General features: G+C 41.2%; 1 protein-coding gene across 1 annotated transcript; it reads right to left on the reverse strand.

Moving 5' to 3' along the window:
• Nucleotides 1–9,584: 9,584 nt before the first annotated feature.
• Nucleotides 9,585–32,327, reverse strand: LOC118808785 (G-protein coupled receptor 26-like). The gene is made up of 3 exons (XM_036571662.1): nt 31,597–32,327; nt 22,576–22,689; nt 9,585–9,846 (listed from the first exon to the last, which is right to left on the reverse strand). Exons 1-3 carry the CDS (start codon nt 32,325–32,327, stop codon nt 9,585–9,587), a joined length of 1,107 nt encoding a protein of 368 aa, XP_036427555.1.
• Between the last annotated feature and the right edge of the window lie 39,762 nt (nt 32,328–72,089).

Here is a 72,089-nt window from a genome sequence, read left to right on the forward strand (position 1 = left end):
GCCAGTCTTGCTGTGTATCAGAGTTTTAAGACTTCGCCTGAATCCAAGAGGTCAGAAAATCAATAAAAAAACATGGCTGCCTGTGGCACACCCTGTGCTACGCCAGGGTCAAGGAAGACGCTCAGGCAGGGTTCAGGGTTTCATCAGACATTTGACTTTTATTTACACCCCAAATAAACAAAAACAAAACCAAACAACCAAAGCTACGCTGGCCAATCGGCCTCAAACTGGACTTTTCAGTCCTTTTCTTACTCAGGTTTTTCAGTTCTTCAGTTCTCAGTCTCGTGTTGCTGCTGCTCTCTCTCTGTTCCCTCTCCGCTTTATTTAAAAGCCAGTTCAGCCTCAGCTGCCTCTCACTGAGGGAGGCATGAGCACCTGATCCGAGAGCCCCCTCGTCGCCACCCCCGCTCCGCAGCTCGTCCGCCCGGGACGTTAGGCAAATTGAAGTGGCCTGACTGCAGGACTGGAGGCGGCGCACGAGTCCTGAGCCCCACCTCCTGGGCATGGTATCCTGGGCAAGGTATCTGAGGTGAGATTCGTTTTCAAGATCTATATAAGCAAAAAATGACGACATTTGCAGGTGCTTGCATTTTGATTAAAAAAATGGCCAAATTCATAAAAATATCAAATTCTGTTAGCATTTACATGTCAAATAATGGCATATCTGAGTAGCCCAGGGTCTCCTGAAAATAGCAACATATGTTTGACTGTCTCATGTAAATAATTTATACTTGCAATTGCAGTTGTAATTGTTCCAAAATACCCCAAAAATCTTGGGGTTCTAAGGGTTCATTCGTAAAGACATACAGTGTGATCCAAAAGCCAACGCACTCTGATTTGTAAATGGTTATAAGGCTTTACAAGGCTTTACAAGGCCCCCTACAGCAGCACACACACCAACAAAACATCTCATGTAGTTTTAAGCTTTATAGTCCCAGCGAATATAGTGTAAGTTCACCACTCCCAGCCTGTTATGCCACTGAAGAATAAACATGAACGTTTGTCTTTCAATCTGATCTTATTGTTATCAAGGAGAAGCTGAAGAGATATTAATAAGATCTCTTGATTTTCTCTCCAATGGGTCAAAGCTCCGCCCACATTTGTAGAGCAAATGTGGTTCATCATCGCTGCTGTGTTTTGTTTTATGTGTATCTAGTCCTTGCCTAGCTTTGTTAATCTCCCTGTTTGTCGGACCTCCTGCTTGTTTATGCTGTTGTTAGGTCCTTCTGTTTAATCTGTCAACAACTAAACATGGTGTAATTAAACACAATATTGGAATTTGTAACTAAATATTAATGGCTAAAATGTAATTGAGTAAAAGCCAATTCCTATTTTTGCATTTAGGCTTTAGTGAAGTCAGGTGGATGGGCGGTTCTAGATAACTCCAGCTCATCACGAACGTATTGGATGGAGCTCCATCACTCCAGAGAACACAGTTCCACTGCTCCACAGCCCAATGCTGGGGGGCTTTATACACCTCTAGCCCACGCTTGGCATTGAGCATGGTGACTTTAGGCTCATGTGCAGCAGCTCCAGGGCTTCTCATTCCACTGGCAGTGCTTTCCTATAAAGATTATACAAGCTATCGAATGCCTGTGCCAGCAATGAGTGACCTTACCTTCTTTCTGCAGGCCTCCTTGTGGTCATTCTGTTGGCAGAATAGAAATTGACTCAAATATATTTAATGTGTAATCAAAAAAATCCTCTGCAACTCAGATGAACTAATGAGTCTGTGTTGTGCTGCTAGAGAGCAATGAGGGGTGAGAAGCCCCCCACTGTAAAGATAATTCATTCCTCTCCACTAAGAGGTCAAAACAGATAAAACTGCAGCTTTCGTCACATCAAACACTCCTGTGTCTGATACAATAAATAAATAGCATTTAAACACAAAATAAAAACATTTTTATAAATGTTGACGTGCTCACTTATGGAGATGACAAAATATTTTCAACGTTATTGAAGGAGAAACAATGCGTAGTTCAGAAAGTGAGGAACATCCAAAACAGGTTTAAATTGCCTTTCATGGCTTCCCTGAAAAGGGTTTAAGTAGCTGAACTCAGTAATTCCAAGGTCTGCCAGTCACACAGTGTATTTGTATTTGAGCCATGCTGTCGTGGTTCTAATGCCCCCTTAAATACATGAATAGCTCATCCCAAAGCAGTGCCAAAGACGAATAACAGCAACTCCAATATTACCAGTTTTATTTCATATAGTTTATTTTCCAATGTCCACATATAGAGGTATATCATCATCGAGTTATTTACATTACTATAAAAAATGATCCACTTCATCGCACAATCTAAAACACTGAGATTGTATGAATTTTATAATAGAATACACAAAAATATTGTTCACTTTTAAATCTGTCTAAATCTATTTCATACATCACCAAATACGTCAGAGCTGTTTTGTTAAATATTCACATAGTCGAGTTCATTTCACTGTGTAATATCACAGTTACCTCCCATTCAAGTGTTTCCCTAATCTAGATCAGTGCAAAATGTTCAGCAGACGACAATTAAAAATAACAATATCATCTGTTAGTATTTTCTGGGAGTTATTTCTGCATAAAAATGTGTGAAATGGTTGATTGTAGAGACTCAGATGTGTTTACAGTGGTGGTGATAGGAACCAGGGGTCGCCATGACTACAACACAAATATAGACATTTTAAAACTGCTCATTTGCTTGAACCAGACACCTGGCATGAGAAGGGGTGGGATCATACATTACATTGCAGTGCATGCTGGGAGTTGTAGTGCAGTTCATGGTGAAATGGGCTAATATTAGTAGAAATTTAAACTAATTTTGTGGGCTGAATACGCTTGTGCCCTGGGCCTGACTGTGTTTGACACATGGGTTTCAGAGCAAAATCGGAGAACAATGTATCAAATACTGAGCAGTGTATTCATAACTTCCTGTGAGGGAGCTTTTAGAGGTGGACGTCTGGTTCCTATCACCACCACTGTAAACGACTCTGACTGTAAGTTCCTCTAGAACTGAGCTTTTCACACCAAACCACTCTGAACGACTCTGTTTACATCTAAATGATTGAATTATGCCAAAGTTCAGAAAATTCCTCACAGCTGCCCTTTACGTGCGTTCTTACATCATCAGATCCATGTTACTCCAAAAAGAAATCAGGCAATGATGGAAGTCAGAGCTGAATCTATTCTGGTTCCCAGTACTAACAGACCTGGCCCAGCTCAGCTCACAGAGGACTGATGAACTGAATCAGGTGTGTTAAACAGTACAAACTTTATCTTAGTGTGTCCTGTAAATTTCAGTTAAACCAGAGAGATCAACTACAAATGTCAGTCAGATCGTGTGACAGATTGTAGTGTTTAAGGCTTGGTGTTCATGACGGCCGTATACATCTATCTGATGAGTATATCATGTGATTACAGTACAATACAGTGCAGCTATTAACCCTTAAAAGTCACAGTTGTTGGGGGCGACAACAAAAACATGCTGTAATTTTATATTATCTCTCACTTGTAGCTCATAAAGCAGAGAAATTTAAAAATCTGGATTTAAAACTTTCAATCAACGATTTGTGTTTGTAAGTAAAGAGGTGATATTTTATTATGGTTTGAAATGGATAAAGTTGTTTTTGGTCTCATTTTTGCTGAAATAAAAGCCATCCTTTACATTTTTTGACAGTAGCCACGTTTACATGCAGCATGATAATCCATTTATAATCCAACTAATAGTTCAATGAGAATAGAACACGTCCAGATGTACACTTCAATCAGAATAGTCTAGTCTGATTGAGGCCATTCAGAATACAGTGTCTGTCCGACTGATCGAGGTGGGTAATCCTGTAAATAATCTGTTAAATAGAAGAATAATATCCATGTAAACGCCTGTATCTGATTACATTCCCTATCGGAAAGTTTAGGTCTGTTCTGATCATGTTCGTCGCGTCATAGTGAGAGTTTATACCGTTCAACATGGCGGAGCAGAAACTGGTCTGCAGAGGAGACGAAGTTTCTGCTCTGGTCTTTAAAAGACGGCGGTGGGACGGACGTCCAGCTTATGTGTCTCAGAACACGACGTCCTCCTCTCGGCCTTCTTTAATAAGGACATGCGAAGGACGTTTTCCTGAGTCTGACATCATTTTAAAGCAGTTAAAAACACAAGTGCTGCTCACTGCTGCTCATCTCACTCTGACTGGACTCCGTGGTGCTGGTTGTCATGGTAATGTCTACGCTAAGCGGTAATTTTGGATCAGATTACTTGTAGTGTGGATGTAAATGGAGATTTTCATCAGATTGCTGAGTAGAGTGAGATAAACACCTCAGTCTGAATCTGTAATCGAAATGTTTTCAATCGGATCAGTAAAATTCTTTGCATGTAAACACAGCCTCTGTAGCAATGGGGGGGAATGTTGTTCACGCATTTGGAGCAAAAATCTGCCGATTCTGAACTTGACTGTTTCTGATTATGCCTGGTGATTATCTTTAATGTAGCAGAATGGCAGTAATAACTCTGAACTCTTAAGGGTTCAATCCTCCGTGACTCTTGTTGGTATTTAACTAAACGCACTGATGCTGCTGTTGTTTTAGCAGAATCTTCTCAGCCACATAATACAGGGCTGCTGGAACCTTCGCTGACCCCACATGACCAGCCTGCATCATTCTCACAGATATTTATCAGTCACTCTTTCTGTTCAGGAGCTATTAGCACCATGTTTCAGCGCCGGCTTCTCAGTGCGTTTACAGCAGGCGGTGTGTCGGATGGATCTTGGACGGATTGAGCTTGACGTGTGTTGCTGTGGATCAGTGACACACTCTCGATGAAGGAAAAATCCTCTCAGCGCTTTTTAATGTGATGGACTGCTAATTTGGAAAGCTGTGCTAGCTGCCTCATCAGATTTCAACAAGAAACTGTAAATATATCAGAAAGTTCTGAATGCTAATAAATGCACTGTAACTTTCTACAGTGAAAACATCTTTTATGAGCAGAATCGAAATGTCAGTTGTTAAGAAAGGAAGACTTCTACCTTAAGAACAGTCAACATTAGTCTACAAGCACAGGTGCCGACTTTCCACAGTGGATGGGGCGAGGAAAGTGGATGTAAGAGCAGGAGTCATGGGTGAACATATTTAAATTATTAATAGCTTTTTCGTTTAAAATACAGTGTTTATTAAAAGTCATACAGTGGCTGTGCTTCTCCACAGGCCCCACAGTGAACCTGGCACATTAGTTCAGGATCAGCCTAATATCTACATTCTGTGCGCTGATCATTTTTACTCTAATATAATAAACAACATCATTTTAGTTTAGTTTGTCTCCCTTATTATTAGCTACAGAGGGGACTTTAGGGGTCAGCTACAGTGACCAGAAAAACACTATTAGAGCAAACTGAATCAAAACAACTTCATTTATGTAATTTACTAATGAGGTGATTTTAAACTACCAGAAAAATTAAGAGATAAAGTAAATAATGTGATCATTTTGCTCTTCTGTCGTCTCATGATGTTTTTTCCAGCCGTAGAAGACCAGCATGCCAAGCTATGGCTGAAAGGGCAGCTCAAAGCTGACTGAAAACCCAGCAAAAAATCCAAAACTAGCCCAAAATGTGTGTCCAAATGTTTGAAACAGCATTAAAAACTCACTGAATATTTTTTTAATAATCTCTGTACATCTAACAAATCTTCTAGCAATGTGTTTTAATCATAAATACTCTTATGGTCCTTAAAACAGTCTTTTAGTTAGTAGTGTGTGAGTGTTGACTTACAGAAGTCTCATTTTGTGATAATGATGATGATGCTTATTATTATTATTATTATTATTATTATTATTATTATGTGCTTGTATGCAAGTTTAGAGTGATCAGGCTGGCTGCCAGACTGGCCATCAGCAACGTGCCACCAAACGTGCTACACTGTTTAGTCCCTTCTCTTACTGTACCTGCCTGTTTGTCCTTAGGTTGCAGCTTTTCAACACCAGGACAAAATGCTTTCTTATGATGATTCACTTTAATATTCTACTGTCTGCAGTCAAAGCATCAAACCTTTTCCAGTGGCTGTGGTACATTTTAGAAAGTAGCACAAAAAAACTAGCCTGGTTTGGTGGGAAAACCATCAATCTGGCAACGCTGCATGGGGAAAAGAACCAGTAGTTTTTTCTGGTTGCCATAGTGACCCTGATTGCTAAAAATCCCTGCTGTTTACCAACGATTACATGCATTTTCACTAAAGCAGCTGTTTTCAGACAGTTTCAGACAGCAGCTTCACTCTGATGGCTTTTCACAGGCTTTGCGCTACTACTGGAGGGCCATTACACCCCCCACCCCACCTCAGTGATGCCAATGACCCAGTGCCCCCCTAAATCCCATGTCGCGTATGGCTACTACAATAGCGACTGATGTGATTCTGTGCCACCATATGAAATTTTCACAAAAAGAAAGATGTTTTCAGACGTTTAGAGGAACATCCAAAAGTGGCAAATTGGATCCCAACAACTTTCACTTGTTGTGTTCATGTTTTGGTGTGAAGTTTGATCACAAACATGGTCAGTTACTAACATTCACAGGAAAAACAACAAAAAATGAAAGTCGATAGGAAAAACAGACGGAGCACTGAAATGAGTTTCAGACTGTATCCACTAAAATGTGCACTGCTAATAAAGTCGGCGCAGAACAGTGAGGTTACGTTAACGCTCTGCTACAAAGACGTCACTCCTCTGATACAGAAATCCATGGAGTTACAAACACAGACACCCAAAACACTCGATTCCCATAACCAGTAGATTCAGCTCACAATCAGCATTGCATTTACTGAGTGCTCAGGTTCCGTTCTAGATAATCAGTTGGCTCTACTGTTAGTTTCCATAAGCAGAGGCTCAATAAATACGGTGTTGTTTTTACCAATGGAGAAGATGGATTTACACTATCACTACGTCCTTCTTTATTTACTCACTGAGGGTCAGAGTGGGCCATGATCAGAGGTAGTTGGGTTGCTGGGTCAACAATTTTCCATTTTAGACACGACTGCTAAACTTAGCGTCTCATTCCAAATAATATAATAAAACAAATGTTTAGCATGACTGCAAGAAATGCTGCATTTGACTGAACTTGGAATTACATCCTTTTTGAACCCCCTGTGTTTGAGCTACAAAGTGGGGAAAAAAATATGGACACCTACATCAAAGCAAGTATTGCTAGCAACAACCTAGCCAGCTAATGTTAGCGATATAGTATAACTTTGAAGTTTACCTTCACAAAACAGCAAACTTCATGGTCAGTGTTACAGATTTAACTGACTACTTCTCTGAATGTTGATGAATCTAAAGCAAATAACAATATAATCTCTTATAAAAGTAGAGAACTGGCAATTTATTACACTTGTGGTGTGAGCAGCCATGTTTTATATCACCTCATATGCTGAACTCATGTTCCTGACTTTCTGAGAGGGAATTCCCAGTTGAGGGGAGCTTTTTCTTTGTTTTTTTTCTAGTCAAAGATCGTAAATTATGAGTTACAAGTTCTAGCCGTTTGCAGCATCATAGTTCTAGTTTGCATTTGATGAACTTGATCAATGCCTTGCTCACAAATTTGTTCCATCGCTACCGTTATGGGATTGGATGAGCTTTAAAGAACATTGACGAAATAATGAGCTGAAATGAATGATAATCTAAATGTAGAAATTTTGAAATTTGACTGAGTGAGTTAGAATTTCTTATTTGGCTGAATTGAGTTCATAACGAAAATACGTGTCTGGGTAGAATTTGTCAAACTTTTGGTGTTGGATTGTGGTGAAATCTGCCACTGACGAGGGTACGCCCTAAACCCCCCTAATTCTTCTAGTCCATGCTCATTTACCATCTGAAGTGCAGCTGACAAGTAAAACAAGCTAGCTAGCATAGCAGTGAGTGTGTTTACATGCACTTAATAATAGAATAACTGCAGAAAATCAGATTTTGTCAGTAATCCAATCAATGCGTTAATTCGAAAGAAATCAGAGTAAGGGTACACGTGAAATCTGATTACTGAGCTGAAATCCAGCCTCTTTATCAAAATTTTTCATTGGAATTCTAAGAAATCGGAGTATTCTGTTTTACATGACCCTTTAAGTAATCAGATTACTGCAGAAATCCGATTATGATCAGATTATATACTTTGGACTATAGTCCAAACCTAACTTTACGTTCTTACCAATTTTTAGCCCATAATTTCTCATGGTTGTCACCAGACATTCAGGTATGAGATTGAATTTGGCCAAGTCAAACTTTTCGCAAAACCTGTTCATATTTGTATGGCCATTAGCATTTCAGCTGTAACTGCATCAGTACCTGCAAAGGAACACATTTATGGGTGAAGCAGCTGCAAATTACCAGCAAAGCTCATGGCAGCAGTGGGAGCTACAATATGAGCACTAGCAGTTTAGCCAATAAACCAGTTGCCCTTAATCTAAATGCAATTATGCAGGAGTAGGAAGGCACTAAACACACTCAGGGTGGTGATTCGTCCATTAGGCGGTTCTGGGTCAGACTAACCCTGTCAATTATGCTACACTCGATCTGGCAGTCTGAGAGGCCAGGCATGAGCGTGGTCCGGCCGGGCCTCCCTCCGTCCTCTCTCAGCTGCCAGCCATAGACTTTAATTGGTTTCAGAGAGCGCTAACTAAAGTGTTGGGGTGAAACACAATGGAAGTTTTCAATGAGAAAATGCAGAGGCCGCGCCGTTGGTTCACGGATGAGAGGGTTCTGCTGAAGACCTGCCTGCTTCTGTATTTATTTCCCCCTTCGTTCGCTCTGGGGGGCCCAGTGTGTCGGCGGCAGAGGGAGAAGTATAGCGCAGGAGGCTGTGCAGTAGATTAGCACAACAGAACAGGAGGCTATGCAGTAGATTTAGACTGTAGCATTTTGAACTGGATAAGATTCTCAGGTTTGTTGAATTAGAAACTAAAAATTCTAGAAAATGTTTCCATTCACACCACAGCATTACTAAAAATGACTAGTTTTGTCCTTATAATACAGTGGATAGCAGCTAAACTCCAACCTAAGGAGCACAAGTTGAGCTAGTTACAGGTGCTACATTTCATTATACTCATCTATCCAAATGCATGCATTTCCTTTGGAAACAGTGTAGCCTCACAATCCGACCACGACTCCTAACAACAAGCCAGTGTAGATTTCACAAACAGACATGGAGACACGTAAACTCATCAGTACCTTTGACTCAAAAAAGAAAAATCCCATGTCAGTCAAAAATCCATATCAGGCTCCTGCATCTTCTCGCAATCGCAAACATCCACAAGAGGTCTTGACCCTTCGTTAGCATCTGAATACGTGGACAGAACTTACAGCCACAGCGAGCGCAGCGGTAAGGTTATCAACCGAGTAGAAAAATGGTAGAAAAATCTCTCCAGAAGCCAGAACTCCTGAACCGTAGGGGCTGTGGAATGTTCACGTATGGCGGAACATTCTAGAATCTTCCATTCTAGAGTGGAATCCTGTGGAACCTTCTGGAATCCATGACCAGCTTTGGCACATCCCACAGTAGAGAGTAACACCCGCTGAATCACAGCTTTTGAGAACATAGCCTTCTCAGCATCATCCAGTCGGTGCCTTCGCGTCTCAGGGCGCTCGTTCCTTCCCTGCCCTGTCCGAGTCTATCGCCTGAAGGACGGTGCTGGGTCCGTTAGTGCGCTGCCATTCGGACGAGTTCATAGAGGTGCGTTTGAGGATCCGGTTGACGATGTCGGAGCAGGTCTTCCTGTACTGGTGCCGGAGCAGGGAGTAAATGAAGGGGTCACACGCTGCTTTACTGTAGGTCAGGCATTTGCACAGCACTCCCCACTGCTGGCTTATATGAACAGCAGGCCAGAGCTCCAGAATCCTGTCACAGAGAGAGACAAGCAGAGATGCTTTTAGTTCAGTTCTTCATAATTAAGTTAACTTCTTTACTTAAACAGTGTAATATGTCATCTGGAACAGTGCATAAATGACTATTTCACCTTTCTTAAAACTCATTAATGACTTCCTCGAGTTATGTCACATATGAATAAAAGCACTTTAAAGCACACATCTGGAAAAGCATGAATAAAGCACACATCTGGAAATCCACAGGTCTTTATATATCTCTTGTAAGCTTGTAAATTCTGTGACATTCATAAATCCTCCTATACGTATAAGATTTGCGCAGTGTTGTTGTCTTTCGGCTCTGACTTTGCAGTTTTCTTTGAGATTAATATTCTACCCACCCACCGGTCACTCCAAAGACCCACCCGTCTGTCCTCCCACCCAACCATAAATCTGCCCACCCACCTGTTCATCTGTCCACCTACGTCCATTCGTCCACTGCTCTATCCATCCATTATTTGTTTGTAAATTAATTATTTATTAATGTGATTAACACAGTGCTTTTTTATTGCTGCTGTAACCTTGAAATTTCTTTCTGCATTAATAATCCATCCACCCACTCGACAGTCCACCAACCCACCTGTCCAGCCACCAACTCATCTGTCCATCCACCAACCCACCTGTCCATCCACCAACTCACCCGTATACCCATCCATCTATCTGTCCGCCTGTCCATCCATCCGTCCGTCCATTAATTCATCTGTTTATTTGTTTGCTAGTTATTCATTAAAGTGATTAACCTCATGCTTTTTGTTGATGCTGTAACTTTGTAGTTTCCTTCTGCATTAATAATCCATCCACCTACCAATCGGTCAACCAGTCCACCTGTCCGTCCACCAACCCACCTGTCTGCATACCCACCCATCCATCTGCCCGCCTGCCTGTCCGTTCATCCATCCCGCCGTCCCTCCATCTATTGGTTTGTTTGTTTGTTAAGTATTTATTAATGTGATTAGCGATTAGTGCTTTTTGCTGCTATGGTTTTATTAGGAAAAGTCTGGCAACAAATTCCTCAAATCTTTTGAAGTGATCTCAACATGAATGAGGTGGACAAAGCACAAAAGCCATAAATCAACAAAACGTGTAATTTGAATTGGGGTGGCCAAACTTTGGCACATGGTTCATATTCCAGAAGCAGAACTGGGTTGTGGTTACTTGTCTTACGAAACAGGGAGGCACCTCAACCTGCTTGTGTTTTAGCAGCGCCCCCTCAAAACGTCCAGCGGTGGGCGAGGGAAGTGATTTGTCTCACTGTGTTGAAAATACACTGTGGACAGTTAGCAAGTTGTGTAAATATATGAATAAGAAATCAAAATGAAAACTCTGAAACAAACACTTCACTACGACCAGTTTTGAAGTTTGAAGTGTTTTATTTCTACAATATTTCTAGTATTTACATACTGACATGACTGACTGGCTGCTGACTGAAATGTCATCTTCGTTCCAGGGTTTCTGTTTCTATGGCTACGGTCCTTCACTGGAAAGCAGCTCGATCAAATGTGAGCAGGGATCCCAAAAGCTCAGAGGAAGACAAAGATGTTGTGGTGAGTGACAGACCATGGAGCGCACTGACCATCTCAATCGTCTCATCTCCGTAAGCAGTGGGTGTTTCGAAAACAGGTTGTGATTTAGCACGACGCCTTAGCCTTTACATACATTCAGTTCATTTCAAATTTAGCATCCAAGCCCCAAGAGAGCGAATCGAGGATGACAGAGGAAGAGAAAACTCTCTGAGAGCAAGAGGACGAAACTTTCAGAGGAAGGAGACTCAAAAGGGGAACTCATCCTCCTCGTCCTCCTCTGGTCGAAACCGAATAGCAAAACATCACAACAAGATCAGTCTAAATAAGAATCAGCCACGACTAATATGAAATAAAGAAAAGAAGCGAGGCTGTCATTGGGCAGAAATATATAAATAGACCAATGATAATAAATGATAACCATTATTAATGGTGGGGTTACTCTACACGACTTTTACCCTGATTTTAGCTCCGATTCTCAGTCTGAGTCTGAGCTGGTCGGCTCTGGTCTGCAGATTTTTGTGTCAGTCAGAGTCGACAGTTGGAGGGAGAGTCGAGTCGTGTTTGAGGGGCGCAGACTCAGATTTTTGACCTCCCGATCGCGTTTCAGACCAATCAGAGTTTATCAAACAGGTTTGATTTTTTGACCCGACTCTGAAAGTAACCTACTGTAAACTGATCAACAACTCAATCTGAACAGATTCCTGCAACAGCCAATGAAAACAGAGAGAGAAAGAAGAAAATACAGCAAGTAAACAAAGAGAAATGGTGAAAAGTCTCGTGTGGAGCGAAGCTTTTTAATGAGCTGAGTTTAAGGCAAAATCAAGTTTATGTACATTTAAAACTCTAAAAATACCAACTGATCACATTTTTACATCCATGATCCACTTAAACATGTTTAACTGCTGCTTCTTTACTGTTTCAGTGCAAACGTAAGTTCAGTGAGTCAGTTTGGTTCAGCAGCAGATTAAAAGTCGAGTAGTGTGTGATCCCTAATCATTTAGTGTGGATCCCCAATATTTCAGTCGCCCAAAAAACTGACAAAAACCAGTGTGACAGTGTGAGACGCCCAGTCTTTTATAATCTGATAAGACTTTCAAAGTTGTGTAGTGAAGCCAAGGCTTCACAAACAGCAAACAGAAGTCACTCACTGCTGCCCTCTTCAGGTGTTTTTAACAAACTTCATGTAAACAAATGTCACTCGCCGCTGCCCTCTAAAAGCATCATTAACAAATATCAAATAAACAAATGCCCTTGAAAGGTGTTATTAACATAGAATGCAGAAAAACAGTACATTGTGATGGTTCTGTGTGTGTGAGTTAGTTTAACCATTTACAGATCTCTCCTCAAGGAGGTCCAGTACCATCCAATACTTGGTTTACCTAATCAATCTTTCATTAAACTAAATCAGGTGCTGATGACGTTTAGGCAAGCACGACTGAAATGTGCCAAAATCGGAATCGACAGTTTCTTTGCTCCAAATACACAACTGGAAATTGGTCAATCAACTGGCCAATTCGTTTCCCATTTTGTTGGTCTATAAGCTTCCATTACCATTTAGCTAAAATAGCCTTGTAGCTCCAGAGCAAAACTGAGGAAGCAAACTTGAGACAGCAAACATGCCTTGGCTGATTGGCTGCTGAGCTGTGCCTCCTTTAGTTTCCTCAGTAAGAATCCCCCGACGTTCATATTCACACCAGGCACTCTATCTTATTATCTGGTGAACCGACTCCTGCAGCTAAGCTACATGGATACGCTGAATCTAGATGCTCAAAACAAAAGTGCTGCTAAGGAATTTAATGTCAGCTGCAGATCCACAGTGAAGCCTGGATTCCTGTTTCCTTTTTTTCCCTCCCTGCTTTCCTATTCCGCTCCCCTCTTCTCTGAAGCCGACTTATTAGGACGTTCCCCTCACGCAGAGGGATTTCCACCCTCTCTCGACCAATTTCAACTTGTCGGAATTTCTTTCACTTGGCAAAGCAAAAAGTCAGAACCCGAAGGAGGGAACAATGCAGCTCTGAGGATCTGTAACAATCCAATTAATTTTTCATCACTCATATCACGCGACCGTGGCTTGTCTTGGTGAGAGGAATTCGACTGGAGGCGAGCAACCAATTAAAAGCCCCATTATGTTTCCCTGGTCCTCATGACCCGACACACCGAGCTTTCCATTCCTATCGGGGGGACTTCTTAAAACGTCCCTTTCTGTTTGTCTTTGGGGACAATGAGTGTTGACAGCCAGAGTGTGGCTGTATTCTAATTGACCGTACAGTATAATGAAGAAAGTTCCACTGTGGAGGGAATAGAGACACAGCATCCATTACTAATGGCACTCATATAGTGCTAATGAGGCATTTCTGTATACCATTTGCTGGCTCTGTATAAACTGTGCTAATGCCGATCTGAGAAAGGAATCAATAGAGGTGGATTCAGGTCCTGAAATGTCTTCATTATGGCCTCTATTATTAGTGTACAAACCCCTAGACAATGATGTGGAACTGAACACAGACCTTGAAACCACTGTGCCTGATGACGCAATACAGATTTTCGCTCAGGTCTAATCTTTCTGTCTTGACGGTTCACATTGTTTGTGTAAGCAGTGCTGGTAGATATTTAAAAAACTAATCTATTACAAGTGACTAATCATCAGGGACAGCTTTATCTAATAAGCTACATAAGCAGCTGCATAGGTCCCTCTGCAGAGGCCTCCTAACAACTTCTGGCACCATTATGTTGTCTAAGAGGCTTGAATGGGGGGGACTGGTTAATCAGGTCTCAAAACAGGCTGAAAAATGGAAAGGAATAAGAAATGGAGACGAGGAAAAAGTTTTTAAATAAAACTTTTTTGTGGCGTTAATGTTAATGTTAATGGGTTAATGTTACGCTTATAGTTAGGCAACAAGCAGTAGTGGATCTGAGGTCTGTCTAACAGTGCAGGTTCAGCTTAGACAGGAGTTTCAGCTACCAGGTTAACTTTTTAAAAAAACTTTCTTTATTACAACTTTCTCTGTAATCCAGGTTTAGATACTCAGGCTGTGTGATGTTTACAAAGAGGCAGTAGCAAAAGGGAGGAAAAGGAAATCATACTACCTAATTATGTATAAATATTCAACCCCGTTTCCAAAAAAGTTTGGACGCTGTGAAAAATGTAAATGAAATGCAATGATGTGCAGATCATTTAAACCCTATATTTCATTGAAAATGCTTCACAGATGACATATCAAATGTTGAAACTGAGAAATTTTATTGTTTTTTGAAAAATATTTGCCCATTTGGAATTTGATGCCAACAACATGTTCCAAAAAAGTCGGAACGGGGGAACGAAAGGCTGGTAAGGTTGTGTAACGCTAAAAAAACACCGGATGGTTGATTGGCAACAGGTCAGTAACATGATTGGGTATAAAAGAGCATCTCAGAGAGGCGGAGTCTTTCAGAAGTAAAGATAAAGAAGGGTTCACCACTCTGAAAGACTGCACCATCAAATAGAACTTTTGCTTTTCATCATCTACGGTACATAATATCATTAAAAGACTCTGCTGGCTGTGATCTTTGGGCCCTCAGTCAGCACTGCATTAAAAACAGACATGATTCTGTAGAGGAAATCACTGCATGAGCTCAGAAACACTTCTGAAAACCACTGTCTGTGAACACAGTTCATCACTGCATCCACAAATGCAAGGTAAAACTCTAAAACGCAAAGAAGAAACCAAATAAACAGGATCCAGAAATGCTGCCACCTTCTCTGGGCCTGAGCTCATTTAAAATGGACTGAGGGGAAGTGGAAAAGTGTCCTGTGGTCCGACGAATCAACATTTGAAATTCTTTTTGGAAATCATGGACACTGTGTCCTCCGGGATAAAGACCACTCAGCTTGTTATCAGTGCACAGTTTTCATGATGGTATAGGGGGCATTAGTGCACATGGCATGGGTGACCTGCACATCTGTGAAGACACCATTAATGCTGAATGATATATACATGTTTTGGCAACATATGCTGCCATCCAGATGACGTCTTTTTCACGGGAAGGCCTTGATTATTTCAGTAAGACGATGTCAAACCACATTCTGCATGTATTACAGCAGCATTGCTCCATATTAAAAGAGTCTGGGTGCTAAACTGACCTGCCTGCAGTCCAGACCTGTCACCACTGAGAACATCTGGCGCATTATGAAATAAAAATATGACAAATGAGCCCCCGAACTGATGAGCAGCTGAAATCCTGTATCAAACAAGAACAGGAAAACATTTCACTTTCTAAACTCCAGCAGAGTCTCCTCAGTTCCCAAACGCTTACAGAGTGTTGTTAAAGAAGAGGTGATGAAACACAGTGGTAAACAGGCCCCCATCCCAACTTTTTGGGAACGTGTTGTTGACATCAAATTCAAAATGGACATATATTTTTCAAAAAACAATAAAATTTCTTAGTTTCAACATTTGATATGTTGTCTTTGTAGTATTTTCAATGAAATATAGGCTTTAAATGATTTGCACATCATTGAATTTTGTTTTTATTTACATTTTGCACAGCGTCCCAACTTTTTTGAAATGTTTGTAAATACCACTTAAATATGCATAAAGCCACCACTTGGCTTAGAGCGAATTAAGCTTGAATTTAGCTGGGTAAACAAGAAATACTGCATGGTGCGACAGAACCCCAGACTGAGGATGTTGAGAAAGTCATCTGTAATTTGAAAGACCAACTCAGCTGAATGTTTGTATAGATTCTATAGGAACTGTGCTGGGAGGATGGAACACCATTGCTCCAAAAGATCTTCCCTCAGTTGGTGTTTTGATGATAGTGGCTGCAAAGCAATAGCAGAAGATTTACATCATCTTACATACTCAGTAAACCATTCAGTGACCCCTTGTGCCCTGTAGATGAGGGGAATGGTCACCTAGGAAGAGACCACGCCTATCGGAATAGGACGAAGGTGATCAGTCAGGTGATCAGTCAGTCTCTTTGTATTGATTTGCCCCCCACAGCATAACAGAGCCCTTTTTATGTAAGCCATAGTGAAGGTCTGTTCTGTTGACCAGCTGTGTTATTAATTCATTTTTACTGAACATTTTGCCATGATCCCATTGGGCCGTCGTTTATTTAAAATATGCAAAAACTGCAAATAGACATTAAATACTTATTCAAAAATAAGTCTAAATTAAAATAAGTTGTTTTCGTTCTTTGTTTTTTTTTTAAACTGCCTATTTGCTTGAAATAGACACCAGACTCCAGATTTTTCATGTAACCGCTGACCCAGAGATTGTTGTTGGGGAAAGGGGGGTCAGAACACACACTATGTTGCAGTGCATGCTGGGGGCTGTAGTGCATCTCAGGGTGAAACGGAATAGAAAATTAAAATAATTTCGCCGGCCGAATAGGACTGTGCCTTGTGTGACACATGGACCACAGAGCATGATACAATGTTAATGGTTACCTGGAATGTGCAGTACACCTGTCTGGAAGCATCTGCACTCTTTTGAGCGCACCATATCAAATTTCTAACTTGGTGGTCAGCAACAAAACACTGAGTTGAACTGAGTTGTCCTTGTGGCCTTTTTTAATTCATTAAGTAATGTGGTCACCTCTGCGTTTAGCCTGCGTTCGTCCAGAACTCTTAAGTCTTCTGGATGTACAGATAAGTAACGAGGAAAATACAACAAAGTGTCTTAGTAAGGTGTAAGTGTGTCACGCGCCGCCAGAACAGCCTCAATGCGCCCATCCACAGGTCATACAAGTCTGCGGAACTGAACTGGAGGTATGGAACACCGTTCTTCCGAAGGATATTCCTGATGGTGGTGGAAAGCGTTAACGAGTCAGTCCCAAATCTCCAACAGGTGTACAAGTGAGTTCAGATCTGGTGACTACAAAGGTCAGAGCATTTAATTTACATCATTTTAAAGTCACTTTGATCTTTTCGTCTTGATCTTGATCCAAAATTGAGGTCAGTTGGGTCACTCAATATGTTTCTCCAATCATTTATTCAAGTTTTAATTTGTCTCCCGTCTTTATATAATAATTGTCTTTGGCACCTTCTGAGAGCACCAAAACAACCTGGTGGTCAGCAACAAAAAAAATGTAAAGAAAAATGATCTTAAACCTAGTCGATATATCCAAGATTCTCCTGTTGAGATTGTTGTAAGACTATTTTAAGATTATTTAACTAAACATTTATACTTGTTTTAATTGATTTTATTAAGTAAAATTATCTCACTATATTGACAACTTTGCTTGTTTTAAGAAATGTGCTTGAAACCAGCAAAATGATCTGCCAGTAATTTACTTAAATTACTTAAAACAGGTAAAACATGTCTAGAAAAAAGTTAAATGATCTTATAATAAGTGCAGAACCATCTGAAATAAGAAATATTAGATATATTGACTAGAATTAAGATCATTTTGTTTCACTACTTTTTGCAGTGCAGAATACTGAACTGTGTTGAATTTAACTGATTTATATTGGTGGTAGTCTTACTTACGACATACAGATGTGGCCACCCCTGTGGTCACCTCTGGATTCTTTCTGTACTTATCCTGAATGCCAATGAACAGCACCAGAGCTAAATCCCGCCTCACCTTACCACTTAAAATCCTGGGTGACATTGGTTTAGAATAAATAAATGAATAAGTGATAAATGGGGGTATATACACACAGGCGGGGTGTGGAGTATTACCCTCCTTACTGTAGGATGACAGCTGGCATCTATAAAAGCTTTGCTGTGTTATTTCATTATAATCCCAGCATCAAACCACAGCTCTTCAGATATAATTAATGACAACACACTCACTGAACCATCTGAGGCTGCCAGGCAGGCTCTAAACACACACACACTCACACACACACACTCACACACACACACACACACACACACACAGCCCCGAGTCCAATTACAATAAAGGCATCCATCATATCCACTGAGAAAGATAAGGTGTTGGGTAAAGAAAGCTGGGTCATTAGAACATTACCCACCACTCCTTTATACAACAGACACAAAGGGGACGCGAGACGATGAGCTTTTCAGCCGGGAGTAACTCTACAGATCTATACCTGTTAGGGTCCAATCTGAGCTGCATTCATTCGTCAGCCATTTCAGCAACATCAACAACCTCACAGCTTCAGAGTTCAGTTCCCACCTGGCAGAGGAGTTTCTCCCCCTCTCTGCTTCTGGCAGTATTATGTACAAAATAGTCACTTACTGTGTCTAAATAATGATGTAATGTCCTGAAATAATGATTTGCAATGTCTAAATAAAATATTTATTTTCTAAACATCGTGACTTAGTATGTCAAAAAATGACCAAAAAGACGCGAAGACAGAATTTAAATTTTAAGAAAATATGTAATTGTTCCTAGTTTCATGAATTTAACGATACTAAGTCAAAATTACAAGAATATAAGTCATTATTTTTACATTCTAAGTCAAAATTACAATAAATAAGTCATTATTTTTGAGATACCAAACCTACTATCAAGAAAATTCTTTAGAATTTTGTAATCATTCTTCATTTCAAGAAAAGACACCATTATTGCTAATTTTAAGAAATTCTTATCCAAACAGAACCACAGTAACTAATGACAGAACTGCACTGAGAGCTGTAACAAAAAAAAAACCTACAATAATAGTTGAAGAATAATTACGATTCACCTCTAACAGAAGACTCTGAGAGGAGAAATGCTAAAGGTTATGCTGAAAGGCGTGAACCTTTCATCAGCAAAACACTGGAATTTGCAAAAAAAGTACAAAGAAGAGCCAAAATAGTACTGGAACAAAGTTTTGTGGACAAATGAGGTGAAGATAAAGAGAAGGAATGCAAAGGATCCAAGGCAGATAAGGCAGAGTGAGCGTTTGGGCCTTCATTAATAACTGAAGTGATGATGGAAGCAGCGTCATGAATTCTGTGTACGGAAACATCTTGACTTCTGAAATGCCTCCAGACTAAATGGGTGGATGTTCAAAATGCAGCAAAACGATCCAAAGCAAACTGCACACTTAATCAAAGAGGGTATCAGAGGTGAAACGTTTAAACTGGCCAAATCGGCTCTTGATTTAAAGGGGAATTTTCAATTTACTCCAAAATTCGACATAATAGTTGAGACGTGAAAGTCATTCAGAGTGGATTGATGTGAAATGGTTTATTTAGGTTTCAGAGAAACTTACTGACCGACAGATTTCTTTACAGTGGTGGTGACAGGAACCGAGGGAACAAGGGTCTTTAATGCAAATATAGTCATTTTGTTCATTATCCAAAACCACTAGTGAACCTAAGTTTTGATACGTAATGTTAACACTAAAATAATGATAAGTCCAAAAAAGATACATTTTTTGGGGGGGCTATTTTGCATCTTACCTAGTATCATAGTACCTCTGCACTATGAATTAATTTTTAAAATGATATATTTTAGGTTTATTTTAGGTTTTATCATACGTTTTCTAGAACAGAGCGTTTCACACCAAACCACTCTGAGTGACTTTATTTATGTCTACATGATTGAATTATGTTGGACTTTATGAAGTATGAAATCAAATCAAAATCTTTGAAGATCGATTAGGCATTGCAAAGTCTACAGTACATAAATTTTGCAAATATTTTTGCCAATATTTCAACCATTGCAGTAACCTCTGTTAGCATTTCTCTCCTCACTTCAGCAACCTCAGTGGTTGACACTCATCTGGTTGGTTAAAAGTTTACAGCTGTATCTTGTTGTTTCTCTCCAAACAGAGAGAAATGAAGGGCATTAATAGTGAGTTTGTCCCTCTTTGTTGCAGTAACAGCCTCTATTCTTGTAGGAAGGCTTTAGATTAGATGTTGAACATTGCTGTGAGGATTTGATTGAGCATTTGTGAGGTCAGGTACTGAAGTTGGATGGTCAGTTCTGGATCACTCCAACTCCCAAAGGTACTGGATGGAGCTCCATCACTCCAGTGAACACAGTTCCACTGCTCCACAGCCCATTTCGGGTTGGGGGTGGGGGTGGTGGGGCTGACACTTGGCATTGGGCTTGGTGACCTTAGGCTCATGTGCAGCAGCTTCTAAGTAGCCTATTAAGTATCCTACACCAGCTTTCTAATGTTGGCAGTGTTCTAAAATGCTTATATAAAGAACATATGATCCAGATGAACCAATGTGAATAAGCAAGAACATTGTGAAAGAGAACCAAACATTCAGGTTTGTGGGGGTTTGTTGGTGTTTTTTGAGGTCATTTGTGGTTGGTAGGTGTCTGCTGGGATTTGCAGGTGTTTAATAAGGTTTGTTTGGTGGGCTTTGTTGGGTGAAGTTAGTGTTTGTTGGTGTTTACTGGTGTTTATTGGTACTTACTGGAGTTTACCAGGGTTTTTAAAGGTTTGCTGGGATTTGCTAGTGATTACTGGTGTTTGTTGAAGTCTGTTTGGTGTTTGCTGGTGTTTGGTGGGCTTTGCTGGGTTACATTAGTGTATGTTAGGGTTTTCTGGGTTTGTTGTTTGTTGCAGCTTGTTTTTTGTTGGAGTTTGTTGGGGTTTGTTTGGTGTTTACTGGTGTTTGGTGGGCTTTGTTGGGCTACATTAGTGTTTGTAAGTGTTTGTTGGAGTTTGTCTGTGTTTGTTGGGGTTTATTGATATTTGTTGAGGTTTGTTGAGGTTCGTTGGTGCCTGTGTTTGTTGATGTACTTAAATGTTTGTTGGGGGTTGCTGGTGTTAGTTGATGTTTGTTGGTGTTTGAGGTCCCAGTTGGCCAGATTCCTTAAGCCGATAGATGAGGACTGTCCAATAAGAATGTCCCTCAGCTCTTTTCCTATTGGACAGGTTTGACTTAAGTTATCTGGCTAAACTAAGAAATCCTTCTTTGTGAAATATTCCCCAGATGCGTGCTGGAGTTTGATTTATTGATGTGTGCCCATGTATGTTGGGGTTTATTGATAGTTCTTGACGTTTGTTGGTAGGACATGGTAGAGCCGACATGGTCCTGTGCCTCTGTCAGAACTCCCTGAGGCCAACAGACAACAGACATCATGAGCATGAAGGAAATGCCCTGACCTCAACATATGATTTCACCAAACCACACACTAAACGTGCAGAAGCGTTGAATCCTAGAAGCAGTAAACTCAGCTAATATGATGATGTCTGCATTCAGTTTCAGTTCAGTTCAGTTTCTAAGTGTATTCTGAGACTAAATCACACTGTGAGGCTCCTCTTTCGAAAATGTTTAAGACTAGTTTAGTTAAAGACACAACTGACGGCTCCCGAGCGGTGCCACCGTCTAAGCGTTGGCCGTATCATCAGGAGATCGCGAGTTCGATCCCTGGTGATGCTACAGCCGTCCGTAGCCGGGAGTCCGAGAGAGCACAATTGGCCTCGCTCTCTCTGGGTGGGTAGGATGGCCCCTCCTTCTCCCCCCATCACCCAGCGCGATGCTAGTCAGCGCAGGCGACTGTTAGCTGACGTAACAGATCTGGCGGTTGGCGCTTTCCTCCGAGCGCGTTCGGCTGTCCAGTGACGCTGTGTGAGTGGCAGCTCGAAAAGAAAGCGGTAGCTGGCTTCACAGGTCTCGGAGGAAGCCTGTGCTGCCTTCACCCTCCTAGTGTTGATAGCGTCGTATGTGATTGGGGGAGACTAACTAGCGGGTGGAATTGGAGACGACTAAATTGGGGAGAAAATCGGGTAAAAATTGAGACACAACTGACTTTAAGTCGAAATGATGACCTGGCAAAAAATCAAATTTACACTTTCCTCTTGCATAACATGTAGTTGATCCAAGATCAGCCATTTGATCAGGCATGAGCAAATCATTAAAGCATATACACCACCGATTAGCATCGTGCTAAAATCACACAGGCCTGAATCCCCACAAACCTGCCTCAGATCTAGTGGAGTTGTTTAATAATCTCTAATAGATGTGATTATGTGATGTGCTTTGTGGATTATGTGGTTCATGTGGTTTGGAGATTATGTGACGCAGTATAACACACTGTTATCTGTAAACATGGACTAAATGATGCTAACCGGTGGCTCTATGCATCCATTACTTGTTAGCAACATTAGCCTTGTGTCTCAGAAGCAAACGTCAGGCACTCACAGTTGAAGAGGTTATAAATATAACTGGTTGTGAGTTTTAATTACAAGCTCTCTTGAGCTGATCAGTGTTCTCTCCAGACGCCAGTGCTTTGGCACAGTAATGAGGGCAGTGTGTATGAGAGAGTGTGTGGACTCTCACCTCGTGATCACGTAGGGCGCGAAGCACAGCACGAACGTGCCGATGAAGGTGCTGATTTTTCTGGTTGCACGCTGCCGTCGCCTCCTCTGCTCCTCCAGACATCGCTGCCGAACACTGAAACACCAGAGCATCAACGTGTGTGAGTGCGGATTTGTTTTCATGTATTATTCAGGATGAAAGTGTCCAGACTGGGAATAAAATCCAGAGAAGTGCATCGCAAACCTACAGGACCAAAGAGCTTGTTTAGTTTTTTGAACTGAAAAGGCAAAACTACATCTTTTTGGCTCCTATGGTTGAAGTTATCTTAGAAAAACCTTTTACATATAAATACATTTCGCTGCTGTTGGAAGAAAACCTCGTATCTCCATTTTTGTCATTTTTCATAATCTGAAAATGCCTGTTTCCCTTTACATTGTGCGTAAATTTCATGATGAATGGACCAAAAGAAACAACCCAAAATGACATGGACAAAATTCTGGTTCCATTGACTTCCATTAAAAGTAAAGTATGTTTTTTCCTTCTCCTGTAAAGTTACCATTTTGGAGAGGTTTTGTTCCGACAACAGCGATATATAAGATACATATGGGATGCATTGTTGTTGGGACATGTTGTTGTTGTTCTTGTTGTTGCTGTTGTTATGTATAGGTACTGACATACACAATACTGTGTGAAAGTCAGAGACCACCCTTCATTTATTTAGAGTCCAGTCAAAATAGCCATTGACTTATTCCTTTTTCAACATCAGCAAAAAACAAACTCTCAGCAAAAAATGGTTCTATATAGTAATGTTTAAGGTGCTACGTAGAACCATTTATGCATCTAAATGTTCGGTATCACTTTCTAAGACCACCCTTATAAAAGGTTTATGAAAGGGTTAAAAAGAATTTAGTATTATGTTTATTAATTCAGTCATAAACTCTTTAAAAATCATTACTTATTATACCTACTTTTACCTACTTTTTTTCAATTATAATGATAATAATACAGGCTTAAATATATACAAACCCCATTTCTAAAAAAGTTGGGACGCTGTGCAAAATGTAACTAAAACAAAATGCAATCATGTGCAAATCATTGAAACCCTATATTTGATGGAAAATACTACAAAGACAACAAATCAAATGTTGAAACTGAGAAATTTTATTGTTTTTTGAAAAATATTTGCCCATTTGGAATTTGATGCCAACAACATGTTCCAAAAAAGTTGGGACGGGGCAACAAAAAGCCGGGAAAGTTGCGTTATGCTAAAAAAAAAACAAAAAAACAAAAAAAAACACCTGGTGGTTGAATGACAACAGGTCAGTAACATGATTGGGTATAAAAGAACATCTCAGAGAGGCGGAGTCTTTCAGAACTGGGCCTGAGCTCATTTAAATGGACTGAGGTGAAGTGGAAAAGTATCCTGTGGTCTGACGAATCAACATTTGAAATTCTTTTTGGAAATCATGGACACTGTGTCCGCCGGACTAAAGACCACTCAGCTTGTTATCAGTGCACAGTTCAAAAGCCAGTATTCATGATGGTATAGGGGGCATTAGTGCACATGGCATGGGTGACGTGTACATCTGTGAAGGCACCATTAATGCTGAACGATATACACATTTTTGTATATACAAAATATACATGTGTATATACATGTTTTGGCAACATATGCTGCCATCCAGACGACGTCTTTTTCAGGGAAGGTCTTGATTATTTCAGCAAGACGATGTCAAACCACATTCTGCATGTATTACAACAGCATTGCTCCGTATTAAAAGAGTCCGAGTGTTAAACTGACCTGCCTGCAGTCCAGACCTGTCACCACTGAAAACATGTGAAATGAAATGAAAAATATGACAAATGAGCCCCTGAACTGATGAGCAGCTGAAATCCTGTATCAAACAAGAACAGGAAAACATTTAACTTTCTAAACTCCAGCAGCGTCTCCTCAGTTCACAAACACTTACAGAGTGTTGTTAAAGAAAAGGTGATGAAACACAGTGGTAAACAGGCCCCCGTCCCAACTTTATTGGAAAATGTTGCAGGCATCAAATTCAAAACGGGCACGTATTTTTCAAAAAACAACAAAATTTCTTTAAAATATTATATGTTGTCTTTGTAGTATTTTCAATGAAATATAGGGTTTAAATGATTTGCACATTATTGCATTTTGTTTTTATTTACATTTTGCACAGCGTCCCAACTTTTTTGGAAATGGGGTCATACAATACAAATAGGACTGGCATTATATATAAGTAACACTACAAGTGACACTAATGAAAGACTAGAGGATGACTAACCCAAACTGTGCATCAACAGACGGTCTACAGTCCCCAAATTTTAATAAAGGTTCTAATACAGTGGACGAGCAGAACTTCACAGACATTTGTGCGTTTTTGCTGCATTACTTTCACAGCCCTGAAATGAGGTGTGATTATGAGGCCGTCCAAGCTGGAGCTGAAAGCACATCTCTTCTGCTGCCTCTTGAGGTTCCGCTATCATAACGAAATGTCATGTCTAAGCGCAGTCCGCTCTGTCCCGAGGCTGAACGCGTCTCCCTCGAGTACAGCAGACTAGTCTTAAAATAAGCTACAGTCCCAAACTGCTCAGTTTTACAGCTGCAGCTTTAAAGGATAAACACATTGCTGTAATCTTTCCATTTACAGTTCTGTGTAATAACGTTTTTCCAATCTTAGCCTGTAAATCTGTATTAACCTTCAGACTCAGCTACGCTCTTAATGGAGATGGTTCTTCACGAGTTCTTTAGTAAAGATAGTATGGAAGCATGAACACTTAAAGAACCATTTGCATGCCTAGATGGTTCTTCGCATGGTGAAATTGTTCTTCGGGTTGAAGGAGAATGTGTTGTGTATAATTCTGTATAGAATCAATAAGGATTTTCTGCTGCTAACAAGCTTAAAATCCTCACAACAGAAGAGTGTATCATTTGGTGGTTATATAGAACCATATACACTGTATTCTCCATCAATCTGAAGAACCACTTCACCATGCAAAGAACCATTTAAGCATGAAAATGATTCTTTCAGTGTTCATGGTTCTATACAGAACCACTGGCTTCACTAAAGAACCCTTGAAGAACCTTCCATTGTACATTACAAACAATAATAATTAAATGATTAAGATGCAAAGTGGTTCAGAGTGGTTTGGTGTGAAACACTCCATTCGAGAATCAGAACTGTTCACAGTGGTGGTGATAGGAACCAGACGTCCACCTCTAAAAGCTCCCTCACAGAAAGTTCCTACATGAAATGGTTATGAATTCACTGCCTGATGACTGAGACACTGTTTTATGATAGTTTTGAGAACTTAAACTCCATTCATGGTGGAGGGATACATGCAGGGCGCTGTGAGGCAAAATAGTCCCCAAAGAAAACTTATTATTTCAGATTTTCCACTATTTTCCATCATCAACGTTCCATATAAACTCAGAAGACTCCTGTAGGTTCACTGGTGGTTCTGGATAGTAAATAAAATGTCTATATTTGTGTTGTAGTCATGGCGACCCCTGGTTCCTATCACCACCACTGTGAAGACATCTGAGTCAGAAAGTTTCTCAACAATGCTCAACAAAACCATTTCAGACAAACTACTGTAACTGACTGTTTCATCTGAAGTGTTCATTATAGCTTGAAGTATTTTTGAGGATTTTAACCTTACAGCATTTTTAAAGTACATTAAGAACAGTGTTTTGATTTTGCTTTCCCATTGAAATGATCAGTTAAAAGAACTATGTCAGTAAACTGAATCGTTCGGTTAATTGAATAAAAACTATAGGAACAGGCTGCGTCCACAACCACACACTACCATACTACACACAGCTGAATGCACTACAACTAGTGACGCATTATTTTATTATACAACACTTAGTTCCGGCCACACAAGCTGATTGGTTGAGAAGCGTTCTAAGTGTGCTGTTATTTCACCATAACATCACTTTTTTTTTCACAAAGCAACGACTTTGACAGCTGTAGGAGACGCTCAAGCCATTTGAACGTTTTTACTTCTTACTTTGCCACAAACAGAAAATGGACACTTTTAAGATCACATTTGACCGACAGCCGATTTGGTCAGACTCTGAAGATGAGACGACACTAAATTCCCAAACTGTCATCACCACTGAGCAGCTTTTCAGTCGGCAGCTGAGACAGAAGAACAGCTGAACAACCTGGAATCAGCCAGAAATGAACCCAACACCATTCGCCAAACTAAATGGGCTGTAAGATGCTTTACAGACTGGCTGGAACAAAACAACATTAATACTGATCTGGCAAAAACTGACAAAACTGAGCTGAACTTGATATTGCGGCAGTTTTGTGGCTCAGTCTGTACTTCAAAAGGCGGGGCTTACAGCAGACTATGCAGCGAATGGGCGGAGCTCATTACTCTGACGTAGCAACAAGCTGCTCGTTAAGGAACTATAATTTGGTGAAGGAACTGCGAACATTAAAACATATTAAACGCCGCGTTCACGGCCCAGTTTATTAATTTATTACTTTATTTATTTAACTGTTGTATCGCCAATAACATCACGGCTGTGATGATCTACGGCGACCAAATCACAGCCGTGATGTTATTTCATGATAACACACTCCCTCTGTGTTCTGTTGCTTAAATATTGTATGATGTAGGGAAGCGCAGGGAACAAATTAACACGTGGCACCATTTAACACAGACTTTTTACATTGTTAAAGAAGGTCAGTCAGCGTGAGCTTCTGGCCACATTACCACATTTCGTAGTCGCAGTTTCCCATCAAAATCCAGAGTGATTAATAAGCGTTTTAAAGAGATCTGAGCCAAACAGTGTTTTCAGGGCATGTACGTCATTTTTTTCAACACAGGCTTTTTCGGTAACTGAGCTGTTTGTGTGAATCACAAAATCACTTTAATCACGATCTTACTTCCTACAGCGCAGCACCGTTTAGAAGCAGCTGACAAGCTCACAGCAAGCGCTAGCAAGGCTTCAGTCCAGCCTCCGCACTGCGGGGTTAGTTCTTACACAGCGTTACAGCTCAGACACCTTCAGTACACAAAGACTGATAAAGCACATTCAGTCTTTTAGTTCCAGTTTACACAGATTTAAACTGAAACAGAGAAACATCTGAAAACAGAGATCTTCTTCTGCTCTATTAGGATCTTTCAGACGTCAGTATTTCAGTTTTAAATAAGTTTCTTAATGAAACTGACATTATCAGCTGGTAAAGCTGTAGTTATTCAGAAACAATGTTCATATTTTACTGATGTGGGATGTTTTTATTTGCTGTCCTTCACTGGACTAAAATAAATCTGTCATTTTTTGACACGACAGACTCAGTCAGTGTTCATATATAATCTGGTGTGTGTATCTATCGATTGATCTGTCTGTCTTATAGATGATAATATATAATGCAGTTTGGTTGGAAAATATATTGGTTTCTTATAACAGAATTATATTGATTTAACTCTGTTTGTACTGATTCACCAGACTTTTTTAGCAGGTGTTAAACTGACCCTCTGTCTGTTACAGTGAACCCACCCATGGGGTAAATTGTAACATCACACTTCCTTCCATTTTCCATGGAATTGTACTGAACTGTAGGAGCTGGAAACAAAGTTTAGGTGTTCGTTTGTAGCAGAGATGTTTATGTTGTTTGTGTAAAATATGATTATTACAGCCCCACTCTCCCCTACTATTTGGTATGAAGTCCAAAGTTCACGGTATTTCTAGATCCCCCGTGTTTCTCATTGTCCTTTAGAAGAAAAAACAGACCGTTCTAAAGAACTGGTTCTGGAAATTGAACTGGACTTCCCTTCACTGTATCTCCAGGAGAACAGAATTAGAGAGACTGACAGTGTGAAACCGTGAAAGTGGGTTACTGTAGAGCTGAAACTGTAACTATGATGTTAATCATTTCAGACTAACTAAGGAAATGAAATTGCATCCTAACAGTTTGTAGCCTAAACTCCCATGGAATGAAAAATGAATCATTTCACTTAAAATATTTGGTTAAGTGAGTCAGAATCAGTTCAGTAAATTGAATCAAACCTCCCTGCATTATACACAGAACTGACAGTATGAGACTGAATGGACTGTCAGGGTCCAAACTGTAACAGACACAATATCTTTAGATTACAGTGGTGACCATTGCTCCTGGTTAAAAAACGAATCAGAGGAATCGGTTTAGTTTAAAGATTTAGTGTTATTACACTCAATAGAACTTTATGGAATCGGTTGAATTTAACCCTTAGAACAATTTGCAGTGAAACTTTAGGGCACTTCTAGCCTTCATAACTTCAGAACTTGCACTTTCAGCTCACAGACACTCCAGAGTAACAACTACTGAAAAGGTATCTGAGATGCTTGTTTTCAAGATCTCCATAAGCAAAAAAATACTAAATTTAGCAGGCACTGTGTAAATTATTGATCAAAAATGGCCCAAATTCATAAAGATAAGACAAGCAATGGCATATCTATGCAGCCCAGGGTCTCCTGAAAATAACAATATATGGCATGTGTGACTGTCTCATGTAAACACTTTATAACTGCAATTGTAATTGACCCAAAATACCAAAAAGGGCGTTTAAAAAATGGGTTTACGGGTGAACATGTTATTAATCAAAAACTGCGATTCAAAAGAATCAGTTCAGTTACATGAATCGAACTTGCCTTCACTGTGGACAACCGAACAGAACGAACCTGTGCAGATGAGTTACTGTGTTACTGTTTATCATCACACCTAGTGAACTGAATCAAACATCCCTTCAGTCTTTATTACACAACAGAAATTTGTTACTGTAGTTGTCAGAATTATAGCATTTATCCAGGTTTTGGACATACATCATCTAAACCGCTTATCCTTCTGGGTCGCGGTGGAGTGCTGGAGCCTATCCCAGCTGTCATTGAGCGGAAGGCAGGATACACCCTGGACAGGTCGCCAGTCCATCGCAGGGCAGACTGTCCAGGTTTTGGACAGTGAGTTATAATCATTCATACAAATATAAATCATTAAAGGGACCAAAATCATCAGTTTAACCGTTGATACATCTGTGTGAACATCCCTGATCGCCTCTTGCAGCAGTAATTTTAAAGAGACTTTCCAGTTTAAAGAACAGAAAACCACCTTCTGATGATGTCATTCGAAGGTGGGAGTAAATTGCTACGACTGCAGGGTGGATGCTTCACTAATGTTAACTCGCAGGTATATTGGTTGGCCTGTAGATCAGTGGCTGGCAGTCGGGATTTGTTGACACCACAGGGATTTCCAGTGCCTGTATGATGGATTTGAATAATGCATGCTGGGTAATGTAGTGTTGGACGGAAACACGAAAATGAGACAGAATCATGAACTCTGTCAGTGCGATGAGGCTGAGGGATGCAATACAGCACTATAAAGTACCAACTTAATGTAACAAACAACATATTAAATCCTTTCTTTTGGTTCTTTTAGGGTTCTTTAGTAAAGAAAACGGTTCTGTATAGAGCCATAACCACGCAAAGAACTCTTTACACGATTAAAGGGTTTTTGCATTGTTAAATGGAAAAGACTGATGGAGAATGTGCTGTAGATGGTTCTAAATAGAACCTTTTTGACAAGGGTTCTAAATAGCACCAAAAGGGTTCTTCTATTGTTACAATGCCAAACCTACATGGAACACTTTTTTTCGAAAATGTTCTATATAGAACCATGTAAAACAATGTCAAACTTGTTACAATAGAAGAACCCTTTTTGGTGCTACACAGAACCCTATTCAAAATGGTCCTGTGTAGAATCATCTACAGCACATTCTCCATCAATCTGAAGAACCATTTTATGATGCAAAGAACCCTTTAATCATGCAGATGGCTCTTTGAGTGTTCATGGTTCAATATAGAACCATTTTCCTTACCAAAGAACCCTTGGAGAACCATCTTTGTTAAGTGTGTAGTTAAATGTAATTCACCAAATCAGACAGATACGGAAGGAGTTGCTAATACAAAGTTAAAGAACCCATTTCCTACATTTTTCTCCAGTTCCACTTATGACATTGTTTGGCTTGATGTACCAAAAATGGCCATAAATCATTTTACATTTTTCCAACTTCTGTTCTTTAAAACTAAACACATTATTTTTGTAAACATATACATGAGGACTGTTCTGATTGGCTGCCCTGTTTTGTGCCTCATTCAAAAAGCACTATTTAGCTGTGTCCCAATTCAGGGGCTGCATCCTTCTGTGAGCTGCATTCGGAGGCTGCATTTGAAGGCCAGTTGAGTCACAGCGGTGCGACTAGGCTGTCCCATTTCAAAGGCTCCTTCATATGCGGCCGAGAAATGTGTCCCTCTGTTCCATGGGAACAACGGATCCAACAGGTGGATCCTTCACCAGCCAACACATCCCCAGGTTCACTGCGCGTCAGCGAGGATTCGAGAACATGGCGGCGTCAGCAGAGGAGCGAGCGGCGGCTGAGAGGTCACTTTAAATGTCAGTATTGGGTTTAACTGAGTCGAATAGCTAATGACACAGATGTTAAAAAGCCAATTAGGTCTGAAGAGAAACTTACACTGACGTTCCGTTTCGTTTTAGGGAGCAAAGGGCCGACAGAGAGACGCAGCTCCAGCCCTAATAAATGAAAACATAAACTAAGATCAAAGTCTTAAAGAACTGTAAAGAACCCGATCAGAGCGGCGTTTCCTGACGCAGCGGTGAGGGCGGGAACAGCGGTGCTGTGACCCAAACAGGAAATCCGCCGTAGAGCCGACCGTCTCATTGCGGTGCAGCCTTTGCGGATCTAAGCCGCCTTCTAAGGATGCAGCCTGAATTGGGACGCAGCTCTTATAACTTCAGCATGAATGGGTGGGGCTAAACTGCCGTAGGCTGACTGGGTGGGTATATGTAAATAAGTTGGTTGTTGTGACGTCACAGAAATAATTAAAAGCAGGTTGTTTGTGCAGTTTAGTCAGACTGGACTGTGGACGGCAGTGTGAACGGCGTGTTTTCGTGCGGTTACTTTAAATTCCTCATTTAAAGATAATTTTGTGATAAAAACCTGAGCTGGACTCACCTGGGATGGATGTCCACGAGCAGCACGAGCGTCTGCATGGTGATGACGTCGATGCGCCTGCAGTGCACGCGCGCCACACGCAGCACGCCCCGGTAGGTGACGCAGAGCACCGCGAGCGACAGCGCGAAGGTGAGCGCGTGGAAGGTGACGGTGAAAGCGGCGAAGTGCGCGCGCGCCGGTCGGACCGTCCCTGTAGCCGTGGTCTCCTCGTCGTCCTCCTCGTCTTCCTCGCGCAGCGTGCACGAGGCGTACAGCCGGTGGTACCCGACCCAGGAGCGGCACGCGGCCGCCGCCGAGAAGCACGCGGCGTGCGCCCACGCGCAGGCGAGCGCGGCGGCCGCGTGACGTCGCCTCATGCGCGAGCGATAGCGCAGCGGCGACACGACCACCGCGAGCCAGCGGTCCACGCTCAGCGCCGCCGTGCTCAGCATCGCACCGCCGCTCAGGAGCGTCTCCAGGGCGCCGAGCGCGCGGCACCCGCCGCCGCCGGTAGCCGTGCCGGTGGCGTCAGGCGCGCGCCTACCGGCGATCAGCACGGCGAGGGTGAGCGGCACGCTGGAGACGGACAGCAGCAGGTCGCAGAGCGCGAGGCTGAGCGTGAAGAGCGCGGGAGCCTGGCGCCGGATCTCCGGGCTGCACGCGAAGCACGCGAGGACCAGCGCGTTGGCCGGCACGGACACCACCATCACGGCCAGCAGCGCGGCGCACGCGAGCGCGTCCACCGCGTCCATGGCGTGTGAGAGAGAGAGAGAGAGGGAGGGATGGAGGGCTACGGTAACCCCCTCCCCTCCACGCCGGTACGCGCGGATGGAACTCTCGCTCTCCACGTCACCGCGCGCTTCGCCTAGTGCTGTCCATCAAAAGAGAGAGAGCGAGCGAGCGAGAGAGAGAGAGGGTTCCCCACCCCCATTCCCCACCCCCCCACACGCACACATACTCCGGTCCGCGCGGATGGGAATCTTGCTTTTCGTATCATCGCGCGCGCCTCCTTCTGCTGTCCATCAACTCTGAACGAGCTCGGGGTAACTGGGGCCGAATCCTCACCTTGGGCGCGAGGCGAGATCTACAGGGGGCCAATAAATCTCTTTCCTTCGCGAGACACAACACACACACACACACCACACACACACACACACACACACACACACTCACTCTTTTGTCCGGTGCGCGTGACCAGATTCTCCCCCTGTTACTTTGCCATGTGGTAGTGGTGCTCCTCATACATCTGACACCTCAATCAGATTGATTGATTGATTCTTAGGGGTGAAGGGGTTGAAATGCCCCCCCCCTTAAATAAAATGATAAAATGACCAAATGCCCCCCACAGATTCCTGTCAGTGCCCCTTGGCACCCAGTGCGTGTAAGTAAACACACCCTCTGGCACTTTGGCCATCCGGGCTGCTTTTCTGCAAGGCTAGACTTGAGGGGCTACAATGTGCCCCCACCCCCCCTTAATATAGTGACCAAATGCCCTCTTACCCCCGTACAGACATACTCCACTGCTCTACATCAGACAGACGTATTTAAATCCATTAAATGCAGATGAACTGTGAGTAACTGAAGTGGAGCAGGGAGGGGCAGATCTGGGGGGAAGGAGGGGGGCATAAAATAGACGCTGCTGTTACATTTAATTCCTTTTTAACCCTCAGAGAACCAAACACTGAATTTATTGATCATGTATTGTTCATCTCTTAGGAAGCTGCTCATCATAAAAAGTTGGTTAGGGTTAGGGTTAGGGTCAGTGTTAGGGTCAGGGTTAGGGTCAGGGTCTAAAGTAGAGGATGTTTTAACTTGGAAAATCAGCAGAAACAGATCAGGGGTGTTCAATTATTTTGGATATGACTGTACAGACACTCACTGACCACTTTATTAGGTACACCTCCTTGTTTCTGCGCTTATTGTCCATTTTATCAGCTCCACTTACTATATAGGTGCACTTTGTAGTTCTACAGTTACAGACTGTAGTCCATCTGTTTCTCTGATACTTTGTTAGCCCCCTTTTACCCTGTTCTTCAGTGGTCAGGACCCCCATGGACCCTCACAGAGCAGGTACTATTTGGGTGGTGGATCATTCTCAGCACTGCAGTAACACTGACGTGGTGGTGGTGTGTTAGTGTGTGTTGTGCTGATGCGAGTGGATCAGACACAGCAGTGCTGCTGGAGTTTTTAAACACTGTGTCCACTCACTGTCCACTCTATTAGACACTCCTACCTTGTCAGTCCACCTTGTAGATGTAAAGTCAGAGACGATAGCTCATCTGCTGCTGCACAGTTTGTGTTGGTCATCCTCTAGTCCTTCATCAGTGGTCACAGGACGCTGCCCACAGGACGCTGTTGGCTGGATATTTTTGGTTGGTGGACTATTCTCAGTCCAGCAGTGACACTGAGGTGTTTAAAACTCCAGCAGCACTGCTGTGTCTGATCCACTCAGACCAGCACAACACACACTAGCACACCACCACCACGTCAGTGTTACTGCAGTGCTGAGAATGATCCACCACCCAAATAGTACCTGCTCTGTGGGGGTCCTGTGGGGGACAGTGAGTGTAAAAACAAGGTAGGTGTACTTAATGAAATGCTAGGTGGGTTTATATACATATATAGTCAATTGTCAATTAATTTCATGTTATATGAATTTATATGCTAGAAATATAAACGGGAAGCCTACAGTTTCATGTATTACTCCAGATTAATCTCACAAAGGGTGAGCTGGATCAGGAGTGAAGGCTGGATCAGGTGTGAAGGCTGGATCAGGAGTGAAGGCTGGATCAGGTGTGAAGGCTGGATCAGGTGTGAAGGCTGGATCAGGTGTAAAGGCTGGATCAGGAGTGAAGGCTGGATCAGGAGTGAAGGCTGGATCAGGTGTAAAGGCTGGATCAGGAGTGAAGGCTGGATCAGGTGTAAAGGCTGGATCAGGTGTAAAGGCTGGATCAGGAGTGAAGGCTGGATCAGGTGTAAAGGCTGGATCAGGAGTGAAGGCTGGATCAGGAGTGAAGGCTGGATCAGGTGTAAAGGCTGGATCAGGAGTGAAGGCTGGATCAGGTGTGAAGGCTGGATCAGGTGTGAAGGCTGGATCAGGTGTGAAGGCTGGATCAGGTGTAAAGGCTGGATCAGGTGTAAAGGCTGGATCAGGAGTGAAGGCTGGATCAGGTGTAAAGGCTGGATCAGGTGTAAAGGCTGGATCAGGAGTGAAGGCTGGATCAGGTGTAAAGGCTGGATCAGGAGTGAAGGCTGGATCAGGTGTAAAGGCTGGATCAGGTGTAAAGGCTGGATCAGGAGTGAAGGCTGGATCAGGTGTAAAGGCTGGATCAGGAGTGAAGGCTGGATCAGGAGTGAAGGCTGGATCAGGTGTAAAGGCTGGATCAGGAGTGAAGCTGGATCAGGTGTGAAGGCTGGATCAGGAGTGAAGGCTGGATCAGGTGTAAAGGCTGGATCAGGTGTAAAGGCTGGATCAGGAGTGAAGGCTGGATCAGGAGTGAAGGCTGGATCAGGTGTGAAGGCTGGATCAGGAGTGAAGGCTGGATCAGGTGTAAAGGCTGGATCAGGAGTGAAGGCTGGATCAGGTGTGAAGGCTGGATCAGGAGTGAAGGCTGGATCAGGTGTGAAGGCTGGATCAGGTGTGAAGGCTGGATCAGGTGTAAAGGCTGGATCAGGAGTGAAGGCTGGATCAGGTGTAAAGGCTGGATCAGGAGTGAAGGCTGGATCAGGTGTGAAGGCTGGATCAGGAGTGAAGGCTGGATCAGGTGTGAAGGCTGGATCAGGTGTAAAGGCTGGATCAGGAGTGAAGGCTGGATCAGGAGTGAAGGCTGGATCAGGTGTGAAGGCTGGATCAGGAGTGAAGCCTGGATCAGGTGTAAAGGCTGGATCAGGAGTGAAGGCTGGATCAGGTGTAAAGGCTGGATCAGGTGTAAAGGCTGGATCAGGAGTGAAGGCTGGATCAGGTGTGAAGGCTGGATCAGGTGTAAAGGCTGGATCAGGTGTAAAGGCTGGATCAGGAGTGAAGGCTGGATCAGGAGTGAAGGCTGGATCAGGTGTAAAGGCTGGATCAGGAGTGAAGGCTGGATCAGGTGTGAAGGCTGGATCAGGTGTGAAGGCTGGATCAGGTGTAAAGGCTGGATCAGGAGTGAAGGCTGGATCAGGAGTGCTGGGGATGGAAATAGATAAAAAATGTGGAGGAAAAGTCATTTGCTGGGTTAAAGTTCAACCCACAGTCTATGAGGGAGCAGCAGCTGTATGTGTGATGCTAAAAACTTACATGGTTGCATTTTTTACAATATTGACAGAAACTGCCTCAAATTTGTGCACGGACATCGTTTGTTCATTTGTCATTTTTATGATTAAAAGTGTTAAGAATCAGCTTAAACTCTTACTGAGAAGAGCCAAATCTGCACCAAAACATTGATTAAGGGTGCCAGTAGGAGGCAGGCGTGCTGGTTGATGTTGGCGTGCTGTGAAATTCAGAATATTATTACAGTTTTTTGCCATATTTGATGCTATGGTAGAGTTGACTGTGAGGACTTGTAGGATTAGTGGTATTTAGCCAGACTTGGGCATAAAAAGAGTCCTTTGTACAATTGTTACAATGTATCTGAGGGTTAAGAGATTCCCACCCCTCGTCCAGGTGCGTCCAGTGTGTGTGGTAAATGCCCCCTTTAGCACTTCAGGTATCAGGAGCATCAGGGTTACATTTCCATAAATCCCACTGAATTACATTCAGGACTCACCCAACCCAGAAGAAATTCACACTGCCATAAAAAATGCACCCCCCGCCCCCACCCCGCCCCCACCCCGCCCCCCTCCATTCGGCCTCCCTTCGGCCTCCCTTCATACCCTTTCACCCATTTTTGTATTTATTGCCCTGAGTCACATCACTTCTTCACATAACCAGACATAAGCAGTAACTAAGCTCAGTTCAGCTCAGGTCTGTATTCACTGTTAGAAATAAAGGTACATTTTTCGTTCATCAAGGTACAAACAATGTAAATGTTCCCTCAAAGCTCCAACAGTGGTTTTAAGGTCTGATTGTGAACCTTAAATAAGTTTTCTCCAGGTGAAAAGTTCGTATTTGTACCTTTTCATAACCGAATGTTTTAAACAGAACAGTAAAATAAAAGCCTGGAGACGAGACGGGGTGTGTGGAGTCAGTACAGCTTAGAACATATCATTTCAGTGGATTATGGTTCAGTTATGTTCCCTGACTGAAGGTAGTGAGATCCTTTTTGGGGTCTAATATCATTCTGTGGTGTTGGTGCAGCCTTAGACTGTTTCACACCTCTCACTTTGAAGCTGAGAGCACCTGCTGATCCTTCACTCTGTGCAGCAGCTCCTAAAGGGAATGAAGACTGTGCAGCTGTAGAGTCGGGCAGTGAAAGATGTGAGGAACGAAGAAATCTGTGTTTGACCCTCTAACATTGTGGGATTGTCGTGATGTTTAGCTGTGATGACAATAGTAAACTAACTGCTTTCCGAAGTCTTTTTAGGAATTTGACTGAAGCTGTATATTGAATCTTTTTCCTCTTCTGAACGTTTAGCGTGTCTCTCCTGCTTAACTAACGTTTACAGCGTTTAGGCTGGCTGTGTTTACTGTCTGTGTGGATTCATCTTAATGAAGACCAACAGTCAGAGTGAGTCGGCGCGTTCGGCTGATTCACCCACACATGCTAATCCGCAGTTTTTAATGGACAAGTTCACTGTTTTTCAGATCAGACCTCGTTAAAATTGTGCCTTCCCATCATTTAAAATGGTGCGTAGCCCAGCTGTGCTGCTAGCTTTAGTGCAGAGAAACTCACTGCTTTTCTTAGTGGGCTTAAACTCAGTCCAGTGGAGCATCCAGCTAAGCCTCCGAAACCCCATGATAAATCTCCTTTTCCAAGACAGGATGCTCACAGTGTAGTGACTGCGCTTGTGTGTAGGATTATGTTTATTAGGAACGATAATATCACAGCTGATATTTGAAAAGAAAGAGAAAGCATCCTGATTCAGATGCAAAATAAAGTGAACATAAGCTGATCGAAAGCAGTTTCAGACATTTTTGTTTTCCAGTAGAACTTCTAACGACACAGATGGGAAATGGGAATCTGTACTGCAAGATTCCCATTTTGGAAAAGGAGTTTTAATTGGGTCTTGGAGGCGTAAAAGGGCCCATATCATGGAGAATACAATTTTCCTCACTTTTTTAAAGAGCTGTACTGAGCTCCCCGGACAAAAAATTAGTCACCTTGGTATTTAAGGTGGTAGTAACTTCAGGCTCCTGCAGATGGCGCTGCATGAGGATGATCGGGCGATAAATATCTGGTGTGCGACGGGATTCATGGATTGAGAAGAGGTGGTACGGTGCAGTGAATGTCTCGTTTGATGTGTGGAAAATGGGTCGCAAAGCAGATGTTAATGACTGGCTAAAAGAAGTGATAGTATTTGGGCACCAAAGGCCACAGTGTGAAGTAAGTAGCTGAATCTGCAGGTGTACTGAAGCGTACGGTCATACGGGTCGACCAGCAGTGGCAGAAATCCCAGCCTACAGGAAATTCTCGTCAGAATTGTGGCTGAAAGACAAAACTGACAGACAGGGACCGCCGACATGTTTCACAGCTTGTGAATAAAAATCGCTTCGCTTCCAGACAAGAATCACTTCTAGAAGTCAAGGCAGGTTCTTCACAACCACTTTCTGAAGGAACGCTACGCAAGGAACTGCATACCATGAACATCTGGAGCAAAGTGGCACACAAGAGGCCTTTGCTCACTTCTGCTCACACAGTTGCCCAGTTACAGTGGACAAGGAGACACAAACACTGGACTGTCCGTGCCTGGAAATGTGTTATCTGGTCAGATGAGTCTCGTTTCTGCCTGTGTGGAAAATTTGTGGGACGACCTGGAACATCGGGTAAGACTCCAGTGAAGGCTCCACAAAATCTGGCCGAACTGCGCAGTTCTTTGATGCAAGAGTGGCTGAACATTGATGTCGCCTGCATCCAGAAACTTGTCCAGTCCGTGTCAAATTAAATCACGGCTATGATTGGTGCTCGTGGATGTATTACACACTATTAGGTACGTTTCAGTCACAGGTGACTCATTTTTTGAGTTCATCTAAAAATTGTGTCGTTTTATTTGTTCTCCAGTCTGTGCTGGAAACTAAGCTGTAAAAACAGCCCATTTTGAATTCAGTTTTTATTGTGATGTCACAAAAATGAACATATTTGTTTTAGATATCCATTTGTTTGGCCTGCCGTTTAGCTCCGCCCATTCACCCTGAAGTACAAGCAGTGTTTCAACTCAGCTTTTTGAGTTAGGCACAGCCAATCAGAACAGAGCTCATTTAGCGTATATCAGTTTTAAAGGCACAGTAACAAAAACTGAGATTAGAAAATGGTCAAAATGGCTTATGAGTGATTTTGTCAGAAAGACCCTCATAAGTGGACATCACAGAAGAAAAACAAAGTCCAAGATATATGGACTCTTTAAGGATTGATTTAAGGGTCTGAATTAACCCCTATGTGGTGTTGGTGTGTTACTCAGTGGTCTGGTTTAAATCATAACCATATTTATGTAAAAATACCAGATGTTTAAAATATCACAGTGTCCAGCATAGGGTTCTCCTTTAGCAGCTGTAGCCAGTCAGCAGCCTGTCCATGTTGTCCCAACACCACATGTGTAATATAAATGTGTGGGGGGTGAACAGAGTGAAGGCACTGAAAATGTTCATATGTTCTTCACAGAAAATGAACAAAGACCAAGAATCTGAGATTAAAATAATAATAAATCACATCATTTATTTATTTTGGTAAACACTGAAAATTAGCCCCACAGACCTGAACACCACACAAGGGTTAAGACCTTGCAATAAAAATACATTTTCTATGAGCTGGATTTCCATCGGAGTCAAACCAACTAATACAAACAGCTTCAAACTCAAAACCGTTTTGTCCCCAAAGAAAAACAAGGGCTGATTAGGCTATTTAATACCAGATTTAGGTGGAATCAGCGGTCTGCTGCCAGAAGGAGGGCCTGGCTCTGCTCCATGAGAAAAAGGCCACGATACCAAGAAGCCCGAGAGCTGAGTGATTTCCAGGGTAGCGTGACCTCGCGAGCACAATCATTTAAAAATAGAACGTGACCCTTTGTACTGCGACTGTGATTTCCACGAGCAGAGAGGAGCAGACAGGATTCCTCACAGAGCGGATTTAATGCGGTGTGAAAGGCAGCCTCTCCACAGCCGGCAGTGAGCCGCGCCTATAGGAAGCCCCGCTGTAGGAGTCGTCAGTGCTGAGCGCGTAGGCTCGGATGCAGAGAGCTGTCTGGGTGGCCTCAGCGAGAAAACTCCCCAACCGCCACTCAGTCTGCAGCAGAACCGCAGCACCAGTGACCTCCACGCAGGATCTGATCTGTACATGACAGGAGAACCTCACTTCATCCATACATTACCAGAGCAGCTCCAACAAAAACACGACGAAACAACTCCGCTCTGAAATTTTCCCACGGCTGAGGAGAACCGGGTCAGTCCGAGTGAAGGCATTTCCCATAATTCACTACACATTTCCCATAATTCAGTTATCAGGGTTCTCCAGAAGACAGAGTGGGTCTTTAATTCTGTTCATGTCAGACTTCAAATGTGCAGCTGATTTATTTATACCACAGAAAACACTGTCGCTCTGTCACAGAGAGAGAGACAGAGAGAGAGACTGAGAAGAGGGAGAGAGAGAGAGAGAGAGAGAGAGAGAGGGAGAGAGAGAGAGAGAGAGAGAGAGAGAGAGAGAGACTCACAGAGAGAGAGAGAGACAGACAAAAACAGATAGAAAGTGAGACACCGAGAGAGACGCAGAGACCAAGGGACCAAAAAAGATGGAGGGGGGGACAAAGAGAAAGACCAAGAGCGAGATGGAAAGAGAGAGGGAGAGAGAGAAAAGAGAGAGGGACAGGGAGAGAGAGAGAGAGAGACAGAGAGATGGAGAGAGAGAAAAGATAGAGAGACAGAGAGAAAGACAGAGAGCGAGAGAGATCCAGAAAGAGAGAAGGAGAGAGAAACACAGGGGGAGAAAGAGAGACAGAAAGAGTGAGTTAGAGAGAGAGAGTCACAGAGAGAAAGACAAAGAGAGAGAGAGCGTTAGAGAGAGAAAGGGAGAAAGACAGAGGGGGAGACAGAGAGATAGGGAGAGATAGAGAAGAGCAAAAAGAAGATGTAATGTGTGTGCACGAGCGAAACGGGGAGCAGAAGATGATGAGGAAGAGGAGAGAGGGTTTTTCGGACGTCCTCGTCACGCGGCGACTCTCGCAGGCACGTGCGCTCCCCCAAGTGTGAGAAAGAGAAAGTGTGTGTGCGAGAGAGAGAGAGAGAAAGAAATAAAGAGAGATAAAGTGAGAAAGTTGCGGTGTGCGCGCGCGCGCGCGCGCTTATAACATTGGAGCTGCGATCCCCGCGCTGCACGTGCTCTCGTTCCCCCGAGTGTGTATGTGTGTGAGCGCGCGCCCGTTTGTGTGGGCGGACGGATGGAGGGACGGTTGTTACGGGCAACACACGCAACCGCGCGCGGAGAGTCAGAGCAGCCCCCTCGTTCCTCTCTCGCATCTTAGAAAAAGCAAAGAGATGAAATTATCATCCGCCTCCTCGCGCCGCGCCCAGACCAGCAGCGATGACCTCAGCGCGCTGAAGATGGAGTTCCGGTAGGGCCGGAATCTCAGGGGGGAGATGGAGGGTCGCCTCAGCTCGGTGTTCGGAAGAAGTGGTCATTCAAACAGACTGTCCACTAAAGTGGGATGGCCAGTTGCTTTGTTGGAGTGGTCACTCACCTTACAGGTAAATTTATCGTGACACATGTACACACGCTATATGGCCAAAAGTATGTGGACACCTGACCACCACACCCATTTGAGCTTGCTGTGCATCCCATTCCTAAACCCTGAGCGTTAATATAGAGGGGTCCTCCTTTCAGCTCTAACAGCCTCCACTCCTCTGGGAAGCTTCCTACTGGATGTTGGAGAGAGTCTGTGGGATTTTGTGCCCATTCAGTTAAAAGAGCATTTGGGAGGTCAGACACTGATGTTCTGGCCCACAGTCAACGTTCCAGTCCCAAAGGTGTTCAGTGGGGTTGAGGTCAGGGCTCTGTGAGGGCCACTGGAGTTCCTCCACACCAAACTGGTCAAATCACGTCTATATGGAGCTGCTTTGTGCACAGGGGCTCAGTCTGTGGAACAGGAAAGGCTCCTCACCAAACCGCTGACACAAATGTCTGAATGGTCAGGAGCAGCGTATTTATCTGACCTGCTGCAGCGATGTGAGCCGAGCAGAACTCTCAGATCATTAGGAACTGGTCAGTCAGTCCTGCTGAAGGTGAAGACTAAACATGGAGGAGCAGCGTTTAGATACTGTGCTGCTCTTAAATGGACCCAGTGGACAGAGAGCATTAGAAGAGCCCTTAATTTAATTTTTTAATTTATTTTTATTCATCCTAATTTAATTCCTAACTTGTTTTTTTTAAATTTAATAGTTTTTTTTTTTTAAATATTTTGTTTAACTTTACTTTTTAAACGACTGTGTATTTTCTCATTGTTAAAGCTCTTTGAATGACAGCAGTGTATGGAAGGTGCTGCATAAATAAACTTGCTCTGTCTAAAATGTCTTTGTGAGCTGTAACATTAACATCTCCCACTGGAACTAAGGAGCCACAAAGATTATAATTATCCCTCCTCCACCAAACTTTACTGTTGGCACTGTGGATTCCGGTAGGTAGCGTCTCCTGCCATCCACCAAACCCAGTTTCGTCCATCAGAGTGTGGAGAGGCCAACTGGACAGAGCTTGTTTACACCATTGTTGAAATGGATGTTGGGTGGTTTGTCTGACCCCCTGACAGCATTTTTCTACCAAGAAGTGCGGTACCACACAGAACTGTTACAAATCCGAGCCCAGAACTATCCGTACCCTGGTGGAGTACCTGTGTCCGTTTTCCGTAGCGTAACAGAGCCGTGAAAGTAGGCGGAGTTCTCTTTAGTTTATGTTTTCACAGATTTTCTAAACAGTGTGCATCACATTGACATCCTGCTGGTTCCATGCAAGCATGCCAGTTTACTCTCTCTCAGTGACACACAGGCTTCTTGATTTCTTGAAGCGCCCCCTGGTGGAGAATCTTTAACCTACTAAACAGGAGTGAGTGACTGAGTGAGTGAGTGAGTGACTGAGTGAGTGACTGAGTGAGTGACTGAGTGAGTGACTGACTGAGTGACTGAGTGAGTGACTGACTGAGTAAGTGACTGACTGAGTGACTGAGTGAGTGAGTGAGTGACTGAGTGAGTGAGTGAGTGACTGAGTGAGTGAGTGACTGAGTGAGTGAGTGAGTGAGTGAGTGACTGAGTGAGTGACTGAGTGAGTGACTGACTGAGTGACTGAGTGAGTGACTGAGTGAGTGACTGAGTGAGTGAGTGAGTGACTGAGTGAGTGACTGAGTGAGTGAGTGAGTGACTGAGTGAGTGAGTGAGTGACTGAGTGACTGAGTGAGTGAGTGAGTGAGTGAGTGAGTTACAGGACGTATGCATTTAAAAAGTGAATGACAGTGTTATTGTGGAATTCAGCTCTAGATAGCCATGTGAAGCTATGATCAGTAACGGCTGGTGACGATATTGGATTGGATAACATTTTCACTTTCTGATAATAAAGACTCTCTGCTACACTAATTTATCATTTAAAACAAATTATTATAGTTATGAGTTTAAATTATGAGTTGCCTGTTTGTGTTCCTTGAAAATCGTTCTTCTTTTCATGTTTTGTCAGACAGAACCTTATAACTCCAAACAGAAAGTCAGTTCTTAGGATTATCAATCAACCTTTATTTAATCTCGGAGAACATTGAGGGTGACCCTCATTTACAATGTTGCCGAGTTGATACAGAACAAGGGATTGATAATGTCTAAGAACACATCAAATAATGAAAGTGAATTTAATAAATAAAATGAAACATTAATAATAAAAATACAATAAAAATTGTAAAACAATAATTAAAACAGAACTAAAGTGTAAAAGTTAATAAAATCAAATCAAAATAAAAGGAGAATAAGATCAAAAGTAAACAAAAAATGAATTAAAATGACTAAACTAAAAAATAATAATAATTAAAATAAGAATATGAATAATAATAAATAAATAATAAAATAATTAAAATAAGATAATAATGGTAAGAAATCAGGTAAAACAGTTGCAGGCAGTAGATTAGAAGGTTCTGTCTGTATTTGATCTGTTCCAAAAAACTCCTTTACTAATTTGATAGGATTCTGATTTTGTACAGTTAGAATAAATTTAGGGTGTCTGTCATTTTCATGTATAAAGAGACGTGATCCACGGATCAGTTCTGCTATTTAGAATGCAAAATCTTTGAAGTTTGATATCTGAAAACTGCTCAGAATCCCCCCCACCAGTGACCAGTGACCACCCCAACCAGTACTGACCGCATGGGAAGGCAGAGCTGGGCATCACAGGCTTAAAAAAACATGAGCTTAAAAGGCTGAAAACCCCAGGAGGCTGCCTCACTATGTCCCTACACATTTGACACAGACTCACAGTTTGGCTGAGTGAATCTACAGCTCAGCGCTGATGAGCCAGTTTATATGTCTGTCGTGTTTCTGGACCTCAGCGTTTAGTCTGTTGGTAGGTGAAACGATGAGGAAGTGAAAAATGAAACCTTATTCTGATGCCTTTTCTTTCTTTGAGAGAGTGGGATGACCTCAGCCCTACGTTCTGTAAGGGTCCGTTAGTAAAGAACACTTTCTAAATAGAACCGTGAACACTCAAAGAACCCTTTGCATGATTAAAGGGTTCTCTGCATTGTGAAATAGTTCTTCAGATTGATGGTTTTATATAGAACGTTTTTGGAAAGTTTTCCATATTGCATCAAATTCAAGTTCTTCTATTGTAACAAGGTTGATATCGTAACAATGGAAGTACCATATAGAACCCGTTTCTAAAAGGTTCTATACAGAACCATCTACAGCACATTCTCCATCAATCTGTAAGATGTAAAGAACCCTTTAATCATGCATAGAGTTCTTGGAGTGTTCATGGTTCTCTATAGAACCATTTTCTTTACTGAAGAAGCGTCTTTTTAAGAGTGTACTAGCCCGTTAATACCAGTCGCCCCTCCGCCTACGACGTATTATATTTTCAGAATTTTAAAACACATCCAAACTAGACGCTAAAATCCAAAAGCTTCGACCCCGAAAGCTTCGACCCCGTCTGTCCAGCTGGCTGGGTGGGGCCACAGTGGGCCGACATGTGTGACCAGAGTCTGATGAATGTATGGTATGTATTTCCTGTTTTGGGCGGGCAAATTTGGAGCAGGCAGCGTGGGAACGGCCACCTGTGGGAAAAATGGAAAGGGCAGTTTTTGGTGAGACAGAACGTCACAGATTAGAAAACAGAGTCTGAGTGTCCGTTAATGGTGTGTTTTCATTGGATTTTCGGTTATACAGCGCGACTCAGAACACACTGTACCCACATTATAAGACAGAAATGAAAGGACAAAGCAGGCTTTCTGTTAATGATGCTGGGAGTGAGAATAAACACGCAGTGCTGGTTTAACTACCAGCCTATTTTAGACCCTAATTGGGTGAGATTTTTGTTTGGTGAACTAAACTCAAAGAAACTATGAGAAAGTTTCTGCAGTAAAGTTGGGATTATCCACCCTCTTGGTCAGCTTAAATGAGTAAGTAAGTAAATAAATAAATAAATAAATAATATGCACAGGGGGAAATGCTAAACTATCCAGTGGTGTGGTCATCCACAACCTGACAAAAGCTCTACCTGAGATAAACACCTTCATTAACATTAAAGTCAACTTCATAATCCCTTTTTAACAGCAGGGCTCTTTACTAACAAAGTGTTACTAACAAAGCCTTTTCTTTAAAGCACTAATCACACTAATTGGTTTACGTGTAATGGAGAACAGGGTCAACTTGCACAGGTTCCTCTCTGCTGGAGCTCTCAGGCCTAACATACGTTAGGATAACTCAACTCGCAGTAAATGAAAGCTGAACATCTTGGCTAAAAAACAGATTTCAGTGTCAGAAAATATTGCTTGGAATTCACGTGCCAACCAGCCACAGGGCATAACTTCTAAGAATTAAGTTACAAATGGAAATAATCAGAGCTTTTAATTTAAACCAGATCACAACGAGAACCACAACATGGCAACCAAATCACATTATTGAATCAAATAAATGTTTAATTCATTATTTGATCACTGTGCTTGTATCGAACTGTGCTAAACAAAGTACATAACTCCTGTAACTGAGTGACAGGAGAAGAGATCATCGGTAATATTACTCAGGTAAGCAGTGATCCTCTATGTATATTTCATATTTGCAAAGTTATATTTAGTACATACAATTGTATGCAAAAGTTTGGGCACCCCTGGTCAGATTGTATGTTTTGTTGATTTTCCAAGTGTAAATAATTTAACACACCCTCTACAAAGAAAACACTCTTCTGTACATTATAATGTGTAATTAAATAATAAAAAGAACATAACATCTAGTCTGTGCTAGTTATGGCATATTTTATATTTTATGTTTTATTTTTTTTCACCACATGTTAAGCTTAATAAAGTGTGCAGTAAAATGTGCAGTGTGTTCTCTGTAGAGGATGTTTTAACTTCACCGAGAAATTCAACAAAAAAATGCTATTTAATAAGGGGCGCCCAAACTTTGTGACATAATGACTGTATGTAGGTTGGGTTCAATTTGTGTTATTTTCATCTTGAGATAGAATCACTCATCAACAAACGGCCCAAATCCTACAGGTTTACACATTTAATGTAAACTTAATATAAGCACAGGATTCATATTGTCTTAGTTAGTGTGTTATTTAGTATCTGTGTATTTCAGAATGACATGTTTCCGACAGTAAACCTACACATGGACAGGCTGACACATGCACCAACCAACCCCATCCACCTTAGACAGGACTGTATTCTTTAGCCAGCCTTATTTATCCTTGGCTTTGAAATCAAATAGCAAATTATGGCTGACTGACATTCCTACTTACTGAAATCAGTGTTTTTAATGTCTCTCTTTGAAGTGTTTCTCAAAGCACTTCATTTTGTCACATCACAGGTCTCATCTGTGGGCATGACTGTAGTAAATTTTGTAGAGGACCATCCTAAAACTTAGCCTACAATAACCCTGAGTGTGTTTACATGCACTCAATAATCCACTCATAATCAGATTTCTGCAGTTATCTGATTATTCAAATGATCAAGTAAACAGCACACTGATTTCTTAGATCAGAGTAAGGTCTAGAAATCTGATTAAAAAAATCTGATAAAGAGGCTGGATTTTATCTCAGTAATCAGATTTCTCAGTGCTGTGAACTCTTACTCTGATTTCTTTCTCAGTCTGAGCATGTGCGAAAACAGACAGCGGCACCTGAAATAAGCAGCAGCGTCGCCACGGAGACGCAGCCAAACACTTTTGGAGCGACGCTGAAACCAAATACGTGCTTGATGAAATGAAGGATTTAAATATTCTTCATCTTCTAGACGATGTTTGTTCATATTTTCAGGTAAAGTAGAGCGATGTTTAAAAAAAGCCACGGCAGGAAGTTTGAGTTTTATGTTACGTTAACTTTATGTCTGATTCTGAGTTCACTGGCTGGTTGTTAAGAAATCTGATTTCTGTCTGGCTTATGTAGACCTGGAGTTTCCCCATTATCTGATTACTCAAGTGCATGAAAACACATTGATCAGATTACTGACAAAATCTGATTTTCTGCAGTTATTGGACTATTAAGTGCATGTAAACACACTCTATGACTTTACTTAATAGCAGTAAAAAGAAAAGGACAATGAAGCATTTTTCTGTATTTTTTTAATATCACTGTTTAAAGAGTGTAGTTAACATAGTGATTAAAAGAACACGTTATAAAAAATTGTCATTATACAATTTTAAGTAAAAAATAATATAAAATACAGAAGAAATGTCTGGCAGGAAAGGATCTGCGTCCTTTCCTGCATCAGATTCAATGTGAAAGCTGCGTCAGTTGATGCTAGTGAACACCTTTTCTATGCTGACTACATGATTGAAAACACTTCTACAGTACGTTCCCATCAGCTCCACTGGAAACTTGGAGAACTTTACATTACATTCACTCCTTGCATGGAATTTGAATCACACTATCTCATATTAGCACAGCATTAATGTGCAGGTGATCAGTTTCCACACGGCGTCAAAATCACGACACATTTCTTTAAAGTACTTTATAAAGAGTTCTGGGTGTAACGGTGGAACAACTCACTCAATTCTCAAGACATTTGAATACATGACCCCAGAGATTGTGGGCTACAGCTGCTACATTCATGATGTTAATATCTGTTCAGTTTTGTAATTAAGTACTTAAATGTCTTCTTGGCCTTAGTTAACCTCTGTTATCTCAGAACAGCTGTGTGGTACAGTGCTCCTGTGAACTGCTCTGCTGTCTGGAGGTTCTTAGCTTGATTCCCTGCAGGCCCAACTGAACTCTGTGACCTCAGAGAAGAACTTTTGAATTGAGTATTTTAGCAGATGCTGTGATTCTTTGCAGTGAATTAAACCAGCTTGACTACGACTGGCTCCAAATACCTTTTTCAAAAAGTTCTTTACTGTTGTTTACTGTGTGCTGTTAGTGTTGTGGTACTGCTGGCTCAGTGGTTCCTAATCCAGATGGTCTGGGGTCTGATTCCCAGAGTACATCACAATAATACAAATAAACACTATATTCTGCTTTAATAGATTCAGCTTTTGAAATTAACCATTACTGATGTTATTTGGCATCACTGCTGTTTTACTGGTGCTTTACTTAAATTCTCAGGAACTCTGTTTTATGATGTTTTTTCTGGGTCAATCTGAAGAAGCAAAAGTGGAAGACATTTTAAACGGGATCCTGTCCAGCCACGTCCACTTATTCCATACATATTTTGCACTAATGTATTTGGGCAGCTACATGACTCCTCATTGTACAGTCTTCATGTTATTTATTTTAACTTTCAGAAAAGTTTGTTTTCTAACTAAGCAGAATGTGGTTTATGTGTTTTTGTTTGTTTTTCAGTGAAAAGATGCCTTTTTATCTTTTAACTGTCTTTACTGTCCTGGGCACGAAGCAGGTAATGCAAACATCAGTAAAATGAATAGTTATGACTAAATCTCACTGCAGTTTCAAGACAGTTTTCACAACTGATTGTTTTGTAAGCAAAATCTGTTCCTGCAGGGTCACACAAAATGTATGTTCTATAATCAGGAAGTTTCACTTGGACAGTGATCTACAGTCAAAAACACGCTGATGTATGTTTTAATCTGAGGAAAGAAGAACAACTAAAATATATACACAAAATATAAATTCCAGACAGCAAACACAAAAAATAAATGATAAAATTACCTCAATATTTGAGCTCCAAACATGCCAGGATAGATGAGTTTTCACCTTGTAGGCTTTGAACTTGGCTGGACTACAGCATGGACACTAAAAAAAATCGGAGCCAGTATGCATCCTTGGGGCACTGCAGTGCCTGTTTTTCTCAACCGTTACTTCAATTTTTAAATACAACCCCATTTCCAAAAATGTTGGGACGCTGTAAAAAAATACATAAAACAAAATGCAATGATGTGCAAATCATTTAAAGCCTATGTTTCATTGAAAATACTTCAAAGACAACATATCAAATATGGAAACTGAGAAATTTTATTGCTTTTTGAAAAATATTTGCCCATTTTGAATTTGATGCCAACAACACGTTTCAAAAAAGTTGGGATGGGGGGGAACAAAAGGCTGGTAAAGTTGAGTAATACTAAGAAAACACCTGGTGGTTGATTGATAACAGGTCAGTAACATGATTGGGTATAAAAGAGCATCTCAGAGAGGCGGAGTCTTTCAGAAGTACAGATGAGGAGGGGTTCACCACTCTGTGAAAGACTGTACGATCGAATAGTGCAACAATTCAGTGTTCTGTAATAGGACGCCACCGATGCAGCGTCAGTTTGTGAAATTTCTTCCCTCCTTGATTTTCCACGATCAACTGTGAGTGATATTAATGAAAAGCGGAAGCGTTTAGGAACCACAGCAACTCAGCCACGAAGTGTCAGACCACGTAAAGTTACAGAGCGGGTGTCCGAGTGTTGAGAAGCATAGAGCATAAAAGACCCCACCGCTCTGCTGACCAATAACTGCAGAGACCAAACCTCCTCTGGCAGCAACATCAGCACAGAAACTGCGCTGGGATCTTCAAGGCATGAGTTTCTATGTCTGAGCAGCTGCATGAAGCCTTACATCACCAAGCACAATGCTGAGTAAAGCGCTGCCACTGGACTCTGGACATCCAACATCAGTGTCTGACCTCACAGATGCTCTTCTGGATGTATGGACAGAAATTCCCACAGACTCTCTCCAACATCTGTAGAAGCTTCCCAGAAGAGTGGAAGCTGTTGGAGCTGCGAAGGGGGACCAACTCCATATTAATGCCTCTGGATTTAGACTGGGATTCATAAAAGCTCCTGTGGGTGTCCCAATACTTTTGTCCATATAGTGTATCTGATGTATTTTATGTAAGCCTGTCTTTTTGTCATTGTCTGAGATAATAATGGAAATTTTAGTATGTAAACGATAGTAAAGTTACTGATAACCAGAAGCAGAATATTGTAAGCGTTAATCCAACACTGAACGTTTTACTGGCTGTTATGTTCCAGATTTGTCGTGCTTGATGGACTTTTGCGCTCAGAGGCGGAGTACAGCAGGTTCTGCAGGCTGGGGATGGTGAAGGTGACTCACTCACAGTGCTGGCACTCAAACTGATAGCCCTCTAGGTGCTGGTGATAACCGCTAGGACACAGCACTCCAGATTATATGGCACTTGGGTTTGGCTTGTTGTAGAATCGCACATTAGTGCCCCGTTTAAACTTGGATGAATATTTTAGCTGACAGCTGCCCCGGTTCCACAGCCGGGTAATGTGTGCATGTGGACTGCAAACTGCTCTGTTATGGCAGAGTGTGTTGAGTCATCTCTCTTTTTATTTCCTTTCTTTCCACTGTTTTAAACCCATCAAACACTAAACCTCAGAGGAAAAAGCACTGCTTGATGAAAGTATGAAGTCAGAATAATGCTGCCCTTATTTGCTCTGGGAATGTTAGAGTTTCTGACCATTTCACCTGGTAAACTTTAATGAAGTTCTGTTTCCAAGAAAAATGCTTTCAGCAGAATCTGATGTAAATGTGTTCGATTTATACAATTGGAAAAGTACGGGATTTATCTATATAGTGATTTGCGATGACCATTGTCACAAAATAACTGCACAGAAAACCTGGGTCAAAGCCTCAGTAGAGCAAGCTGAGGTCAACAGTGACGAGGAAAAACTCCTTAAGAGCAAGAGGAAGAAATTTGGAGAAGAACCAAGACTCAGAAGGGGAACCCATCCTCCACAACACCAACAAGCCAATGGCACAACAGTGGCAATATGGAAAGAATAAAAAATTGGCAATGCATATACAACAGTAAGGAAGAAATGAGCCTCATCTTCATCAGACAGACGTATTCAGATTAATCGATAGCGCGGAGATATCAGAGTAAATCAGATCCATAAAAACTAGTGACTGCTGTTAGAAATGTATCAGAGTGAAAAAGACAATTAAATCCATGGGAATTAGCAGCCTATCATGAAGAGCTCACAGTATAGTGTGAGGTAGGCAAACAATGAATTATACAGTATAAATTCTTCTGGTGAGCAAATAAGTGGACATTTCTAAAGGTGTTTATATTGTGTTTAAACACTATTTCCTTTGGCAGTTACAGTACAGGATTGTTTGATATATAAAAAGCTGCAGTTGTCTGTTTTATCTCAGTATGGTCATCTTTGTTAAGAGGTGTGAACAGTTTTTCACAGCAGGGGGTTCTTACCTTCCTCTTTCACCCCTCATTGCTTGCTAGCAGCTCAACACAAAGTCATAACATTTCACACAGAGAGAAACAACACTGTCCTGATCAACCTGATATTAGAGTTACAGGGGAAAGAGTATTTATTTGACTGTATCAATTAAAATATCCAGGATGATGTTCATTCCACAGAAAGAAGCTATGGCATTCAGAGCCCTGGACTAACTCTATCTCGAAGCCCCAACAAATTACTGTCAATGAACCAGGAGACATAAGGAAGTTTAAAACTGACATACACCAGAATAAAACAGTCTAAATTAACAGTCATGTAAACAGACCAGCCATACTGTAACAATACAGCTGATAATATATTACTACTCATTTTTGAGAGCAGTGCCACATCATGGCAGCTACAAACAGAACAGCTTTCTACTGTTGTAACTTTTAAAAGTTCTTCTGTTCTTGATTGCTTCTCAACTTCTCATTCCCAGGTACACAAAAGACAAACAAGGTAGGGCAGGAGGTGCCAGGAAATGCAAATCAGGTGGGTGGGGTCAAACGTGTTTCACATGTAGATGGCCAAGCCTTGAGATCTTTCCTTTCGGAAGGCCCTGATTTTAACCGTTTGCCCATGGTGGACCAACTGATCGAAAAGCGTAAAGGTCTTACTTTTGCTACCATTTTGCCAGACCAACCAATGAGCTCCATACAAATACCATGTTTTATTTTCGTAAGAATTATTACAATAATATTTGTCATATTTAAAATTAGTTGAATGTCTAGATTGTAATAAATGTCTAAGATTTTAAGAAAAGCAAACAAACAACAGCTGCCTAGCAGTAGCAGCCCCCTGGCTTTCTTTAACTAGGATTTATAGTAGGCCTAAAGGAAGCCACTCTCTGTACTACAAGTGATTTGATGTGATTCTAATAATAATAATAATAATAATAATATAATAATATGTTACATTTATATAGCGCATTTCACAATTGCTTTACATAACTAAAAAACAAAAAAAGGAAGCTAGAAAAAAGGAAACTAGATCAGATGTGAAAGCAGAAAACAAAGAGCAGTCATAGCACTGAAGGACCTACCTTCCCAGGTGGAAAGTCTGGTGCTGGGACAGCAAGTAAGTTATTCTACCACTTCATATGGATGAGAACTCCAGCTGCAGAGTTCTGAACATACTGCATTCATACGGACCTCACAGGGTGGCCAATGAGAAGGGAGTTATAGTAATCAATATGAGACATAATGAAGGCATGAACCAAAGTTTGTGCACCATCATCAATCAGGATCAGGTGGAGATGAGCAATTTAAAACTTCAGTCATATCGGTGCTTAGCATGAAAAAGTTATCATTAAAAATTTATCATCTTCAAATCAGAAATCCAGTCGGTTAGTGTCTTGGGAGGGGAATCTGAGGGGAAATATGTACTGAAATATAATTTAATATTATTATCAGCATAGCAGGGAAAGTAAAGGCTATAAATACAAATAATCTGGGCAAGGGGTAAAATGTAGATTAGGAAAAGAAGGGATCCAAGAACAGAACCCTGAGGAACACCATAGGTAACAGGAGAGGTGGAGGACTTGGCTGGACCTATAGTGATAAACTGTCTGTGTGTAAGATACGAGCTGAACCACTGTAGGGCTGTATCAGTGATACCAATAGAGAAAAGACAAGAAATAAGAACATCATGGAATGATGAAACGTCAAAGGCTGCACTTAAGGAGAAGAAGAATATTGAGAAAACCATGATCAGCAGACCAGAGAAGATCATTAACCACACATTGGATTTTGCTTTCTTTTAGCTAAAAACATGGGAAATACGTTTCACACTGTGTAGAAAGACCCTTAATGACCAAAGTGTCGATAATCAGAGTTTCTGAAATAAGATGTTCTGTGAAATTTAACGATGGACAATTTTGCAACATATTCGAATGTATTTTGTTCTTGAGTGACAAAATTTAGGTTTCAAAATTTCTGGTCATTTACTTCATGAGAAATTGAGGAGAGTATAAAACCAGCTTTACTATCAGTAACACAAAAATATGCTGTGTTTTTGGTTGAAGGAACAGCGTATATTAAAGCACATTTGATGTAATATTCATACACTTTACTGTTTTGTTCTTGCAGTACTGCGGTAAAAGTTCCTGCAGTTACATCTACGGAGGACTGAATCACAGAGATATGAGGTTTCATCTTTTCATAATTCATCAACCCAGAGATTTACCCTTGTAGTGTTCTGGCACGGCAACACAGCAAAGAAAACACATTCATTTGTATTGCAAATCGTTCTGGAAAGAAAGTAGATGTGCCCAAATTTCTGACAGGCAGTGCATGTACAGAGTCTCACTTCAGCAGACGGCACTGCGAGCCAAGCTCCCCCTCTCTGGGGCTGTGATATGGTTCAGAAACGGCTGTCTGCTTCGCTCTTATCTCAGGGAAGTCGATGGAGCAGAGTGACACTCGTCTCTGCAGGGCAAGGGCACCCGGATTAGCCCCCAAGCATGAGAGGGCAATATCAGTACAAACCCCAGAGGCTTCACACAGCAGCTCTGTGTTTACTAAGCCTTTAAATGGGGCGCCTATCATCCAGTAACTGCTATAAAATAGAAAGGTGCATTTCATAAAGGAGATGCAGAGTGATACACAGCTTAAGCAATTCCTCTGTATTACTAGGGGGTTGCTAAGCAGTTGCTATAGAGTCCTCAGTGGTTGCTGGGGTGCTGCTAAGTGGTTGCAGTGGTATCCCAGGAAGCTGCGTGTTGCTATGGTATCACTGGTGGTTGCTAGGTAGTTGCTATGGTGTTCCAGGTGGTTGCTAGAGTGTTGCTAGCCAGTTGCAATGGTGTTACACTTGGTTGCTAGTGTGTTGGTAGGTGGTTGTTCTGGTATCTCTGGTAGTTGCTCTGTTGTGCCAAGTGGTTGTCGTGGTGTTGCTGGCTGATTACAATTGTATCCTAGGGGATTGCTATGGTGTTGCTAAATGGTTGCTATGGTATTTCTGGTGACTGCCACTGGCTATACAGGGTGTCCCAAAAAAATTGACATTATTTGAGGTGTGGGTATCTGAGTAAATACATGTCCTGGCAAACGACATTAAACAGGCTTCATGTTGAACAATACAAGGTTTATTTATCAAAATTTGAACAAGAAATTCAGAGGGATGTAGATTTTATAACCGATTTCACAGCTTCACAATAATATCTTCCGATACTGGTGGTCATCCAGACCCCTTTGTCCTGCACAGACAGCCTTCCTCTTTGAGTTTTTGTGCCGTGTCCTAATCTGCTTTCCAGTTGGTGCATTTTTATTGAATTTTCTCGAAAAATGCCGCTGCACTCTCGTTTGACTGTGTTCGAGCGTATTCTAACACACACAATGCCTTTTCATTTCTAGTGAACGCCGTTCTTCAACCTGAAAAAAACATTACAAATTAAACGTTGTTCAAATCGGGATTGTATAGCAGACAAAAATCAGGCAAAAGAATTTTACCAAAAACTTTAATATTAAAGTATTGTGAGTTTTTTTTTCAGAACTCTGTATTAGCCATTGGTTATACGGAGGACCAAACTGAACTAAACTAAAACTGAACTAAGAGAGCTGAGTAGGCCCTTTAAGAGCTCTGGGGGGAGGAGTCACTGGGACAGGTGACTGGAACCAGGAAGAGGAAGGAGAGAAAAAGTTTGGCCATGTGGAAGTGAAGGTGGTGATGTGTTTGGGGGAAAAGGAGCAGCACATCGCAAAGCCAACCACATGGGAACTCACGCCCTCGGCGAGGATTCGTCCAAAGGAGCAGGACAAGGTCTTGGAGGAACGAGAAGGTGGATTTCCTCTGACTGTCTTGGGAGTGATTTGAATCAGGCCTGCACCCCCAGTGAGATCAGTCCTGGATTTTTCTGTTTTGTTTGCTGCAATGCTTTGCTAAGGACTTTGGGATTTTGGATGCATAAGGCCACTGGACACAATGACACAAAGCAGTCTTCATGACAAGGGATGCTTGTTGAAATAAGCTGGGCCTGGTGATGGTCAACCCAGGTACCATGGTAACAGCTCCCATGACAGTAAAAACAATTAAATTTTTAATTTACAAACTTAAAAATAGTTTTTGTTTTTTTTTATATTTATTTCATGCAAACCACCACAAAAGGGCTTTATTCCCACATGTAAACATGAACTTTTAAACATTGAGTGATGTGACATTAACACCTACAGTAATACCACATTTATTGTAACTAACATAGATGAGACTGTTGTGGAAACGGTTGTCTGTTTAAATGCTCTGCTGTAGGCTGATATCATGCCTGTGCAAAAAGCTGAATTAATGGTACAGTGTACGTTTTTGGATCCTCACACCACGACGTCGGGTGTGAGACTGAAAAAACGACTTCCATCTCAGGAAAAACACAGTAAAACACATCTCAGCTCTTGTTCATCAGCTGAAACAGTTGGTTTCAAGTGGCCTAAGGCGAAAAGGCTGCAGAGAAGAGGGTAAAAACCTCTGATGGTGAAGTTCATGTGACATTCGCAATTCTCCTCCTTCTGTCTAGATTAATTACAATTTCATGGCCAAATTAAAGATGACAGCATAGCAAAATCACTGAACTGCACTTTATTACGTTCTTTAACTTGATAAAGACGAAGAATCAACTCATACGCCACCACTGTGTTTTCTCCGCTCTGCTTCAGTGTAAAGGAGCGTCAAACAATTACAGGACAAAGCAAAGGAAAAAAACACCTCCTGTTTACCACAGTTATTTTCTACATGACCTAAGGACAGTATTGCCAAAGCACAGAAAAGGAAGGTTTGGTAGGGCAAAGTTCATAAGGCTATACACAAGCCTTTCATGACAACTGACATAAGCCTGAATAGAGGTAAACCTATACAGATATAACTATATAACTATATAACTATATAAATAGATCAGACTGATCACTCCGGAGTTGGTTCAGTGTTGATTTCTCGGATAAACATTGGTTGGAAAAAGAAGAAGAATATAACAGTCCTGTACTTTGCTTAGCAATGCACAATCACTAATTATTCAATAACTAGAAGAGGAGGAACTGAAGTGTGGACCCCCCATACGGACCCTTTGGGTTGAAATGTTTTAACATCAATTAATTTTAAATTAAGTCAGCTTTATTGGCAGAACTGTATCAGTGCTGTACAGTGTGGCCCGAGTGTAGAAAGTGGATGTTTGGTAGCGCTTTACTGAAGGCCAGCGTTCATAAGGCTGTATGACACAAGACTTTCCGGACAACTGACCTAAAACTATACAGACATTGTAGTGAGTTTACATGCACTTAATAAGCCGATAACTGCAGAAAATCTGATTTTGTCAGTAATCCGGTCAACGCGTTTACATGCACTTGAGTAATCAGATAATGGGGAAACTCCAGGTCTACATGAATCAGACAGTAATCAGATTTCTGCTTTACAACCAGCCAATAAACTCACAGAAGACGCAACGTAAACATAATGTAAAACTCAAACTTCATGCAGTGACTTTTTTTAAAAACATCGACCCACTTTACCTGAAATATATCTAAATACATCTTTCAGAAGATGAAGAAAAATTAAGTCCTTCATTTCGTCAAGCATGTATTTGGTTTCAGTGTCGCTCCAAAAGTGTTTTGCTGCATTTCGTGGCGACGCTGCCCGCTTATTTCCGGTACCGCCGTCTGTTTTCACACATGCTCAGACTGAGAAATCCGAAAGAAATCAGAGTAAGAGTTCACAGCACTGAGAAATCTGACTACTGAGCTAAAATCCAGCCTCTTTATCAGATTTCTTAATCAGATTTCTAGACCTTACTCCGATTTAAGAAATCAGAGTGTGCTGTTTACATGATCATTTGAATAATCAGATAACTGCAGAAATCTGATTATGGTCGGATTATTGAGTACGTGTTAGCACTCATTGATAAGGCTTGAGTTGTCGTAACACTCGCTGAAGTGAAATAACATAAAAATAGACGAAAGCAGCTTTTATAACAGCTGGAATAAGCCTTCATTAAAGTTGATGTAGGTGATATGTAGCCTTACGAATGCTGCCCTTCAAATGTTCAAAAACAGTAGAGATTAAACTGTTAATACCAACAGTAACAATAAAAACTCTCTGTCTCTTTCTCTGTCCCTCTTAGTTGTCTTTTCTCTTCTGCCTCCATCCCTTTCTATCTCGAGGGGGCTTTTTCACATTATCACATTACATATGATGTAACTCCCCCTTCAGCGGGTGATTCAGCACTGTCTCTGTCATGCAAGGCTACTCACACCGTACACTAGATAATTAGAGACGGGGATGTTTACAAATATGAATCTATGCAATAGGAAAGAGCAGCAGATTGCATTGTTATATTCCAGCAACTGTGACATCACAACTGTGTCCCTTTGGAACTAAAATGTGCAATAAGCATTCCTTACTGTAACTGTAGTGCAGTGGTGTAGTCATTACTGCAGACTAGACTATACTGAGGTTTGCTGTTAACAAGACCAGCCTGCCCAGCACAAAGCAACATAACCAAAACACACGGCAAACCACAGCACTGTGCACAAATCAGAGACCACCATTCATTTATTTCGTTTCCAGTCAAAACAGCCATTAAGTACAAGTTATTCCACTGTTCCACCACCAGACTCTGCAACAGCTTGTTGACCGAGGTTGTCAGAGTACTGAACGCACATCCATCATAGACATCATCACTGCACACCTGCACAACTCTTTAAACTCTGTAAATGCTGCTATGAGCACTTTTGCTCCAATGTATCACTAAAGCTTTCAGTGAGGGATGGGCAATTTATGATATTTAATCACTATCATGCTAAATTACATTACAACACGCTTCTCTGAGTGCATTGTGGATATCGTCAGTACTTAAAGAAGAGCATAATCAGGCCTGTGTAATTGGATTTAGCATGGAGCAATGTGTGTGAAGTTGAATAAAAAAAATTGTATTCATAGTTTTTAGAGTATTTTTTTTAAATGCAGTATTACTGTATTTTTTTGTCTGTTCAAACTTATCAAACTGAGAAACAAGTAAATATCCTGGTACATATTGTGTATCGTGGAAAAGTATTGTGATTATTTTTGCTATATCACCCACCCCTATTTACAGCTGAGAGCTGTTTACAGTAGTTCCTCTTACGCCACTGGTCAAATGACGTTTTGTTGACTTTCTAAGTAAAAATAAGTTAACCCATCCTCTACAGCAGGAGTCGCAACCCAAAAGTTAAGAAGAGCCATTTTGTCCTTTCAACAAAAATCAAACCACTTTGGGAGCCACAACATTTTAGGTCCATTTTACCATCTTGGCTGTAAATCTGTCTCAGTATGTGCTGATGTTTCTAGTATAGGATAAAAATATAATATAAATGAAAACTCCGACTTACTTTGCTCTGCTTTAAGCTTTAGCTCAGCTACAGTCGCTTTTCTCGCCTCTCTGGCAGGAAACGTTTCCATAACCTGCTGATTAAACGTATCAGGGAACCAGCTGAGGGCTTAAAGAGTCGGTTCTTCTCCAAATTATCGATGTTCATCTTAAATCTTCCTCTTTGTCATTTAGCTTCTAGTTAAGAGATTGTTGTCTGTGTTGCTATGGTGACCAGCAGTCTGCGCTGATCTTCAGGGTTAAAGGGTGAATCAGCAGTTCTACATTAACTCCAGAGTTTAAGACCATTTATTGTTAAACTGTGTTGAACGATCAGCAGAGCTTTATTTTACTGTAAAGGAGGATTATTTTATTTTTACCTACAAATCTGATTCAGCTGTGGAGCCACAACAGGGCAGTAAAAGAGCTGCTCGAGACTCCGGAGCTGCATGTTGCCGACCCCTGATCTACAGAGAACGCACTTAAATATCACATTTTTCTGAATTTTTTTACAGCACAATTTTGTTTATTCAGCAAATAAATAGAATAGCTGAATTTAACAAATTGGGATTTAGCATAAAATATAAAATGTACCAAAACTTTTGCACAGGCCAGATTTTATATTTTATCTTTTTTCAATATGTTAAATTCAGCAAAAAGCAGCAATTGCATATTTAAATATGCAGAAGTGTGTTCTCTTTATAGACTGATGAGTCCATGAAGAGAAAAACTAAAAACTGAAAGTGACTAACAAAAAGAACAGAAGCTGTAATATATGTAAAAAATTATGTTTTGCTTATTTGTTATTATATTTAATTACTTTAAGCTTCTGTGTAATTTTCTGTCAAAATACAGTATGTTTTCTGTTTTTTCCCTGATGCTGAAAGCTTAAATTTAATGGTCATATCTTTATTCTCTTTAAGACCAATACAATTCCCAATCTGATCCGATTCCGTTTCTTTTGTTTTGCCGTGGTTACTGGCTGGTACCTGCTCATCCCAGAGCAACCCTTTGTCAAAGCCTCTAAATGTCACTGAACAGCTCCGGAACCCTCTCGAGAATTTATCACAGTGATTTTATCCTTCCAGTCAACAGGAACTCTCATAAACTGTGAAATGTCATTCTATTTGTGGCCCAGAGATGCAAGTGTAACAAGCGATATTCCACTTTCTGTGTCCAAATAGTATTAAATTGGTGGATGCTATAAAATACAGGTTTGTGTACCACATCTTTCAGAGGACGGCTGGCAGTCTGCACACTGGTTTGATGGACAGGAGCAGCCATTAGTGATGCCTTTCAGTCAGCTCATCAGTAGAAAGAGCAGAAGCTGATTTATAGCCTGGGGTGGAGATGTGCTCACTAGATGAACCTGCCAAAGCAGAGGAACCACCCAGACTCACTTCAAACCCACCATTTCAAACACCTACTGGGACAAATGGAAACATATTTTTAACAGTACATTTTAACATGTATTTTATTTGTAACACACACTTATGCTCTTACGTGCACTTCTAAGACATATTTAAACTCACTTTGTCTATTTCTTGTGTTTTAAGTATTATGTTACTGAATCTAAATTGCAAGAACATTTTAGTTTATGTAATATAATTCTTCTTTCATAGCTTTCAGCTCAAAAAAATTTAATTAATTTCAAAAGGAAAATTCTGGGCGACACTGAACAGCAAAACAGGACCAAAACAATAACAACAATGCTGTGTTCACCTTTTGGCATTGAAAATACCATCATTCTGCTCCTCATAGTGGTGCACAACTGTCAGCGACATACAGAAATGAAAACATTGTCATGGTGACAGTAACCATGTTTACATGTTAAATCAGAATAGAATACGTCCGTGTAAACACCTCAGTGGGAATAGTCTAGTCTGATTGAGGCCATTCAGAATACAGTGTCTGTCCGACTGATCGAGGTGGGTAATCCTGTAAATAATCTGTTAAATAGAAGAATAATATCCGTGTAAACGCCTGTATCTGATTACATTCCCTATCGGAAAGTTTAAGTCCGTTCTGATCATGTTCGTCGCGTCATAGTGAGAGTAAGTAAGTAGTAAGTAAGTAAAGTTTATTTATATAGCGCTTTTTACAACAGGTGTTGTCACAAAGCAGCTTTACAAGGAAATGAGCATTACAAAAAGAAGTCCGGGTCCGAGCCCCCATGAGCGTCGCCAGTGGCGACAGTGGCAAGGAAAAACTCCCTAAGAGAAACAGGAAGAAACCTTGAGAGGAACCAAGACTCAGAAGGGGAACCCATCCTCCTCTGGTCGACACCGGATAGTAAACATTGTTAGTATAAAGTATTATAGTACAAAAAACAGGGTAAAACGTGAAGGAAACAATTAATTTGAATAGTTCAGTTCATGCAGCAGAAGCAGCAGCATCAGTGGGGTCAGGTTGTGAGGGTGAGGTTTGCACGGTGAGCAGTGGCACCCGATCAAGGCAGCAGAGGCAGCAGCATCAGCAGCAGGATGGGCAGCTGTTCAACTCGGCAAAAGAAAGAGAGGAAAAACACAGTCAATGGGTGATTGATTAATTTGAATTAGTTTGAATGATTGATTGGTTCAAGTGAATAATTTTGAATAGTTCATGCAGCAACAGCAGTAGTATCAGTGGGGTCAGGTTGTGAGGGTGAGGTTTGCACGGCGTTGAACAGCAGGAGGCTCAATGTTGGTAACTCGGTCCAGAGGGCTGGCGAGCAGTGGCACCCGATCGAGGCAGAAAAGGCAGCAGCATCAGAACGCACAGGATGGGCAGCTGTTCAACTCGGCGAAGAAAAGAAAGGAAAACACACAGAGAGGAAAACACACAGAGTTAGTTCTGTAATGGGTGACCGATCACAAATTACAGTGTTAGCAGAGACTCTGGCCGGTATAGAACTAACAGGGAAAACTAATTACCAAAGGCTTGAATATACAAGTAGGTTTTTAGCCTAGACTTAAAGACTGAGGCTGTGTCTGAGTCCCGAACATTAACAGGAAGACTATTCCAAAGCTGGGGGGCTTTGTATGAGAAAGCTCTCCCCCCTGACGTAACTTTATTAATTCTGGGTACTAATAGTGAGCAGCACCTTGTGATCTAAGTAGGCGTGATGGTTCATAGTGAGAGAGAAGTTCACTCAGGTACTGAGGGGCGAGTCCGTTTAGTGCTTTATAAGTCAGCAAGAGAATTTTATAATCAATCCGAAATTTTACTGGCAACCAGTGTAAGGCTGATAAAACTGGGCTGATATGGTCAAACTTTCTGGTTCTAGTAAGAACTCTGGCTGCAGCGTTCTGGACCAACTGAAGCTTGTTAATGCTTTTGCTGGGACATCCAGCCAGCAGGGCATTACAGTAATCTAGCCTTGAAGTAATAAATGCATGAACTAACTTTTCTGCATCCTGTAGAGAGAATGCATTTCTCAATTTAGCAATATTGCGAAGATGCAGGAAGGCTGTTCTAGTAATATTAGTTATATGTGTGTCGAAGGACAGATCAGGGTCTATAATGACACCAAGGTTTTTTACATATGAGCTTGATGCAACTGAGAAATTGTTAAGTTTAAGTGTTAGATTAGACAGTTTGTTTCTGGCTGCTTTTGGACCAAGAAGCAGAACCTCTGTTTTAGAGAGTTTATACCGTTCAACATGGCGGAGCAGAAACTTACAGGATTACCCACCTCGATCAGTCGGATAGAAACTGTATTCTGAATGGCCTCAATCAGACTAGACTATTCCCACTGAGGTGTTTACACAGACGTATTCTATTCTGATTGAGCTATTAGTTGGATTATTAACAGATTATTAGGCTGCATGTGAACGTGTCTATTGCTATGAGTGAAAATAGATAATTATCAGAGGAGAGCTTTAGCAAAGACTCTTTTTCATTTAGGGTAAAATAAATGGCAGGAGGACCGAACTCCCAAAAAGAGGATTATTTTGCCCCTGCGGTCGATGGCAAAAGTTGGGAAAATTGAACTGTTCACAGAACTTTCTGCTGGAACGCTGCCGCCAGTGGCTGAATTTTCCATTCCACTCTGCCAAAATGTAAAAGCAGCATAAGAGTTATGAGAATTAAGAACAAAGAAATGAGCTGAAGCTCATCATCGAACATAAGGCTTCAAACTAACCAACGAAAGCAGTGACTGGAAATCTGTCAAAGATCGTCTGTGAGAATGTCGATCAAAACTAGTGTTAATATGAACAGGTAAGGAACTCAGGAGCCCAGGTGTCTAGGACTGGTTAGGAGTCCATGCATTGGCCAGCCGTCACCATCCCAAACAGGAACTATAGCAGGAGGTCAAGGGGCTTTCATGATGAACTGTCCATTTCCAGTTCACACTACCGTTCAAAAGTTTGGAATAGCAAAGCTGGTTTGTTAAACAGACAATGATACAATGATTCTAATACAGTGCGACTACCCAGAGCTTTATAGGTCTCAGCTTATTTGTAAGCAGCTATAGATAAAAATGAAGAAATGTTAGATGCGTCTAGAACAGGAGTCGGCAACACGCGGCTCTGGAGCTCTGGAATGTCTTTTAATGTTCGACTTTGAATGAGAAGCAACTTCAGCCTCATAAAAAGTCAAACATTGAGAGACGTTTTACAAGAAACTGTTCTACTTTTGCTGTTCTAAGTTTCCTGCTGGAGATGCGAGAAAAGCGGCTATAGCTGAGCTAAAGATTAAAGCAGAGCAAAGTAAGTCTGTGTTTTTGTTTATATTATATTTTTAGCCTATATTAGCACATCAGCACATGCTGAGATATATTTACGGCCAAGATGGTAAAATGGACATAACGTGTTGTGGTCTTCCAAGGTGGTTTGATTTTTGTTGAAAGGACAAAATGGCTCTTCTTAACATTTGGGCTGAGCTAGAATGATGAACAGAGCTGTAAATCAGCTGCAACTGAGAAATCTATAGAACATCTAGAATAAAGTTAGAAGAAAATTTTACATCCAGAATAACTTGTCTTTGAAAAGTGGTGAACAAATCTCAAGGCAGACTACTTCTCAAGGAATTAATGTAAATACAAACCTTCCCAAAATTCCCAAAAAAGTTGGGACACTGTGCAGAATGTAAATAAAAACAGAATACAATGATGGGTAAATAATGTAAACCATATTATTAAAGGAAAATACTACAAAGACAATAAATCAAATGTTGAAACGGAGAAATTTTATTGTTTGAAAAATATAAGCCCATTTTGAATTTGATGCCAACAACACACTCCAATAAAGTTGGGACGGGGGCCTGTTTACCACTGTGTTTCATCACCTCTTCTTTAACAACACTCTGTAAGCGTTTGGGAACTGAGGAGACGCTGCCGTAGTTTAGAAAGTGAAATGTTTTCCTGTTCTTGTTTGATACAGGATTTCAGCTGCTCATCAGTTCAGGGGCTCATTTGTTATATTTTTCCATTTCATAATGCGCCAAATGTTTTCAGTGGTGACAGATCTGGACTGCAGGCAGGTCAGTTTAGCACCCGGACTCTTTTAATACGGAGCAATGCTGTTGTAATACATGCAGAATGTGGTTTGACATCGTCTTGCTGAAATAATCAAGACCTTCCCTGAAAAAGACGTCGTCTGGATGGCAGCATATGTTGCCAAAACATGTATATATCATTCAGCTTTGATGGTGCCTTTACAGATGTGCACATCACCCATGCCATGTGCACTAATGCCCCCTATACCATCATGAATACTGGCTTTTGAACTGTGCACTGATAACTAATTTCTCTGTGATTAACCATTTCACATCAATCCCACCTTAAGGACTTTGTTTACCACTCAACATTTGTATTATCCAGAAATTTTGAAAAATTGGTGGAATTCCCCTGGTGTCTAGTTTATAGTATCTCAAAATGTCATGATTGAATAAAATAACAGCAGTTATTAATATGAGGAGAACTTCTGAATGATAGCGTAACTATCAAATCAGCAGGAGTGTTATGTGTAAACAGGGATGCGACTTTAGTGAACCAAAAACATTAAAATGATTCCGGCAGCAGCTTTGATAACAGCAGTTATTGATCATGTTGTTGATCACAGCCTGATGGTCTTTTCACACTTCCAGAGATGAGAGATCAGATTTACATGTTCCTTTCCGCTGACCGTGTTTGATATTCAGCAGGACGTGCTCTCCCACTGACCTGTGTTCGGTGGAGATGCAAATAAAGCGGCACAGAGAGAACCAGCTTCGTTTGAATTGAGGTGCTGCAGATCACACGACTCACACGACACAACTGTCTAAGCAACATTCATGAAGAGTAATGCAGCTGTTAAGTGTTAATGACCACGCGATCGTCCTGTTTTGGGCACTTTTAACAACATTTCTCCTTCTAGTTGTCTTTTTCCGAAGTGTTTCGCCTCCTGTGCTCACGTTGTCAGTATTTAGAGCAGACGTGTCCTTTGATGTGGGGGTGGGGGGGGTTGTGATTAATGAATATTAAATTAGGATCGACTTTAAGTTGTTTATGGTCACTGAGGGCTGCTGGCTTTGAAGATAATGGCCACCGTCAGAAGAGTTGAGGAGTGAAGGGGAGACTGTACGAAACACAAGCTTGTAAGAATGTCGCTCTCTGTCAGGGAGAAGGTTTATTTATTTGGACGCTCATTCACTCCAGCTAGAGGAGAAAAAAATCTTGTTTTTTCTTCTCTGTTTCTGAGAGCAGTTTGAGTTTTTATCTCAAAACAACAACTTTTCAAGATGACATTATGGTGGCACAATGTTTATTTTCTCAAGATTCTGACTGATTATATCAAAATAATGTTTTTTTTTCTCAGGATTTTGATAGAGTATGTGGAAATAATGGCTTATTTTCTTGAGATTTTGTCTGTGTTGAAATAATGATTCCCACGATGTTCTAAACAGTAAATGCAGCACTGGTCGTATTTCACCCCTGTATCATTAAACACATGCATGTGCAAATCAGCATGAACTGAATAATGCTTGATAGGTTTTGTGCATAAGTTAGCCGGGATTAGGTGCCACCACATTACCTGCTGTGCTTCCTTAAACCAGGGAAATATACATAAATTCTGGTCAGAAACTTTTTTGGTATGGTTTGGTAGTTTTTGGTATGGATTGGTAGTTTTTGATATGGATTGGTAGTTTTTGGTAGTTGTTGGTATAGTTTGGTAATTTTTGGCATGGTTTGTTGTTTTTGGCATGGTTTGGTATGGTGTGGTAGTTTTGGTGTGGTTTGGTAGTTTTTGGTGTGGTTCAATATGGTGTAGTAGTTTTTGGTGTGGTTTGGTAGTTTTTGGTATGGTTTGGTAGTTTTTGGTATGGTTTGGTAGTTTTTGGTGTGGTTTGGTAGTTTTTGGTGTGGTTTGGTAGTTTTTGGTATGGTTTGGTATGATAGTCACCTCAAGCTTATACTGATCCTCCTAAACAAAATTGTAAACTGGTCATGTGAACAACAAAGACTGACTACAACAATGTGACAGACTTTGTGTAACAAACATGGTCAACAAGATGGCTGCTTTTAACTGTTTTGCTTTTTAACCCTTTAAGCATGCAGTTTGTGCTATGCTAATTGGTGTACTTAGCTACATTAGCCTTGTAGCTCCAGTGCAAATCCAAAGAAATAAGCGTTGGACACCAAACGTCCGGCTGATCGACTGATTTCAGAGAAAACTGTCTAAATTTAAATTTTTGGGCTGCACTTGTTTTTTAAAGCACAAGCATGTTTGGTTTCAGTGAAAAGTGCAGCCGTCTTGAGATAATACACTTCTCCTTTCTGTCGCGGTGATTTCTGATGAACAGTGACAGATGGTCTGGGCTCTCTGCTGCGCGGCCTAACAGAAAACATTTGTCATAGTCAACCCGGCCAAAGCTGAGCTTATTTACACTGATAAGAGTCTTCACTCAAACGGAGAAGCTTTCACATCTCGCCACAGCTCGACAACAACTCCACCAAACATCCCGTCTTAGATTAATCCAGTTCCAGCAATGCACTGCATTTTACACTCAGAAGAGAAATTACTGTAGCTTGTCCCTTTTTTTGAATAAATAGGCAGAATATTAATAGCTAAATGTGCAGTAATGATGTGTCGCAGCATTTTTCTTCTGAGTTTTGCGATGGTGGTGTTAAATTCTGTTGCCAGCTGCCTGCTGTTCATGCTGAATGTGGACGTTCATGTTTTGCACAGTCAGCTAACTGTATTGTAATTCCTCTATCTGGAGCAATCCAGAGGAGAATGGGCTTCCCCTTTGAGTCTTTGAGCAACTCAGTGTTTCTCCATGCTCTTAAGAAGTTTCTCCTTTTTTCAGTCTTGTTTCCTCTCACCGGTTCTCCTCATGCTCTTTGAGCAGAGGTTCCCAAGCCTAGCCTTTTTGGGTTTTCTCTTCTCTCAATGCACCTAATCCGACTAACCAGCTCATTAACATCATCTTACTGAGTTGAAGTGGACGAGTCAAAGCACTTTTTCCTTTTCACTCTTGGCTCGCCTTTGCATTTCTTCCTCATGTCTTTAGGGAGTTTTTCCTTTTGACTCTTCGTTCCTTTTTGTGGTTCTAACCCTTGAAACACTCCTGCCTTGCATATCTCACAGTTTCCCTTGCTTGAATACACTTACTTCAGCTTATCAGGCCTGGGTTTCCCACAAAGCGTCTTAGCACAAAGATAATTCTTAACGTTATAATGTTAACATTAAAGTTAGAACAAGCTGAATCAGTTAAGATGATCTTAACACTAAGATGCTTTTAGGATCCCAGCTCATTAACATGCCCTTCCTGAGCTCTGGGTAGAGCAGGGAAAACACTAATTGATCGTAACACAAATTGACGTCATAATTGGCGCTGCCACCCTTTTGGTAGGTACTTCGAATTCATTCAGCAGTGCTGTGGCGGTTTGTAATGATATAACAAAGCCATAAAAGACCCAGCAAAGGCAGTAAAATACATTTTTTAAACACTTTTTAAACACATAATTTTTAAAGCATATTAACCAATGTATTTGCATATGCTGACTTGATTGCATTTGATTTGTTGCTGTACTGATAACCAACCAAAGCTAAAATCTAAACTGTTGTGATTTTCATTTTTGCATTCCAAACCGTGTACTAGCACTCTAAATAATGTGTACAAATAGTGTGCATGCCATTAGAAATACACTCATTAGTGTAGCAGGTGAAGTACAGAAGTGTGTGGTTTGGCATGCGGCATTAGATCAGCCAGAGGGACACGATCAACAGCTTAATAGCAGAATAGCAGAAATAAATAATTAGGTTTGAGTCACGATCATACATTACTACCCCCAATAATAAATCCAGACGTCTATAATTACCTTGTAAATGTTGCATCAACCTACACATCACAGGAGCTAAAGGCATACAGAGTCAGCACTATTCTGTCTTTTAAGCAGCTCCATTAAAGATTGTAGTGATTGCAAAAGTGAGTAATATCTGCTGTGTTTAAAGGGGTTAGTCAGTGTCAGATTGAGCCCTGCTAACGTTGTGGTGTCAACTGCATTCATTATCTAGCTAAAGTGTAAGAGATCTTGACGTATATAGTACGATTAAATAGTCAGTCATCAATCAATGTCGATTGTCAATCGTGAACAATTCTCAATGCTTGAAAATAACCAAGGGCAAAACTACAGAGTTCATCCTTCTGCTAACTGTCTGCCTGTGACAGAATGAGAGCAGACCTTGGTAACGTTATGAGGAGATGGTTGAACATTTTTCCTGTTTGTTCTCACTTTATAAAGATTTCTCCTCCGCTGGCTCAGCTTTTCAGACTCTCTCCTCTTATGACGTTGGAAGGCTGGGACGCTATAAAAGCTTAAGCCATTTTGTGTTTTTCATTGCTGTTGATATTTCAGCCATGAACCACTCAGCACACCACGGCTATATTATCAGGGTATATTCACCCAGCAGGAAGCTGTATTAACTAATGGTGAACAAACATTGGCTCTGTGAGCTCCGCTGTTGCTGCTGCCAGCGGTATGTCAACAAAACGGCACCAGTGACGAGCGCGACGTCAGTTGAATACTATCTAAATGTAATATGCATATTTATATCAATATTTCCAAGGGATTTGCTTAGTTTTGTCTCTAAGGCTTTGATAATTGTATACATATTTTGCTAATAATTCAATGAATGTAAAAACTCGTCTCTGATCTTTACTTTTGGTAGATGAGCAAAGAAAATGGAATCCAGTTTGTTTATCCTGAGCTGCAGTGATTGCACTTTAGTTTTTCTTTGGGATTCTAAGATTTCTTATTATGCACTTTTTCTTTTTCAGAGAGCCCCAAGTCTATACATTTACATGTGGATTCATAATAATCCGCTAACTGCAGATTTTGTCAGTAATCTCATCAACGCGTTTACATGCACTTGAGTAATCAGATAATGGGGAAACTCCAGGTCTACATGAGTCAGACAGTAATCAGATTTCTGCTTTACAACCAGCCAATAAACTCACATGATATAAATATAATGTAAAACTCAAACTTCACACCGCGGCTTTTTTCTTAAAGCGCTGCTTTACCTGAAAATATGAACAAACATCGTCTAGAAGATGAAGAATATTTAAATCCTACATTTTGTCAAGCATGTATTTGGTTTCAGTGTCGCTCCAAAAGTGTTTTGCTGCGTCTCGCGGCGACGCTGCTCACTTATTTCCAGTACTGCTGTCTGTTTTCGCACATGCTCAGACTGAGAAATCTGAAAGAAATCAGAGTAACTGATTTCTCAGTTTGCAGCACTGAGAAATCTGATTACTGAGCTAAAATCCAGCCTCTTTATCAGATTTCTTAATCAGATTTCTAGACCTTGCTCTGAAAAAATCAGAGTGTACTGTTTACATGATCATTTGAATAATCAGATAACTGCAGAAATCTGATTATAATCAGATTACTAAGTGCATGTAAACGCACTCATTGGTAATGTGTGTTTTTCTTTGGGATATTTTTTTCTCTTAATCAGGTTATCAGGTTATCTGCTTTTTACTTTCTACCTCCACTTTTGTCTCTCACTGCAAGATTTTACAAACCTGCAAACGGCTTCTTATTCTCCTCAGAGCACGAAAATGAGCTGACTGATTTATGGCCATTGACTTCTTTTGTGGTGAAAGAGTGGACAGTCCGTCTCACTTTAAACTCAGTAAGGGACAATAGCAGCTAATGACCCAGCACAGAGTGGACAGAGTAGAACATCAGTCTGCAGCTGGATGTGAAAAGTGTTCCTGCTGTTTCCTCAGCAAACATACAGTGCTGTGGAAATGATTTGCCCCCAGTTTTGACTATTTTTTGCATATTTGTCACAACTGACTGTTTCAGATCTTCAAACTATTTATAATTTTACACAAAGAAACCCAAGTAAACACAAAATGCTGTTTTTTAAATGATGATTTCATTTATTGAAGGGAAAATGCTGTTCAGCCCTACCCGGCCCTGTGTGAAAAAGTAATTGGCCCCTTAGCTTCTAAATCAGCCAGTTAATCAAATTAAACTGATTAAGGAGTTCAATTTCATCGTCAACACCCAGGCATGATCACTGACAGATCTGTTGAATCTAAACATCACTTAAATAGAACCTGTTTGGCAATGTGAAGCAGGCTAGAATGTCTAGAGGACCCAAAGACTTTTAGGATAATATTCAATGGACTGATGAGTCAAAGGTGGAACTTTCTAAAAGACATGGATCCCGTTACATCTGGCATAAAGCTAACACTGCATTCCACCATAAGAACATCATACCAACAGTGAAACATGGTGGTGGTAGTGTGATGGTCTTGGGCTGCTTTGCCTGGACGACTTGTCATAACTGAACCATGAATTCTGCTCTTTGTCAGAAAATCCTGAAGGAGAAAGTCCACCTGTCAGTTTGTGACCTAAACTCAAGCGCAGTTGGGTTATGCAGGAGGACAGTGATCTGAAGCACACAAGCAAGTCCACCTCTAAATGGCACAACACAAACAAAATGAATATTTTCGAGGGTCCGAGTCAAAGTTCTGACTTGAATCCCATTAAGCTGCGGTGGCAAGACCTTGAACGGGCAGTTAATGCCCGAAAACTCTCCAAGGTAGCTGAATTATAAGACTTCTGCTAAAAAGAGTGGACCAGAATTCCTCCACAGTGATGTAGAAGACTCATCGCAAATTATCACAAACGTCTGCTTACAGTTGTGACTGCCAAGGGCAGCACAACCAGCTGAGGATTGGTGGGGCAGTTACTTTTTCATATGGGTGATATGTGTTTTGATTTATCTTAAATAAATGAAATGATCATTTAAAAGCTGCATTTTGTGTTTACTCACATTGTCTTTGACATATATTAGTATAGTTGGATGATCTAAAACATTTAAAGTGACAAATAAGCAAAAATAGAAGAAACCGGCTGAGGGGCACTAAATGACTAAACGACTGAGAGCAGCCTCATCAGAGCTTGAACTGCCTTTCCAGGTTTCGCTGTTAGCAGTGTTAGAATAGGTACTCAGTAGGATTAAACCACTACAGATGACTAATGACCTCTCAAACTGTAATGAGATTACTGTACTCATTACTTTGACAGATTGTTCACTGAGTTTACGGCACTTCACCTGCTCGTGCTACTCATATTCACAATCAAAGTCATGAGTGAGCTGTTCACAGGTAGCAGGTGTGCATATCAAGAATATTGGAGAATTAGAAACAGTCTGAAAGGAAGAACGAGTGATATCTGCCAAAAGGGGGTGTTACTAAGAATTGACATGCCACAATTTTTCAGTTAAATAAATACAAAATAACTGTACATTAATATTAAAAGAAAAATATTAGCCTTTTTTGCATAAAGATGTATGAATAATTCAAGTAATGAAATTCTTATTATGGTTACTGACTTTGTGATTACAAGCACTTAAACTGTAATGCATTACATTACTTCATTACACTAAAAAGTAACTAAATTAAGTAACTATATTACTCAACACTGGTTATTAGCAAGGATGTACTGAAATTTTGGGCACTGAAAATTTTACTCTGAAACAAAAATGAAAATTTTGCCCCAAAGTTACACTAATTAAATAAGCCTACAATAAAGCATCAAAAAAGGCTTTACAAATAAGTTTAATGGTGATGAAAATGAGAAATAGGGATTAAAAATGCTGTTCATTCTCTCTGCTCTCCTGAACTGACCATCACAGACGAGTTCAAACAGTTTGAGCAGCAGCAGATCAACATTTTTCATTCCACCTTAAATGGTGCAGCAGTTACATTCTGACATTTAAGTTTAAATAAAAATCCTATCTCAGCTTTGTTGAAAACAGAAAT

Source organism: Colossoma macropomum, unplaced genomic scaffold (assembly GCF_904425465.1).
Source record: "Colossoma macropomum unplaced genomic scaffold, Colossoma_macropomum, whole genome shotgun sequence".
In the NCBI taxonomy this organism is placed as follows: domain Eukaryota; kingdom Metazoa; phylum Chordata; class Actinopteri; order Characiformes; family Serrasalmidae; genus Colossoma; species Colossoma macropomum.

Coding starts and splice junctions, on each gene's coding strand:
- LOC118808785 (XM_036571662.1), bottom strand. CDS start 32,327: ATGGACGCGGTGGACGCGCTCGCGTGCGCCGCGCTGCTGGCCGTGATG. Junction 22,690..31,596: donor CTCGTGGACATCCATCCCAG/GTGAGTCCAGCT, acceptor CTGGTGTTTCAG/TGTTCGGCAGCGATGTCTGG. Junction 9,847..22,575: donor GCGCCCTACGTGATCACGAG/GTGAGAGTCCAC, acceptor TCTCTGTGACAG/GATTCTGGAGCTCTGGCCTG.